Below are 71,928 nucleotides of genomic sequence, written 5' to 3' on the forward strand. Positions count from 1 at the left end.
CCCAAGTCAAAGGCTGGAAACCTGTGACCTAAAATATACAGAAAGGCAACACAAAAGGCACATGTTGACTGTTTTTCATAAGAGCATATTCAGTGCTTGGGTGACCATCTCAGTAAGTTTCTGCAGCTCATTTCAGATTCCTGCAGTTCACCCAGATTCTATGGTCTGTGCATCAGGAGGGAGGTGGAGTAATCCCTGAATAAGTGGCTGCTTTTGGGAGTTCTTTGGTACAGTATAATGTTCACCCTTGATCCTTCAAGGTTATCTGGGGCTTTGTGAACACAAAATTGCTAAACTGATATAGAACATCGTGTTAGACTTCCCAGATGTTTGTGATGAAGTCAGAAAGGTATAGAGATGTTCTGTTTCTTTTCAGTTTCATGCAAGCGTTTCACCTCTTTTACACATCGGTAGCCATCTCTACAGTGTTATAATGCTCACATCCACTTAGACCCTTGGCTAATGGGAACATTGTTCTTCCAGAGCAGAAAGGGAACTGAATATGCGACTGTATCTCAGTCACTTCACTGCAAATTCTGCTAGTTTGGTTCCAGGTGCTGAAAAGCTGATCAAAACTTCTTGACTCTCCAGTGAAGCAGATGAAAGAGTTTCCCACTCAGTGCTTAGCTAAAGGGATTGCAACGAACAGTGAAGCAGCAGAATGAACTTTTGGACTGAACTCACTGGCATGCTACTTGGGTTTCCAGGTACAAACATCCACAGGAAAAGGATTTTTTAAAATACCTTTTTTCAACACAAAAAGTATCCCAAGGTCCCTTCGTAGCATTACCTCAAGTAGAAAAATCCATCAAACAAAATATTCAATCAATCCCTTTTAATCATATGATCAAAGTATTTTACCATGGAAAATTGAACAAGCATCTAAAATGAGAGATGAAAAGCAATCAGCACAGAAAAGAAATTACTTTAATCTGGGAGGAAGTAGGAAAGTAAAGGGAAGTTTGGGTGAGAAAGCTGTGATGGAGAAGTTTTCTTCACTGAGGGGTTGTGTTAAGGTAAGAGGAAGAGCAGATGCTGGGAGCCCCAGAGAGAGAGGTGCAGAGGATAATTTGGCCTGTGTGATGTGGTGGGTTCTGAAGGCCAGGAGAAGGTATTTGATGTTGTGACACAAACTTCTGCACTGGGGGATGAGCAGCAGTTAGACCATGAAATGGCTGAGATTTCTTTCAGGAGAGGTAGACAAGGAAAAAAGAAGTATTTTTCTTCATCAGATTTGGCTTAGAAAGGAATGGGAATGACAGGAATGAGAGCTGCTGCCAGAGTCTCTGTAAAATTAATTAGTAAATTTCACCTTATTTTCTACATTCATCAACAAGCGAGAGAGGAAATGAGTGAAATTATTTTAAAGTAATTTTCATTCCAACATATGTACTTTCTAGAAGGATAGTAAAGCAAATATATCACGCCAGACTTGATGGGATCGTTTGTTCTATACAGTATGGCAATTTACTTTCACAATGGACTTCATATTTCCCCAGTAGGTGCAGCGAACTACTTAAACTGTGGAAGGATATTTACTATTTAGAGAAGTCCTTGGACGGCTCTGCAAACTTTGCCTTGTTTCTCTGTCCAAGAGCTATATATAGTCTTTGCTTAATCAAGGTCTCAGATGTTGTGTGACCAGAGCTAAATATTTTCAAGAGTATAAAAAAGATAACTCCAGCCATTTTGCTTTGCTAGAGCCAGTGTTTGTCTAACTGTGTAGTAACCGAGGACACCATAAAGGGACATTGATATGTGCAATTTCTTACTCTGAAATTAACAGAGACAAACAGATGTAAGCAATGCATCCTAAAAACTTTTACTCATAACACCTCTGTAAAGCTGCTTAGTTACCTTTCGGGCTACCTTGTTCTTTACCTCAAGATGCAAAAAACCAATGCCTATAGTTATATTGCATCTGACTATATTGGGCTTGACCTAACAATGATCTATAAATGCTACGACAATAGCAATATTCTATAATCATGGCAGGAAAATAGAAAATTCATCTGACTGAAAAAACTCATCCGACGGTGAAATCTGACAGTCAATGCTGACAAGTACCCTGAGTCAAGTGCCTTTTTCTCAGCTGAAATTTGACCAGGAACCTCAGGGACAGGAAGCCCTCTCCTGAAGAACTGACTGAAAGATGTTTAATGATTCAGAGTAACTAAGGATCTGTTTCAATTTCTGCTGGTGGATAGACAGTGTGAAAGGACTAAACAGGGAGTCCCTCTACCCTTTTGTTCCCCCCCTCCAAACTATCAGACCAGAGAATGACTGGTGGGACATGAAAGAGCCCTGAGAGCACAGAGTTAGGAAAATGACAGCTATGGGCAGCTTTGTGGGCGAGGATCAGGATCTGCAATTTGAAATGGAAAAGAAATAGATTTCTCCGTATGTGTTGGGGAGTTGAGATAGAAAGGACAGGAGGGTTTCAAATGGGTGGGGGGTGAGTTTAGTTTCTGACACTGTTCTCCTCTTCATCTACCTTTCTCTGGAAAACTTTGCCTCTTGCTCTCTCAGTTGGAGAATACCCCCTGACACAAAGGGCGTTGACATGAGGCACAGGGGAGAGTAAGTGACAGCACGGAGCCATCAGCTGTGGCTCATTTAAGGAAAACAGGGACCGCCGAGGAACCTGAGCAGGACTTCCACACTGGTGTAGGATGGAGCGGCTCGGTTTCACCCACAGCTCAGCGGCCCGGCGGCAGCTCCAGCACAGCCGGGGATGGCCCGGGGTGCCGTGCCCGGCCCCTCGGGCCCCTCACGGCCCCTCGGGCCCCCCCGGCCCCTCACCGCGCCCGGCGCGGGGGCCGGCGCTCCGCCCCGGGGCCGCGGCCCGTGCCCCCCGGGCCGGGGCTGGCGCGGGGCGGGCCGGGGGAGGGCTCGCCCGGCTGCGGCGCCCGGCCCGGCCAACCCGCGCCCGCCGGGGCTGAGCCATAAAAGCGCCGGGAGCCGGCGGGGCCGCGGCTCCAGCTGGCGGCAGCCGTGCCGGGCACCCGTGGGGCGGGCAGCGCGGCCGCCGCTCCGCAGCGCAGGGACCGCCGCCGGCCGCCCCCAAGATGCTGTTTTGGCACACGCAGCCGGAGCATTACAACCAGCACTCGACCGGCAGCTACCTGCGGTGAGTCCGGGCGGCAGCCCTGGCACGGGGATGTTCGCTCGGGTGCCCCGTCCCGCGGCCGCCTGCCCGCGCTTCCCTCCCGGTGCCCAGCGCCGCCGCTCCCTCTGTCTGAGACACCGTTTTCCTTTTTTGCTGTCTCTTTTTCCTTCTTTATTTGTTTTAGCGCCTGGTTAGGCAGCTCCCCGCAGCGTTGCTTTATCGCTTGTGCCGGGTTCCGTCCTCTCCGGGCTGGGGTAGCGCAGCTCCGGGCGAGGAGGTGCGGCAGCGGCGGAGCGCTGTCGGAGGTCTAGGACAGCGCCTGTTGGCAAACTGAGAAGGCACCCAGTTTTCTGGGGATGGGGTTTCTTTCTCTGCGTTTTAGGACGATGTGTGAAAAGCCCAGAATTTCACTTTCTGAACTTGCCTAAACCAGCTTTTTCCTGCCTCCGCACAGTTGCGTTCAATTAAATGTGCCTAATTTAAGTACAAGGGCTGCTGAACAATAGTCTGTGACATGTGTAGCGCAAGCCCGTGTTTCCTCCCTCCAAACGATGTCAAAGCAGGCAACTTTGGGAGTTCCCGTTTTGCTGGGTGTTTGTGAATTATTTCCTTTCTGAAGATATAAAGCTCAGCCGTCTGCTGGTGACTATTGCTGGAGTGGGATTTTGCTGAATTGTGGCAGTGGAGAACGTGGCTGTGGCCCAAGAACTCTGACTTTCAAATGTACCCCCAAATAACCACTCTTGAGAGAACATTGAGTTTGTCTGGGGAAGCACTTCGAATACAGATAATGCTTCTTTTTCAAGGAGACACGCTATCTTGACTATTCCTGCTACATATCAGTGTACTTGCAAAGGAATTTTATTTTGGACTAAATAATAATCTCCCATTATCAAATGATATAATATTGGGAGATCCTTGCCTTCTGGCAGCTTTTTCGTTTCTTCGTACAAGATTCTTCATCTCCTCCCTCTATGTCAATAACTCAGTTTCACAACATGTATGTGGCAAAAGTCCTGTTCTCTCTTGCTTTGCACTTGTAAATCTGATTAGTTTAGGACAGTAAAAATGGTACTAGCAGAGGAGCATCAGCATATTCTCCATTAGAGGGTGTTTACGGTGGTCAGGCTGCTGCATTAACTCCATGGATTTGTAGCAAGAGTGCTACAAGATCATCAGGTCTAGGTCAGGCTTTACTCCACAATTTAAATTCTGTTTAATGGGCCAGAAAACATATTAGCTTATTTTTGCTGGCTTGTTGCTGGTTTGGAGATAAAGGGTATCTGTTCTGTCAGGAAGGCTGCTGATATGGAGGTGACCTGTTAGTGTTTTAGGAGCAAGCTTCAGCTTTAGTGAGTATCTACTGCTGTTAACATGTTGGGTTTTATCTGGGATTAAAATCCCTATAACCACTTCTAGGGCAACAATGCCCTCAGGTATTTCAGGAGAGGTTGGTTGAACAAAACCCTTGTTTCTTTATGTAGAGATGGCTAATTCTGGCCAATTCACTTTCCATGAGAATGTGTCAAGACATTCATTTCTAACAGGGGCATTTTCCTGCTGAGCATTGCCTTTCTGAAGGCTTTCCATAGCCTTTTGTAGTAACAGTACAAGAAGCTGAAATAGTACAATATTTGAAGTTGCTGTAAGAAAAGTTTGTGTAAGTTATATTTTGCAGAGATAGAGAGCTTTCTGTCTATTTGAGACATCCGTGTAAGTTCTGCTGTACCTCAGTGGTATTTGTAGCTGGAACAACATGATGCTACAGAAAAATTCTTGCAAATTTTCATTAATTTCTTATGAAAATGCAGTACGTGTTTTACTCTCTGTTCTGTCAGCAGAATGAACTCTCAATTAACTTGCTCTCCTTCCAGGTATGCAAATGAATTGTTATTTAAGTCCAGAACTGTAAAATCTTTAGCATAACGGTGAAAATTGGGAGAGTTTTAAGGAGTTAAATGTTTTCTTTTTTTTTAAGGATAGGAACTGTTGTAAAAGCTGTTTTTTCCCTAAACTTGATTTGCAACTCTTGAGTGAAGAGTTGAGTAAGTGTTGTGATGGCTTTATATACTTATAACTTAAAAATTCTTTTGATCTCATTCTAAGGTCCAAACACTTATAGTAGGGTTGAATGCTTAAAAAGGTCTTGACCCAAAGCAGTTATACCACAGGCCGTTACTTTAAATGCTGTAGGAAGAAAAATGTGATTAACTTGTGTGGCTTTGTTAGAGCTTTAATATGGTGAAGCTTTCCAGAAACCAAGTCATGGATTCCTCCATGCTTGCAGAATTCAGTGGTCAGACAGCTGTGCTGGCAGGTGTAGGGGTGCAAAGAACCTGATGTGAAATATGGTATTTAAATTTTGACTTCCCCTTGCCTAAATATCTCAGCTGTTTCAGGTGAGTATATGTACAAATTCCTCACCCCTAACTGTTAAAGCCAGGCCAGATTTTGTGCACTGCTTCTGCTGAACTGCAGAAGTTCCCAGGCGATGGAGCTTTTGACCTGCTCTCATCTGTAAAGCCACAGGCATTCAGAGAGCATTGTGCAGAGCGGGTTAGGAGCAAATGTTGGCATCCTTAGGAGCAAATGTTGGCATCCAGGCTGAGTGAGATGACTCCGGGCTGAGTGAAATGACTCCAGAGCAGTATCAGATCCTGCATGTGTGTGGAGCAATGCTATCTATTTCAGAAATCTACTGCAGGCATTTCTGTCACTTCATTGCTGTAGTAAATCATCGCTAAGGAAAAAAAATCCCTCTCCGTGGCAGCAGTTAGGCAAGAGCTGTGATTATGTCAGTAATGCCAGGAAGCAAATGGGGCTGGATGCCTTCGAGTGGCTGATAATACTGGGGGTGTGGGGTTGGAAGAGAGAATGGAAACAGAGGTGGGTGTTTCTTTTCTTCTATCTGCGTCTGAAATGGCACAATTTGCTCTCTGGCACTATTTTCCATTAAACAGGAGTACCTGTGTTTGAACCAGGCACTTAAGCAGTTTATTCTAAACTGCTGCACTGTTTCACTGATGACCTGGGTAGCCTTCAAGGTTGTGAGTCCTGTGAGTGGATCATTAACTGAACAGGCAAGGAAAAAATTATTAATGCCCTTTTAGGGTTGCATGCCTGTACTTGCTGGATAGTTTTCTTAGAGCATTTTGTGTATGGGGTTGTCAAAAAGAGCAGAACTTCAGCCTGTGTAAAGAGAATCTCAAGTCTTCATGCATGTGGAAGAAATAGAGGAGAAAAAGAATCGCTCATTCTGAATTGTCACCCTGTTCAGTATAATCCTCCTAATTTGGAAGGGTATTAATGTTTTAAGTAGGTGGACACAATGATCAGCAGCGTCAGTGGCATAGGAAGACTAATGTGGTTCTTCAGTACCAGACAGGCTGAGATAAGAATGCTTATTCCTGGCATCTCATTTTGTACTAATCAACTCATCATTTGTTGAGCACTCAGCCTTGCTAATACCAGTTCTGCTTGGGGATTAGTGTGGGTTGGCATCAGCTTGGGACCAAGTCAGCAGGCAGGTCACTATCAGCATTTTGTAAAGAAGTGGGAGCTGAGGCTGTGTGCAGGTCCTAGTGAAGCTGCTCCCTCACACCTGTGTGTGCATTTACAAAGGTAGCCCAGTGCTGACTTAAGAGCTGTGTGATTCCTTGGGACCAGGTTTACTAGAATGCAGGGAGATATTAAGAATAAATTAATCCATCTGTTGATCTATCATTTACCTGAATACCACCTTTGTACACCAGGGCTGTGTCTACTTCTCACCCGTGGCTGCGACTTGAAGACATTCTACTGATCTGACATTGGGCTGTCAAAGTGCCTTTTCTTGTCTTTTTTTTTTTTTTTAAAGGCTTTTATCTGAGAACCTGAGAACTCTTTATCAAATATGTCCATAAGGATGAAGGATCTATTTTGATATTTTTTCCTCATCAAGAAGACTGCTTAACCTAAAAGTAAATCTCATTTATTTATTAAAAATTTGGCTTAATTCTCAGAGATGCTGTTTTGACAGGGCTATGTTCTTTTGTGTACAGTGTTGATATCCTAGATGCAGAAGTTGCCTGGTTACATTAAACAGGCCAAATTCTCCCTCTTTTAGCCATTTTAACCAGGTGTTTTTCAGAGACCAACCCTGCTACCTCAGATCATGAGAACCAGATGCAGATTGAGGCTAGAATAGTCCATAAACTCTTTTTGACTGTGTATAACTTGTACGTTGCAGAGATGTCCTTGCGCTGCCGATCTTCAAGCAGGAAGAGCCGCAGCTGTCTCCTGAGAACGATGCCAAACTGCCACCCTTCCAGTATGTCCTCTGCACAGCCACCTCCCCCGCCGTGAAACTGCACGAAGAAACTCTGACCTACCTCAACCAAGGTAGGGCCTGCAGTACACTGAAGGAGAGGATATTTCCTGGGAACAGTTCATGAGATTTGATCCTATACTTTGCCTTACTGGGAGGGCAGTGGGATGGGAAAAGAGGGATAGAAGTGGGAGGAGGGTGGAGGAAAGGAGGAATATTTAATTTTCTGCATTTAGATACCAGATTATCAACTATTTTAAAATAACTGATGTAACTGTTGACTTAAGGTGGTGTTATAAGGCAGTTCCCTGTGGCAAAGTACTGGTTTGATCTCAGACAACTTAAGCTGCATCCTCCTGCCTTCATCTCGCAAGGCCAGACTGATGAAGCAGATTGGACTGGGTAGGGCTCTTACCACTGCAAGTCCCCCAGCACTGCTGGAGGGCATAGCCAGGGAATGATTTAGCAGGTATCCAAGGGCTGCTCTGAGGTCTGGGCAGAATGACATCTTTCCAACAGGCTGGCTGGTGGCTCTGCTCAGTGCCTACCTTGACAAGTTGCAAGGGTTCAGTGCCGCAAGGTCTTCTATAGCTGACCTCACAGAATAGTTCATATTCCTGGATAAACTTTGTTTCTCTGTGTTCTCTTCTTTTCCCCCCTTTGGCAGCATTTGTGCAGACACATCTGTGGTTGGTGTTTGGCTGCCACTTTATAGGACCTCCTGTGCATGGGTCTTGAGGGGATCAGACCTCTCAATGCACAGATTATGCTAAAACATATTTTCACTCCGTTTCTGCCAGGCTGTGAAAAAAGGGCCTAACAACAAGCTGAAGGCTGTCTGCCCTCTCACTAAGATCCTTTCCTGCCTCAGGATACTGCCCTATCTCTTTAAGCTTCATGCACTGAGTAGGATGCTGACTTGGGTGCCTCCTTGGATAGGTTTCTCTTAACGCTGGTAGAAATCAGGGTCCTGACCTCCCTTGGACTCTGACCTCAGGTGGAGTTGGCTGCTGGATCTGTGTTGACAGGTGGTAGACCCATAGAACCCCCACAGAAAGATCAGTGAAGTACTGCAGGCTCTGCCCAAGGAACCAGGTATTTCTGCCACATAAGCTGTCACTGTTCTGTCTCTCAGGATTAAAAGATGCTTGTGATATGTGACTGTGTCATCTCAGTTTATTCATCTAAACAGAATGAATAAACATCTAAACAGATCCCAGGAGGTTATAATGGGGCATATCAGTTGTGAGATTGAGATGAGTCTTCCTATGAAACACAATTCTTTCCTGTATTGGAATAAAAGATTTTTTTTTTAAATGAAAATCTGTTGACAGCCAAGTATTTTAGCATACTTGAAGCAGTGCCTACTTTTTTTACCTTGGCAGGGAAAACGTTAGACAGCTCTTAATGCAATACCATGAGCAGTCCATGTTTCCCTTTGCAAAGTAAGACTGTTACTGCCTTTTAGATAGACCGTGTAGTAATAGTAAGCAGGCTTTGTCCTGCTTACTATTGCAAGGAGTTGTCTACTGCTACATCTTGGCACTGTTTCCTGTTTCATTGTCATTTCTTGGATATCATCTATCTTTCCTCCCTCAAGGTGGGATGTGTCTTTGCAGAATACAGAGAGCATGAAGCTGGGCAGGCCTGGAGGGGCAAAGCAGGGATGAGGCTGGCAGGAGCTGTGCAGAGGGGCTATGTTGGGAAGCTGGAGTATCTAGTTTCTGTTAGTGGGCTATTGGTGAGAACATTGCCATGGGTCAAAAAGGGATGAGGATTTAAAGGCTCTGCCAGAAAATGAATCCCCTTAGTAGAGTTATGTTCTATGAGCTTGAGGAGGTGCATGAAGGGGACCTTGAGGCAGCTGAGGTTTCTGGAACCAGTGCTTGTGGCTTCGGGAAGAACTGGCTGATTCCAGAGCACTGTGACCTAGCTACAAAGCTACATCTTGTGAAGAAATTTAAGACCATTCCTTATACCTTATCAGCTTGTGCTGGCTCGAAGTAAAGGGACACCTCTTGCACCTTAACCTCCCTCTGTGTTTATCATGGATTGGCCAAGCACTGTTACATAAAACTTCCCTTCTTGAGTGTTGTGATGGATTACTCTAGCAAATGGGTAACTTAATTAATGAATGTCCCTCTGCCCTGCCTGTGTGTCAGTCATGGCTGGCTTGTAGGAAGTTAGATACAAAGACAGTGGCTGTCCCAGCAGCACCAGCAAAGCAATTCACATCCAGTGTGGTTACTTTCTCAAATTGTGAGTAAGGGCTTTGGGGTTTTCTCCTTGCTGGGTGATCCTTGCTGCTTGCTATTCAAATCTTCCTTCTCAGCTTTAGCTCTTCACCACTCAGTTATGAATTTTTGTCACTGTGAAGCAGCTCTGCTTGCTGTCCCGAAACACATTTTCCACACGTGACTGGTTCTGTGGTGATGAGTGGACCAGCTTAGGAATGACCTGACCTATGGGCTGTGGAAAGCTGGAAGTACTGAGTAGCAAATTGAAGGCCAAGTTGCATAGCAGAGATAGAAGAGGAATCAGTGGAGAGTTTCACGTGAGATCTGAAAAGACTTCATATGGGCTAGGAAGGAGGATTGTCCAAGTGGCTGTGTTTGTGTACAAGTGGAAGAGGGCTCCAGGCTTGTGAGGCATAGCGGCCTCTCTTGGGCCTTGCTTCTTGCAGGATAGACCCAGAGGTCTGTCAGTGGTGTTGAGGAGGAAGAGATCTTTGGCCTGGACTCTCCCCAAGGATGGTGTCGGAGGACTCTGGAGCTGGAAACCAGAGACCAGTGTTTGCCCAAAAGGGCAGGGGAAGGATTTGCGAGGGAGCATAATGGAGTGATCTTAGCTGTTGACTTGGGGACATTCAATAGTGGCAGAGTTCCAAGTTTGTCTGTTCCAGTTTGAAACCATGAGTGCTCTCTGGCCACAACTCTAGAACCAACCTCTAAATGAGGTAACCAGAGTCAACTCTGTAACTTGGTTTCCAAAGACTGACTCATTACACTTGTCAGTCCCAATCTCTTTCCTCTCCCGCCTTCCCACATTCCTTGAGAAACTGGAGCCAAATTGAACACAGTATTAGTTTGTTGATCCTTAGGGCAGTTCCTTCATTAAGAGGTCTTTACTGGATCTCAGGAGGATTACTCATCTGATGGGACAAAGTACAGGCTTATTAGTGTGGTGTCTCAATACCACTCCACCTTCAGTCCATGAGACTGGTAAAGGTGCTGTCCTTGCAAGCTGCTGCTGGCATTTCTCCTTTGGTTGGGGATCACATCTGTCAACAGAACTACACTGTCCAGAAGTCTGCAGCACAAACATCCTAACGTTTCTGGAGCTAGCCTGCCTTTTAGCACTATTTCAGTGTCTCTTGTGGATAGGAATTTTCAAACAATCAACCAGAAACCATATTACAAACCACTGCTTCAGCAAGATGGCTTGATGCAGTGCATATTCCATGGTCTGCTGTCGTATAGGGTGTGGTTTGACCATGGCTGGTTGAAACCAGTATAAAACATGGACAGAAATGGACGCAAGGAAAGGTGGTTCCAGAAATTGCAGCAAGAGCAATGTGGAGGAAACAAGTACTGTGTACAGTGGATCTGAGTGCTAATAAATGTGAGGAATAAAGTCATTATTTTAAAAAACAAAATGTCAAAATCACAAAAACCTGAAAGTCATTGCCCAAGGGATTCGGCTTGTAGTGCCAGAACCACATGTGGACTACAAGCTGTTCAAGTCATGATTTTGTTTCATGACCAGTGTTGGGCTGGCTCAGAACTTCAATTGTTAATTGCTTCAAGTAGAGGGAGGCCAAATTTGGTGGCAGAGGGTCACTGAGAGCTGTGTGAGAGATCCAGCCCAGTGTCCCAGTGGTACTTCAGAGTAACTTGCTGTCATCTGCCTGTAAAGTGTTCTTGGGCTCTGTTCAGCTCTCCCAATCTGCAGCGTGTGACTTGTGGTTCTTGGCTGTGCAAAGATTTTAGTGTACAGCTAGCTAGAGTTTGGAAGGCTGGACACCTCTGCTTTATGGTGTCTTCCAGGAGTCAGCCTTAGTGCCACTCCTAGATGGTTCAGAAGACAAGCCAAAAACCCAGGCCATGAGGGAAAACCACTAATACCTGAGAACTTGTGATTTTGGGAGTGTTGCTGTAGAGGTGCCTTAGCAAACAATGCCTCATAAACCTAATGATGGACTTGAGTCTGAGTGATACCTAAACAAAAGCCCAAATTTCAACCCCAGGGTGCCAAGGCATATATCCAGGTTCAAGATATGTGTGCATAAACTGGTACATTTTAAATGGTGCTGCATTTAAAATCTGTTGGGTGTTGTCCTGCCTCAGCTCAACTGGAGATGTGCTCTGGTTGCTTCCCCAAAGAAAGGTGCAGGAAGCACTGGGCAAGAGGCTTCTTTGGAGTAGATGCCTAATTGATTGGGTAGGAGATGAAATTCCTTACAGAAGGAGGCAGAAGAAAACCTTTGCCTCCCTTAAAAGCTCTAAAGCTCAAATTTGGTTGCCTAATCTACAGCAAGAGAACGCAGTTTTAAACACTCAGATTTACAGTAAATGTAAAAAGCTGTTTTATATTGACGTTAACTCCTACGTAATTGAGTTTTTATGGGGTCACAACTGGATGTTTATACTTTTCCTGGAATGGTTCTTTATTTGCCAAAATGAAGTGTAGAGAAGGCTGAGTGACAAGCTCTGGGTGTGCTTCTGGCTTAATTATAGCTCTGTTTATGGGGATATTTTTGCTTTGTCCTGTGCTAGGAACTACCTCTTTTCCTAACAGTGACTGCCATCACTGACCAGACCCTGGGCATGTGTAGGAGCTCTGCTGCTGGTGGCTTCTCCCATGTGGACAAACATTCCACCCTTGCCTGGGATCACAGGCACAACAGTGGCTTTGTGCCATTGAGACTGTGAGTACCAGGTGCTCCCTGGTTCCTGCCCACCCACCCATGCATCCTTTTTCCCAAATCATTATGGTATGCCATACTGCTCCTTGAGCGCTTTCCACTCTGTCCTTGGGTTTAGATGGCTTAAAAATGAAATGGCTAACAATTCTAATTTGTCTTTCCCATTTCTGAAAGTAGCTTTTGGTGTTTTTGGTTTTTGTGGTGCACTTCATCTTTGGAGAAGGAATTTGTCTCCTGCCTGACTTTGAAGACAGCTCTGAGTAGGTTCTGTTGTCTCAGCTGAAGCCATTAATTGTGCTAGAAGCAATTTCCCCATATGTTTGGCAACTCTGTCCTCACTTGGCAGCCCAGGATAAACAACCCTGTCTCCAAACCACACCATCCCAAAGCTCACTATGAATCTTGCTTCAGATGACAGGGCACCTCTGTGTAAGTAGAGCATCTGACTTCTGTTGTCCCGAGGAAGCTAGAATCTCAGTTGTCTTTTAACCAAGAGGCTGTTTTCTATTCTTCTTGTGTTCCTTTCTTCTGTTGCTAACATCTGGATGAAATTCAAACAGAATTGTAAGCTTGCTGGACTGTAGCCTGTGCACAAATCCTACTGGAAGCCCCTAGACTGCATTTTGTTCCCCCATAAATCTTCAATATCTGTGAAAAAAGGGCGTACTCAGAAGTTCCTCAGAGCGTAGTAAGAAGTATGAAAATATTGGGAAGATTTTTTTCCTGATTATTCCACATAATTTTTTTGTACCTTACCTCATTATCCATATCTGAGATTCCTTTATTTATGATAGAGAAATTTTTGCCTGTGACTTTGCAGGATTTGATGTTTGTGTGAATGTTACTGTCAGTGTGAGGTGATGTAGAAAATTTTCAATTAGCCTCCTTTAATTTGTACCCTAAAAGATCACATTTTAGGTAGCAGTAAGAAGCATGAGAAATACTGTAGGTTTGACCTGATTAGCTGTTTTTGTAGGAATAACATACATTTTTATAAGAGAATATACTTTTTTCCTAAAGAGGTAGGGGGAAAAGCACCTTTTTGTTTCTCCTATTTGCTTCCCATGAAGCATTTATTCTGTGTCCCTGAAACTAGACAGCAAGCAGTGACATTCCTCCAAGCTGGGACAAAATGTCCCATCTTGGTGCCACGTTTGTGACTGGTGTGGAAGGTACAGTCAGCTTTGATCCCATCTCCTTCCCTGCCCTGTGGCAGCAGCCTGAATGAGCAGCCACAGGTGGGAGTTGGACTTGCTTCTCCCAGTTTCCTATTGCAGAAATGTGGTGAAGGAAGGGGCTTAACCTGGGGGCATCTAAGGGAGCTGCTAGGTGGGGTCGAGTCATACTCAGCTCTTCTGCATCCCTCGTCAGCACACTCACCCAGGACCATTCCTTTTAGTTATCTGAAACTCAAGTAAATATTACACACAAAGCTACTCCTTCAGAGCTATAAAACCTGTTGTCCAAATTGACTTAAAACAGGTTGAAACCAGAAAAAGCCTGTATTTTTTATTTACATAGAGAGGGTTGAAGTTTTCTGAGCTGGACAGATGTGACTAAGATAATCCTGAGTGTTTCAAGTACATGCTAAAGAAATAGAAATACAGGAAGAAATTATTTTCACAGGGTATTTTTCCAGCTTTCCATTGGAGGTCCATAATTTTTTTTGCTGATTAATTTGTATTAAAAATCAATGTTTATAACATAGGTTAGCTTAGGTGAGATCAAGTGGAAGTCTGTGCAAAAGACACCCAAGTGCACCCAGTGAAGTTAGCAACTAGAAGTGTTTTTGTGTCTGCTGGCTTGTTTTGTGTCCTTGATTCAAAGTGAAGACTGTATTCTTTGGGGATTTAAATGCATTTCCCTCTCTTGAGTGGAAACCATTGTAAATGAGGAGGATTTCTGTTAGTGCCTGTTAGCTATGAAGTGTCACCACTGTAGAATAGGCCATCTTCAAAAGTCTGTGAAGAGTAGGACTCAGAAATATGCTCATATAGTAAATGAGCAAAGAAATTTTCCTGCAGCAAACTTGGCTCCGAGGCAGCTCTTTGGCTTTCCCACAAGAAGGAGGCAGGGAAGTAGAAAAAGGAGGCAAGAAAAGCCCCCTTGAATTGGGGGCACATTGTAAGGAGGAAAAACATAAAAGTGACATGATGACAGTGAAGCTCTGTGGTGTGGTGGTAGAATTAAGACTTGAATTGCTGTGCTGTGTTCCTGTAGTGTTGTTGCCCTGTTGGTAGGGGCAAGCAGAGCAGGAATCCTCAATGTTGAACTCCTGGGTACCAAAACATGGTGGAGCTAAGGGGGCTTTGTGCAAGGGGTGAGGCAGGGAGCAGATGAAGGCCTTGACTGCCAATGTTAAAGCAAGGCATGTGTAAATTGTGGTTGTGATTGCCATAGTAGAAGCAAATTCAGAAGGAGACCACCCAAAGGAGTTAATGAACGTTGGTCATGATTGGGCAGCTCAATGTAGATGCAATCTGGACACTGAATACCAGAAACTGAGAAGATATGGCAAGGAAGAAAAGGCTGGCTTTATTGACCCTGCTCCATCTCTGGCTGCTGTGTTGAAGATGGGATATGGGACAAGATGAGCCTGCAGTTTTAGAATGAGTCTAGTGATCCTTTTGCATTTCTTGGCCTACAGCTTGTCCTCCTTTGCAGGATTTCCATGTTCCTAGCATAGTGGGAGCTTTCAGGGTGGCCTATTGTGTAGCTGGTGAATTCATAATATCCACTGGATAAACATCTACAGCATCTTGTCAAATGAGGCTACAGTAAGCAACTGCAGAATATCTCACTGTCATTTGTGGTTCAGGGATTGAGGGTTCTGCTTTTGCTTCTTGTCCTGCAGAGCGTCCACACATGGGACACTTGAGCAAGTCTTATGCTAATTTTTATTTTTGCTTGTGACAGGCTAAAAAGGTGTGTGTTATCAAGCATGCAAGTTCACATGCCAGCTCTGCCACTCTTGTCTGTTTACCCCGAGGGTTCATTAATCTTTTGTGTCAAAAAACTCTTTGTGTGTGCCTGATGCCCTGAATAATTGTGTTTGATTATTTCAAAGGTGATCCTCCTGCCTGCTGGATGTGCTTTGGTTTGGTTTAATAAATGCTTGCTTTTTTTTTCCACTCCCCCTCCTTCTGTATGGTGCATTTGACTGTCAGCATTCCTTTGCCTTTATCTGTGCGCTCTTTAGGATGTCCATATAAAGTTGCTAAATGGAATTTTTATTGGCTTGGCTTAATAATCAAACAGTTTCCAGGCTGGTTCTGTCTAGTGCTGTGTGGATCCATTCTGAGAAAGAGGACACTGATGGTTTTTGTTTTTTTTTCCCCTTTTCCACAGACTTTTGTTGGGGATATTGCTTATTCAAAGGTTAGGGTTCAATAAATTTCTGGAAAGGCTACTTTGTTAGTTTAAGTAAGGCCTGAGTCATATCAGCCTGGAACATCAACATCAAAATTGGAAATTAGTGTATTGTATTGGTGTATTGTGCAGAAAACCACAAAATGCATAGTGCAAGTGGCCCTTGAAATGTAACACCATAACAAAGAAAAGCAAACAGGATATTGTGGTTGTGTAGTTAAAATGACCCTTGAACAAAATGTAAATTTGAGCGTGAAATAGTGATAATATTTTGATTCAGAAATTACCTAAAACTTCTATGGCTGTCTAAATTCCATGGAAATCAGTAAGCTGTTAAACTTGTACTTTTTGAGCAGGTGAAATCATTCCTGTGTTGAACTAAATTATTTTTCAACTGTAGTAAATGCTTGACTTTAAATTCTACTCACCTCACATTAAGTGACCATGCCCACATTTAATGTGTGTAATTATCAAAGACAATGCAAGTTTAAAAAAGTAGGCAGTCTATAAATCCTCCTTCAGATAGGTGGAATTGCTTCATGAATTACGAACCAGGAACTCCTTGGACCTGGATGGTTACTATTTTACTGGGTACTACTTTGTAAAGTGAGTTGCTCAAACTGTAGCCTAGGAGGAGATTATATGAATTTCCTTTTGCCCAGAGAATGCCTGTTCAAAATATAAATTACAGTATATCGTCACCTGCCCGGGTTTTTATTGGTGCCCCTGAAGCTTTCAATGAAGTTGGGAGACAAACTGCATCTCAGTAATGTGCTGTGGTTTTTTGAATATTTATTACTGTCCTGTTCTCTGCCTGAGGTGGGAAGAAGGATTGTGGTGAGTGAGGGGAGCACTGGATCACACAGTTGTGCTGGAGGCTGCTGCAGCATCAGCTGTGCTGGGGATTGCTTGCAAAGTGTCCCCTTCTTTTCAGGTGGCGACAGAAGTGCTTTAGGTGCCCCTGGGCATGTGCCCAGTGTTACATCTGATCTGGGGTATTTAATCAAATCACTGTAGTCTAAGCACTGGTATCCTCTGCTCCTGTCTCCAGCTTTACCACCATGTATTGACTTGGAAAGTTGTAGTCTGACCTGTATTAATCTGTGTTTCCATCTGAGACGCATGGAAAAACTCGGTATGGGGAGAACTCTGTATTCCAGCTTTGTTGTGGGCTTAGCTAGTTGTAGTCTAACTTGGGAACTGGAAATGCAGATTGTTACAGACTTGTTTCTTTACAGATTTGGACACCTGACTAGGAATGCTCTGTTAGTGATTTAGTTTTAACAGAAAACTGTCAGTGTGTGCCTGCTTGTGCTGGTGAGTCCGCAGTGCAGGAGATTCATAAATGATCTGTGTATCAGAGCCTTGTGTGATTTCTTTGCCCTCTTTGACGCCAGGGGGAGTTCAGCTTCCTTCAGGTTAGATTGCTATTATTCACTTTATTTTGCAGAGAGATTTTGTTTTCCAACATCCAAGTGGTCATTCTTTAGAGCCTTTTTTGTCTACAGTAATAATTGCAGGGCTGCGATCATAATCCTGTATTTCACTAGTTTTGCTGGTAGCAAAACTATATAAAATATAGAGTGGAAAATAGAGTGATATAGAGTGAAAATAGAGAATATAAAGTGACCAAGGTTTGGAAGGTATTTTCCAAGGAAAAAGTATAATCCAAGCAGTTTGGTGTTATAAAAGTACAAGTATCTGAATACTGTCCATGCTAATAAATTCTGGGTACTATAAACCACAAAGCAATGAATTTGCTAGAAAGCTTTAAGGAGAATAAATTAAAAACCACTACCAGAAGATAGATATATAAGATAACTTTGAGGAATTGGGACCAAATTCTCACTGACAGAGTTTCACAGAGAAGGGAAAATACCCTCATGTTTTCTGAAGCTCGGCTGGGAGCAGTCTTGTTTGATAATCATGTAGCAACTCAAGTTAAACATTCAGAGTTCAAGGGGAAAGCAGTTAGCATAAAATACCATTTTGATTGAGGTTTTTCATGGCATAAAATGCATTCCAGGGCTTCCATCAGATGACCCATATATCTTTCATCAAAACATGTTATTTCCTCTTTGGCTTTCTGTTTAATATTAACTCTGTCTACACTGCAGATTCTTTTTCACTGGTCTGCAGGATCTGTTCTGATTCCTTCCGAGGTGAATCACTCCTGTCAGGTGGAGATGTGTGGTGCCTACTGCCTGCCAGGCTGTAATTCTGCCCCTATCCCTGCAAAGGGGTCAGAAATGGCATGCTGCAGAGTTTTTGAGTGCTTGATGCTAGTTTGAAAGGAACATGGATGATGGGTTAGTGCCTGTTATTTCTTTTGTTTCATTGTAAGTGAAGATAAGCAGATCAGGCTGACCAGAGTGAGAGTCTATCAGTGCACAAGGGTGTCCCAAAAACCTGCTCATTCCTGAGATACTTGCTGAATGGCTGACAGTGCTTCTGGTTTGACCATTGCCTTCCTCCATAGCACAGCTCATACCACTACATTTTGCTGTCCTTGTTACCCCTGAGTACAGTCACAGATGTATTTTACTGTCTCTTGCTTTCAAAACCTAAATTAATCTTCTGTTATGATTAATTAGCCTCATATTTGCATGGGAATGAACTGGAAGTAGAAGAGCTGCTTGGGTTCAAGATGATGAACTGTATCACTCTATAGCTGAAGTGTATCTCCAGGCTGAACCACTAAGCAGTCAGTTTGTACATTGATAAACATGTACAGCAGATGTGGCACTTGGGGGCATGTTTTAGTGGTGGACTTGGCATTCCTAGGTTAATGGTTGGACTTTATAGTCTAAAGGGTCTTTTAAATGACTCTGACAGAAAACCAATTTTTTTAACTTGACCTTGATCTTTTTTATGCTAACATAACAGTACTGATGATGTGCATATCTTTAAAATTTGCCAAGTGAACAATAGTAATATGTATCAATGAGAACATTAGAAAGTCTTGTGAGTTTAAGTGTGGAAGATCTCAATTTCAGGACTGTGGTTTACAACATCCACTTTTTTCTAGCAGTCTTCAAAGGCAGGTCCCCTGTTGCAATTTTGTTTTACTTATGTGCCAAGAGATGGGTAAAGATTGGTGCATGTTGCCATGGTTATTTTGGTACGTCATATGGTTTATTCTCTGCTCTCCCCATGCCCTAAGTCACTTGCTGGATTCAAGGGTCATTTCCTGTTTGCAGAACACCTACTAACTTCAGTAGGGCTGTTGTGCAAACATTTGGGGCTTCAGTATGGCCTCTCTTGTCCTTCCTTTTTTTTCCTTTTCCTATCTGCCAGCCAGCTGAATAAGCACAATTATCTCTGTGCTCTGTGGATATAGTCTGTACTCACATGGGTGGGATTCTCATAAGGTGCTCTTCTCTGACACATCAGCTGTCATAAGTCATCCATTTCTAAATCCAGATCCAAAAATGTAGCATTTTTGTCTCTGCTGGTAGAAGCTGCTTAGAGGGAGATAGATCTACTTTGCAGTTAAGTGCAGGGCCAGTTTTGCAGAGATAGTGGTTGAGCCAGAAAAACCAAACCATTCTCCTTCTTGGTGCCTGCCTTGTCATACCCTGTGCATTTTTCAGGGAAAGGAAAGATAGCAAGATGAACAAGAAAAGCTAGCTATAAGGTACACATATATTCCATTAATCCTAATGATCCTATCCTGCCTTGGTACTGGTTACAGGTTTCTTTTAAAGACTTCGTGTAATACACTGAGCTTTTGTACTGTCTTAGTAATTTCTGTGTGTAAGGTATTGAAACATCAGTCTCCTTTGTCTGCTGTCAGCCTTGAAGATATGTTATTTCATAAACCAGTTAGCTGAATTCTGTTGAAATGACTAAATTCCTCATGTCAGGATGGTGGTGGGGTGGTAGAGTGTGTAATCCCTTCCCGGAACTGGTCCTTGCACATGCTGTAATGCCCCATTGCTGCCTCCACACACATCTGAAGGAATATTTGTGCCTTTGGCAGCAACTTTCCAGGCCGTATGAAGCAAATTTTGTTTTTGTAGTTCACCAAAACACCTTACAGGCCTGAATGCTTGCTGAAAATGGCAAGATTTTCCCCAGTTGTCATTCTCTGCAGAATTGTTCCTGGACCTGTTATGCCAGCACGTCTTCACACAACCATTGCTTTGGCAGAATTGCTTTAGCAGAAGGGACAGACAAAGGCAGCGCTGTTACAGCCATGTGGCATGGGGGGACAACTGCCTCAAGCACCCTGGTGACTTTCTGGAGGGTGACCAGAAAACCATAGCAGCCCTGGGAGACAGCTATAATCGATGCCATAATGGAGAGGTTTTAGCTGCCAAAAGTCAAACCTTCCCCTGAAATTTCTGCTGTGCTTTAGTGCCTATCAATTACTGGGGCAAATGCGTTATGTTAGCAAAAATAAGCTTTCCCTGATCAAACGTATGCCTTATCAGCCACATAAATGCCAGCATGACTCTCTCGTTGCTACAACGTATTAAACACCTTGGAAATGTTTCCTTAAACTCTAGGTCAGTCTTATGAAATCCGTCTACTTGAGAATAGGAAATTGGGAGAGTTTCAAGATATAAACACAAAATATGTAAAGGTAAGGAGAAATATAGATTTCTTTTCTTCCTGCTACTACATACAGCCTTTGAAGGGCCTGACCTTGCTCCCACTGAGACAATGGAAAACACTTTGCCATTGTTTTTAATGGAAGCAGGGGCGATGGAGTTGAGTGCTAGTTTTGTGGGACTATGCAGCTTGGCTTTGCAGGGCTTCAGGGGAACCTTTATTCTGTTTGTGATTGTGATCCCAGAGTTTCACTATGAATATTGGGTTCAGGGGAATCCCAAAGTTCAGTGGTGAACATGGTCAAAGCAGTGGAGAGGCTGACTTGTCTCCCTACTGAATTGCAGCAACATGCCTGGGTTGTTATGTGACAAATGGAGGTCCCAGGTGTTTACATAGTTCTGCCAGGCAGATTCTGTATAGCTCCAGTTTACTTTGGTAATGGGCGTAATGATGAACATATAGAACTTGATCATTTGGTTTGGGGGACTTTTTCCTGTTGTTTCCTCCACTGCCAAAACAGTTAAAATTCAAAAACATTGGTCTGGACCTTGATTCTGGATCCAGCCTTCAATTCTTGGCTTTCTGCCTCAGGATTTACTTTGAGAAGTAGGAACTAGTTGCAAAATTAGTATTCCAATTTAGATTTCAAATGTTGTCCAAGTTTAGGTGATTCCCTATTTGTCTTTTGGCCCATTCCAGGTAGTATGTGGGTTGGGATTCTAATTTTGCAGATGTTCCCACTGTGGCTTGTTTGCATCTTGAAGCTAGGGTTTGATTTGGGAATTTCTCAGGTTCACTGGTAAAATTTGCTCACTCACTTGATACAGAAGTCCCCAGCAAGAGTGTGGGCTTGAGAAACTGGAATGTTAGAGGTCATTAACTCATCTAAGTGTAGCACTGTGAATATACAAAAGAACATACTAGTTAGGAGCACTTAGGACTTGTCTGCCCTGGGGATTGCCCTTATTCCAGCCTTTTTTCTCCAGTTATTGGCATGGCTGCAACATTGCAGACCAGCCTGCTGTTACAAACGCTTTCCTGCTCTACCTACTCTTGTTTAACTACTCTGGGGAAAATCCAATGACTGGCTCTTAATGGCTGGAATAAAGCTTAATTCCCACTGGCAAAGTGTCTTGACTTGTCAGCTCCACCAGGGCAGGGACAGGTGAGCTGGCTTCCACATTTGCAAATCAGAATGGGATATACTGGGGTTGGGACGTGGTACAGACACATTAAATATTACCCCCATATGAGCCTTTTTGTGGAGGGGGAAGTGTTTCTCTGAGGGTCCCTTAGGAATTTGATACATATGGTGATGGGTCTCTTAGGTGGACCCTTCTGTTCTCCCCATCAGTGGGGGTGAGAAGCATAACAGATCAGTTTTTGCTTCTACTCTGGAAAACCAAAGTCATCTTGAGACATCCAGTTGTCTGGATCCCATTGTTCATACTGCTATCTTTTTTTAACAGAGTATAATTCGTGTTGTTTTCCACGACCGCCGCCTGCAGTACACAGAGCATCAGCAGCTCGAGGGCTGGAGGTGGAGTCGGCCTGGGGACCGCATCCTTGATATAGGTGAGACTATTTCATCGTGGCACCTCTGCAGTGCTGGGGAGATCAGTGGTGCATGGTGTATTTGCATGTGTGTTTAGGTCTTTTAGGAATCCTATATATCTTTGGGAGGGAAGGAGATCTAGCGCTATAGGTCCTAAGTAGAGATGTCTTTGGTGGCTTCGCTTTCACATGCATGTTCTGATTGTATGGAAATGCTTTCTCTTCTTCAATTTAATATTTTTAAAATTTTAGGGGTTTTCTTCTACAGATATCCCGCTGTCAGTTGGTATCTTGGATCCCAGGGCTAGCCCAACCCAGTTGAACACTGTTGAATTTCTCTGGGATCCATCAAAGAGGGCTTCAGCATTCATTCAGGTAAGAGATAAGTCATATTTCTGTGGTAAATACAGTGGTTAGATATTAAAGACCTGGGGAGACAAAATAGCCAGCACATGAACAAGAGAGAAGGATGGTAATGATAATTACTAACTAGTGATAATGATGTGTAATTAATTTGTAATATACTCACTAAATCAATTTGCTGGCTATTTGTTAATGTTGGAGTACTACCTGCTATTGCCAGGATTTTCTTTAAAAAAGTACTCAGACACAGGTGTTGCTTTCTAAGCATAGGTCTTGTTTTGGGGAAAATTGTTCATTACTTGTTAATTTTCCTTGCTTTCCTCTTTCATGACTATTTCTCATTCTGAGCATCAATGATCTGTTTTTAATCTGATTGAGGGATTTACTTAAATAAAAGGATGCTTTTCCTGATGCCCTGTTTCTTTCTGAACTGCTTGTTCTCCTGATTATTTTGGTGAAAGGAACAGAAATTACGTACATATGAACTCTTCTGCCTCTTTTAGTTTTTTGTGAGGAGCCAAAACCTCTTGTTTAGGCAGTATCTGAAAGTTAGATGAGCACAGACTCCAACTGTCTCCAGAGACGAGCACAGTTTCTGTTTTGCCAGGTACATTGCATCAGCACAGAATTTACCCCACGGAAACATGGAGGGGAGAAAGGTGTGCCCTTCCGGGTGCAAATCGACACCTTTAAGCAGAGTGAAAATGGTGAATACACAGAACACTTGCATTCTGCAAGCTGCCAGATCAAAGTGTTCAAGGTATGAGGTGGTTTTGGCTTTGTCATCAACTAGATTAAGGCACAGGAACATGCAAAGATTGCAGATGGTATAGGAGTGATGCAAACATTGGAGTAAAATAATAGACTTTTAACTGGGAATGCTTAAGATTTCAAACAGACTCCTGTGCACATGATGGTATAAACACTGACCTACACAGCAGTTCCAGTTGAAGTGTTGCACTAAGACTTGTGCCAGTCCATTGTACCTCAAACACTGCAAAAATACTGAGATATTTAGGGTATTCAGTGTGTTTTGATGCTCCTTGGCAATCAAGACATCAGGGCATCTTCAATTTCTTTGATTGAACCCTCCATGAGCAGTAAAATTTCATTATGGAGATCTTAAATACTTTTTTATTGTTGTTGTTGGAGCAGAGTTTGTCTCCGTGATACCTGGAGGAGAAAAAGATTGGAAGAAAGAACAGCTGTGAAGCTCCTAATCGGGGCATGACACCCCTATAGCTGCTTAAAAACAAACTCTCCATAGACCTGTTTTCTCAAGGGATCTGCTGCTCCAGTTTTGTTCCATCAGCAATATCTTTCTGCTTTCTGGAAAGATATTACAAATGCCAGTTGAGGTGCATAACTTTTGAACTGAAATAGCTGGAATCACATCTCAGGACTGTGGTCAGCCTGTTTCACAATTGCAGTAGGCATTAGTGGTGGATGTACAGAAACAGTAGGGATGCTTGATTAACTCTTTTGTCTAGAAAGTGCAGATCTGATCTTGTTGCATATGTAGAATTCCCATAAATCTTAAGGAGGCTTTTGTGAACAGATTAGATAAATCTGTTGGCCTCTGTTTTTAAACTTGTAATGCTTGGCATAAGGGAGAGCCTGTGCTTGTACTTATAGCCGAAAGGAGCAGACAGAAAACAGAAGACTGACAGGGAAAAAATGGAAAAGAAGACCACCCAAGAGAAGGAGAAGTATCAGCCTTCCTATGAGACAACTATTCTCACAGAGGTAAAGTGTTTTAGACTCATCATGCTACATCATGTTGGGAGATAAATTTAAAAGAAAACAGCATCTGAGCCCTGGAGATTGCCTTGTGGAGACATGTGTGCTCAGATCTGAGTGAAACTGAGAGTGGAAATTATAAAATGACTCACTGTTGAAATTTATGAAAGATGCCAAAGTTTGTCTTGGGGTATAAACTAACCCTTAGCAACCTGGATTTTAAAAACCCCAAAAAACAACAACTTTCTCAGTTTTCACCACTGTGCTCCTGGGCACTTTTCATGGCCCTCAGGTGCCAGTTGTATGAAAATACAGTTGTCTGTATTTTTTTTCAGAACTGCTTGAGAAAAGCTCATGTTGGAGATGGGACACTTGAGCAGATGAATAGGCTGTCTGATTAAATTATTAATCTGTTTTCTGTGAATGTGCCTATGAAGCTGTTGTTACATGCAAGATTCTCTGTTGTACTCTAGCAATATCTTGTGTCTTATATTCTGATGTATCTGGTGTGGAGTTGTATGTGTTTCTTCCCTTCCCTGTCATTACTAAGATGTTATAAACTTACCATAGGCTATAGAATTAGTCAGCAACAGGACTTGAGAAAGGGATTTAAAAGTGTTGTTCAGTCTTCCTATGGGAATGACTTGTTATTTGATTTAGTTTTTTTTTTTTTTTTTGGAGCAGCTTGCTGAACATCCAAAAATTATGTTAATTATTCTTAATTTAAATCAACTTCCTATTTGTGAGATCCAATCTCTCCCACTCCATTTTCCTCATGTTGCCAGGAGCAACCAGCATGTTTTGTGATTGACAGACCTAATTCTACTGAGTTGGCAGATCCCAGACTCTTCCTGTGAGCTCTGATGCACTTTGACATATTGCGTGGGGAAATGTGGGTTGCCAAAGAGTTAAATATTTGCCAGTGCTTGTGGAGATTATAAAATATTTGCTCGTGTTTGTGGAGATGATAAAGCTCCAAAGCTACACTTGCTGTCTTTTTATCATTGCAAACAAGGCCACTACAGAGTATTTTCTTGAGCTCTTGGTGGTGGGGGGTTCAACAGGGCTAGATTTCTCCTGCTGATTACTGTGGCTTAAATTCAGAACAGAGTCACCAATTCTATCTGGGTTACTCTGGTTTTACACTACTGTCATGGAATGTGGGGTCTGACCTATATTTGTGAAGGCATTTAGTAGCTTTGTGTCTGTCTGTCTATCTTAAATTTTCTCCATTTAGTACCCATTTATGACTGGAGCTGTTTGACTAATAGCCAGAGGTTTCAGCAGGCTTGTTCACATTCTGCTCTTTTGCTGGTATAAACCTGAAGCAATGCCACAGGAGCCTTTTTGTCACTCTTGCCTGGATTTAATTAGAGATTTATAATTGAGTCCAGGGGTATTTCTGTATCATTGCTGCCTTCAGTCTGAGTTGACTTACTGGCGTTGCTCTGACTTACAGCTGTGCACACTTTGGCCCAGTGTTATTTGGGGACAGGCTTTGTGAAATGGGAGAAAGAAATGTGGAATGCACAACTGGAATCAATCTTGGCCCCCTGACAGCCCACTTGGAGAGCAGTGTAGAAAATCCATGGCCCGTCTCCTCCTCCCAGCAGGAGTGATGAGCTGAAGTTAGTGGCATGGCAACAGCATGAATGTGGTATTAGAGGAGAATCAAATCCTTTATTTCCATCCTTATGAAAGTTTCCCTACTGCCTTTCTTCCAACAGTGCTCTCCCTGGCCAGATGTGCCTTATCAAATGAACAATGCTCCATCTCCAAGTTACAACAGTTCTCCCAACAGCTTCAACCTCGGAGATGGGTATGTAACAAATACATGCTTTATCTTTCTTGTTGATATTGTAGCCTTTGTGTGTCCATGCATTTCATACCCTGCAAGATGATGTTAAGGAGCTCCCCCGATTCTAGCAAGGAGAAACTATTTTCCAAAAGCCTTTAAGACCTTCCATCCAGGAATTCCCCCTGTAGTGCAGAGTACTATTTGTATGTGCCCTGTTTATGTGGTGGCTGGAAGGGGAGTGTCAGAGGGCCTCCAGGGCAACTCCTGGTGAGAACACACCATGCCCTATACCACCAATCCCCAGGACCTTCTCACAGGTGTTAGAGGCTTTCAGCACCTCTTCAGAGTTGGTGTTTCTTCCTTACTTTCTGTCTTGAGGTAGCTTGGGCTGCTGAATTCCTAGGTGAATGACATGTAAAGAAATCCTGTTTGGGGCAAAATAGCCTGGGTTTTGAAATGCTATTTCAGAACAAAGGATTAATGAAGACATGTTTAATTCATTAAATAGCCATCATAATGAGACAGCTCTAGTGATTCTGAAATGCTGAAGATGGTAACTAGTGTCAGAAAGGTACAGCAGTGTCCCTCATACTTGTCAGTCCTCTCTTCTGCATATTTCCCCATAGGAATTTGGTATAGGTCTTTTTCTTTTGGTAGGACTCTGCCATCTTATTCCCTTCCCACACAACTTAATTACCAGGCTGTATCACTAATTTTCAGTGAATCCCCTCAAACTATGAAAAAGAACAAACACTGAAATTACAAAATTTTGTGTTAGTAGAGAGATTTGCTGAGTATTTTTTTCCTTTGGTAAAATCCCTGATATGTTGAGGAATCCTGTATGTGTTTAGGAGAATTTAGTAGAAATGTGGTTTTGCATGATTTATGGCACTTGACTATGTTTTAGATAACACCAGAGTTGAATTATAAGGTCCTTTATTCAAATTTTGTAAAGAATTATTATTATGCAGTGGATTAAGTTAGGATATTTCTGGTTCATGGAAATTTCAAGTTCAGTCACCCTGTAGGTTACAATCTTCTTGCTTAAATCATGTAACATTAGTGAGTCAACCATATGGAAAAGCTTGATTGAGGTCAGTAAACCTGAATTTGTCCTCTCAGTTTTGAGGAGGACCTCAACTGACCAACAAAAGACTCGAGTAGAGAGGGCTGTTTTTTTTTTTATTCTTCCAAATTTTGAACACCTTTTTAAAGATCGGATAGACAAGTTGGATGTAACTTGTGAAAATTGAGTCAAATAGAGGAGGGGGAAGAGGATGGACACTGCAATGTAAAATTTAAAATAATGTGTTTTTTTTCTCTTCCAACTTTATATAATTTCTTTTAGCAACAGTTCTCCAACCCACCAAATGGAGCTCCTGCCTCCCAGCAATGATGTAAGTACTTGAGATCATGTTAATGTGGTGCTTTTCTCTTTTAGGACACTGGTGAACAGTTCATTTCAAGACCTTCTTATTCTTTTTGCAATGTAGCATCTCCTTCCTTCTGCTTCTATTCAAGATGCCCAGCAGTGGCTTCATCGTAATAGGTTCTCTCCATTCTGTAGACTCTTCTCAAGTTTTTCGGGTGAGTTTAAACAGTCCAAATACTCTGGTTTTTTTCTCTTCTGCAAGTGCAGCTCGGGTAGCATCTGCTGCTGACCACTTTTGATGAGATCATTGGTTTGATCCACTGTGGTTGTTCTTTGGTTGTTGGATTAGTTACCATTTGTTGAAACAGTTTGTAGACCTACAGAGTAAGTAAAACTGGAAGGAAATAAGTTAAGATGGAAGGGACTTCCTAAGTTTGTGAAGTGCAACTTTGAAGCAAGCCCAGGGCTTTGTGCAGTTGCCTTTGAAATCTCCAAGGCTGAAAATTCCACAATCTCTCTAAACAACCTCTTTGAATACTTAACTATTTTGACAGTGAAAATATATATTTTTTTTAATATCTAATCAGCATTTCATGTTCTATCTGCTGCCTCTCATCCTGTCCCTGTGCATGTTTAAGAAGCATCTGGCACCTTCACTGTACCTCCAATTTAAGTAGTTGTACACACCAGTAAGATGATGGAAGGGGCAGTTGTTAGCGGTGTTGAAACCATGAGGAGACTCTCTCTGACTTGCAACATGATGAAATAACTCAGTGAATGTGACAGTTACAGAAGACCAGGTCATTTAATGGCCAGTGTGAAATATCTAGCTTGTCTATGAGCTGGCTGGAGTATTTTCCAGTGCAGCACAGTTCTTTTGGCAGTTTACAGCTTTCTGTTTCACAGTGGTTGATTTAAAGTGCACACCTCTCTGAATTTGCAACTTCTCTGTATAAATGTGTGGTTTAGCTTTGTGGATTCTCTACGCCCTCTACCCCTGCCCTGTTCTGCTGCCCATACATACTGTTTGGAAGCTAAGATTTGCTTAACTTCTGAAGGAAAATCAATTTGAAATATGTAGGTGCCGACTTACTGAAGATGTCCAAAGAAGATTTTGTTCAAATCTGTGGGCCTGCTGATGGAATTCGGCTCTTTAATGCAATTAAAGGAAGGTTTGTACTATTTCCTTCCTATTTTTTATGATTGCTTGATAATTTCAGTGTTAACTAGAAGTTAATCCTTGAACTGTAGCATTTAGACTTCCTTTTAATACTTCAGAGAGGTTTTCTTAGGGGCTGGAGATCACAATGATATTCAAATCCAGGCACAGCTCAGAAAAATTGCCAAAACAAAGCAGCACAATGTGAATCTCTAGTGGTTGATTTGCTGCCAGCTGATAGCTTGCATCCATTTCACAAGATACACAGCCTACAAAACCCTATGCTGTTCATAAATTCTACAGCTGAGCAGGATTTAAATCAGTAGAGGCCAGTGTGATGAACTGCTTAGCAAGTGCTATAAGCTTTTTACTCTTACCTGATCTTGAAATGATTAATGTTCTCTGCACCACCTCCCAGGGGTCTTTTGCTGGACATCCTAAGCTGTCTAGTCAACAACATCAAGGCTATCCTCTGTAGTTTGTTACTTATGCATGGCCTGGATGATTCCATCTTTTACTATTTGGTAGCTGACTTGGAACTATTTCACATCTACTAAATAACTTACTACTGTATCTGATTAATCCATAGAAATGTGAGGCCCAAGATGACAATTTATGTCTGTCAAGAACCAGAGCAAAACAGGTCCCATCTCCACCAAAAACGAGAAAATGGAGATGGAAGTCTTTGTGGTAAGTTCTTATTTATGGATTTTGTTAAACATTTACCTGGTGAGAATGGTGCTTTCTGCCTGAGCTCCTGAGTGAGACAGCTTGGTGTCCTTAGTGTTTGAAGGGATTCTGTTTATTCCAGTTTTGCCACTTTGGTTATGGTTTCACAGCTACAGATTCCAAATGGCACTGTCTGCCTGGGGGACAGACCCAGCTTACAAATTATCTGCAGAATGCCACAGCAAAATCTCTTATTTGGTTCTTAGTAGGGACAATAGCATTAAAAGCCACCCTTCCACAATTTTGTATAGATACACAATTTTCTATAGATTGTCTTGTTTGAAAAAAATCAGGAAAATGGAAGATAGGTAGGTCTCAAAGTAAGGTTATGATTCTTGAAAGTTCAAAGCTTTTGGAAATTTGTCATCCCTCATTTCACAATGTACAATCAAATGAGAGCAAAGATTGTCCTTAAATCTTGCATTTAGTAATAAACAGGCTCAGCTTTCCTACCTGGTATCTATAATTTGGATTAGATTTCTAAAACAATACTGTTATCCATGGTATTACCTTATACATTGTATGTTTTAGTTTGTGCCTATGGGCTCAGTGAACAGTATCTAATAAAATACTGCTTTTGTGTGACATAGCATGTGTCACACATGCTATTTGATTGAATTCTTTTTTTAAACTTCAAAAACCAGTAAAAGAAGATTATGTGAAATATAAGCAGCTTTATGAGAGGGCTGTTTTAGTGCCTCATGATGCAAGTTGTAATTAGTCCTCATATTTTCCTCTGGGTAAAAGTTGTGTGTGTTTTAATTGCCTGCTGCACACAAATAATGAGTATTTTTCTGCAAATCATCAAGCCAGATATTTGGGGGATGCTTTAAAATACTAAGCTTGTTTATTCCATTTGAACCTTCATCTTAACCCATTTGGTTGTTGATGCTGAGTGTCTTGGTGCCATTTGTATTTGCTGTTCTGTAGCTGCTTTCCACTTGTTGCAGTGTATCATGCAATCTTCTTAGAAGAGCTGACCACGCTGGAATTGCTGGAGAAGATTGCAAACTTGTACAGCATTTCTCCACAGCAGATCAATCGGATCTACCGGCAAGGACCCACAGGGATCCACGTGTTAGTGAGCAATGAGGTAGGGGGTATAAAGGGGCTGCATCTTTGTCAGAGATGGAACAGTTGTCTGGCTTCTTGAAGTTAGAATGAACTTTCAAATTATGGAATGCATCGAAAAAGTTAGAGATTCAGCTTACCCAGCACTGATTTTGGTGTAGTTTCAAGACCTTTGCTTTGTAAAAGATGTTGGAGTTCTTGTTTGCTTTTTTAAAGCAAAACAAAACCAAAATGGTCATTTATTGTGCTTTGCCTGAAAAGAGGTTGTGGCAATTTGGGACTCTGTCTTTTCTCCCAAGTAACAAGTGTCAGGATGAGAGGAAATAGCCTCAACTTGTACCAGGGAAAGTTTAGAATAGGTACTAGGAAAAAAATGTTTATTGAATGGGTTGCCAAGCATTGGAACAGGCTGCTCAGGGAAATGGTTGAGTTACCATCCATGGGGGTATTTAAAAGTCTTGTAGCTGTGGCACCTGGGGATGTGGTTTAGTGCTGGGCTTGCTGGTGCCAGGTCAATAATGATCTTAGAGGTTTTTTCCAACCTAAATGATTCTATGAGTGCCTTTTCATTTTGGCTACTTACACACATTTTGAAGTGAGGATCTAAAGTAAAAACCTTTAAAATTAAATAAGTAAGTTGCCCAAGGAAGGTAAGTTTTAAAATCTGTAGGGCAATTAGTTTTACATCTTGGCCCATATTTCCAGGCACTGGGTCTGTCACTATATACACTATAAGCACACTATAATTTATGGACCTTTGCTACTGTTTGTGTCCCATTATATGATGCCTTAATTTAGTCCATTTCATTAACTTACAGGTTAATAGTGAGTTGCCCTTCTTCCTTTTTCCTCTGCTAAATTACTTACTCATTCATGCACCAGAATCACTTAAGGAGCTTCATTTATAAGAAGCATTGTTAAAACAAATGAAGCAGAGCATAGGTCTCAACTGGAGCCTAAATTGAGGGCTGTAATGCTTATTCCTGAAGTCTCCTTGCTATTCCAGCCTGATTAAATCTGAAACTTTGATGCTTTATGGAAGCAAAGTGCTTGGAGGCAGCTCTTGGCAGGGGAATTGCATGAACCAGCCTGGGTATAAGGCTTTAAGTATTTGTTGATGTCAATTATTAACAAGTTCTATTGCTTTTCTAATATTTTTTTCTTGTTCTAGTACTATAGTGGCAAGAGTGTGGTATTTTGTGAATGTACTTCATGCATCATTAGGCAAAGACACACAAACGGGCCAGAGAAGTTTGATTTGAAGGAGTAGAGGCTGGATGTTAAATCCAAAAGAGTATAGGGAGATCAGTCCAAGTTGAGAAGGGTATTTTGATGTGAGAACTTACAGCTGATAAATACATTACTTGAATGATACTCAGTAGCTAGGAGAAGGCTTTTTCACAAAGCTAGATTTCATTAACTGGTCAGAGAGGTTCTTGTCACACCTCGCTTCTCTGATGTTGTGTCCAGCATTTGCTTCAACTGTAGGAGACACCTCCTGAAGGTAATTCATGTCCTCTGTCCCACATAGCTACTCTAAGATGGGAGGAAGCATTGGCGAAGGATGAATCTTAAATGGGCTTTTCATATTGGAACTGAAATATTCTTTATCTCTTTATTTAAAGGTGTCACCAAAATCTGCACCTCTTCTGAAAATCTAGTTGCCTCTCATGAATAGCTCAAACAGCTTTAGGTTCTAGTCTTCCTTTCCATGATTTCCTTTGCTTCTCACAGCAGTTTCACTACAATTGTTTCTTGACAAAATGCACACAGGTAAATGAATCCTGCAAGCACAGTATCTGTACTAAGGTCTGATCCAAATAGCCAGATGGATGCTGCTGAGGTGGCTTGTCAGTAGCAATTCCTTTATTCAGCAAGGAGTCCATTTCTTGGGGTTTACAAATTTCAGGTATTCTTTAAATGCTAATGTAAGTTCAGCTGAGCTCCATTGTTTAGCTGAATATTGTAATTACCACTGTTGGATTTTTAGGAAAGGGACTACCTTAATCCTGCCTAAACTAGTATAGTGTCACTGAATGCAACAAAGACATGATCTTTAATATAATAATTGGAGTGCTATAGGAACCTTCAGGATCGAGAGCTGCAAAGAGGATGGCAAAATGCTGAATAAGCTAGATCAGTTTCAGGCAAGCACATTTAGTGTGAGCTTCCCTTAAACACACTAGCAACTGCAAGGACCTTAATTGATCAGTCATGTACATTAATAAGTTCATGGGCAGGGTTACTCAGGACTGTGCAGGACTAGACAACAAATGCAGTTTAATACCTCTCCTCTAAGTCTATACTGGCCCTGAAAGAAATGTGAATTTAATTGCTAAAAATGTGTTGGTTATTTTTCTTCTGTCCTTCAGATGGTGCAAAACTTCCAAGACGAATCCTGTTTTGTTATCAGTACATTGAAAGGTGTGTATTGCTGCTCCTGTTACCTGTTACGCTAAAGATAATTCCTCCTTTCAATTTCACCAAACGTTATCACAAACTCAATGCTGTTATCCTGAAAAGATAAGTAATCTAATCTATTATAAATCAAGCGGTTGACTACACAGTGCTTTACTCCCAGTTACACTGCTACAAAAATTCCATAAATCCATTGACACCACTGACATAAATGAGCAGGAAGCCTTTGAGTAAAATTATAAAATACGATAGTATGTAGGTTTTTTATGTAAATTATTTGATTTAGATATACAACATTGGTTTTCACAATTGGGTTGTGAAACAAGTGTATGAACTATTGCAAACTACCTAGAAAGAAAATTTGAAGTTCTGTATCTGTGCTGTTTCTTAAAGCAATGAAAATATGCTTTGCATTTCTTTTTTACAGCTGAAAGCAATGATGGCTACCACATCATTTTAAAATGACCGTGCTGCACAGAGACTTTAACGGCCTAAAACTTAGTGCCTCACTGAGATTGCTACAACCTAGACTGGAAACACGAAGAACCTTCTGGATAAATGCTCCTGTGAACTAAGAATTACCAAACAGCTTAAGAAAAACTTGCTTTTACAGATAGAAATTTTTGGTGGTGTGTGATTTTGGTGGGTTTGGTTTTTTGTTTGTTTGGTTTGACTTTCGTTTTGGTTCTTTTGGTTTTTTTAAGCTGGAGCTGAGAACATCCTCAATGCTTGTACATGTTTTTTCCTCCCTCCCCTTCCTCTTCAGTCATAAAAATTGTAGAGGTTTCTGCTTATTACTTAAAAACATCTGCCTTGTACTAAAGGGAAATGAAAGATAAACAAATCCCAATTCTCTTCATCCCTCATGTTCAGATGAATTGATTTACTTACAGTTCTGAGTGCGCTCTTGCTTTCAGCATACACCCTGATGCTGATGGGCATGGGCTCCCCAGGGCTGCTCTTGTACTCTTTGAGGTGGAGGGCTTGGGGCTACCTCCCAAAACAGAGTGGGCAATGCAGGGGATGGGTTTGGTGCCCACCCTTCACCCAAAGTATCAGCTCTGGAAGCCCACACTTAGCTGTTCTCCACCTGCAGATGTGCTCAAAGTCCAGAGACCCTAGTCCCTCCTGACAGACCTTCTTAGTACCAATCCAGCAGAACAGTTCTGGGGGGGTTCAAGAGAGGACACACAACTTGAGGCTAGTGGTTCAGTACCATATTGTTATCTTTAGCTTCAGAGTAGTCTCCTTGAATGGAGCATATGAAGGTTTTCTGAGGAACTGTTTTGAGCACTGGAAGCTATAGTGCTCATGACAAATTCATCCTATGGATTTTTTCTACTCTACAAATTAGTGATTAACTGCTATCTTTACTGTAACTGGGAATTAGAAGTTATAATCATAATGGATTTTCATCCTGTTACTGAAGTAAAACTGTTTTGATCAAGACCAGGTAACAGATCATCTTAGTTGCGGCTTCTTACATTCTTGCTCTTTCACTTTTGACTCCTGTTTCCCATATCTATAACTATGAACAGCTCCACCCTCCCTTGGTCTTTTGGGACTCCATCTAGGCTCCATTAAGCTAAAAAGGTGGCTTCCACTGAAGTCAGAGGCAAACTGGATCACACCTTTCTTCCATGGATGAAACCCTTTCACTTTTGACAGCTAACTATAATATGACTGTTTCCCCAAACTGAGTGTCCATATACCATCAAAATCTGATTCTTGAACATTTCATTTCATCCTGAACTGACATGGAGAGCTGAAATACCGAACATTTTCCTGGAATGGAAATTTTTCAAAAAATTAGAAATTGTCAGCTGAAAAACACTGAATAAAATGTTCCAGCCTTTTGAAATGGAAACATTTAATTAAATCCATTTGGCCCTTAAAGCAGCATCAGTTTGAGCTACTGTTGCAGCCCTCAAAAACTGTCATTCAAGTGCCTTGCGCGCTGTGCCTCCCTTGGGGCTGAGCTCTTTGGCTGAATTACAGATCCCATGATGCTCCTACCCTGGGTTAGTCAAACGGGGAATGCGTCATGAGGGCTGGAGAGGTGCCCAGGGAAAGAGGGGGCCATGGAGCCCTTGAATTACAGCTCCCAGCTGACACTGCAGGAATTCGGACAGACACGGACTGATATTTCTCTGACAAAAGTTATGTGTTTCAAGTTTTCCCAACAGAAATAAACAGCAAAATATTGGGAAAAGCAACCTTTTTTTCATTAAGGCATCAAGTTTTGCGCAAAAAACCCCACCCATCCCCACTGATTTTTTTTTTTTTTTTACACCGAAAATAATACTAGAATAGAAAACTTGTGTTACAATGGGAAAACCCTCAGCCAACTCAGCTAATTGAGCAGCAATGCCTACTTAGGCACGATCTTGCTCAAATGACTGTCCTAGATGCTCCCATGAATTGTAGGCATACAAAAAGGATATCTAGGCTTTGGGACGTGGGGGTTCCCCCTTCTGAAATAAAGGACTTGAAGCTTCTTGGTTGAGAACCAAGCTGTGTGGGTGAGGAGAGGAGCTCCTGGCCACGGAATCCAGGTTCTGGCCACACACAGCTGCCTTCCAAAACAGTGAATGAATTCCAGATGCTTTTGTGAGCAGGTGCGACCAGTGTGCCCCTGGGTACCAGGAGATGCTTGATTTATTTTCTAGAAGGTGCTTTGGAAGATGGATGTTGGCTGTGGTTTTTCATCCTGCTCTGTAATACTGGCCCAGTGCATGGTATGGCTGTCATTGGCACGTAGCTCGGGTGACTCTGACCTCGTGGGAAGGGTTCTAAATAGACCTTGAAGTTACCAGGAGTGTAGCCTGTCCATATCATATATCCACTTGGATGTGATAACCCTGTAACTGAGGGGACACAGCAATACTGATACACAGTAGAGTGAAGAAAGGATAGAGGTGGCTTTGCTGTCAGAGTTAGGGACTGAGAATTGTTTGCTTGTTATAAAATGTCTAACTTCTTGATTTTTCTAAAAAACAACTCTTGCCTGTAAGGAATTATATGCCAAAGTCCTCATAGTGTTTCAGTAGCACTCACTTGATGAATTTTGAGCAAAAGTCTCTTAGGGCCTTGCTGTATTTACATTTTTTAAAATAAAATAAATCATTTGAGGATGAATTTGACAATATATCTTGTTCTCATGCTCTAAAAAGATATACCAGAGTAAACAATCCCATAGACTATATATGTTTTCCTATGGGTTGGCTCTGTGTGAGCCTGTTGTAAAGCTGTATGATTTAGGGGTGTATGTAATGCCTACCCTTATTTTACAGAGTAGTTCTAGTCCTTGTTTAACCTCTGTGACCCCAACAGGAATTTGGAGGTTTGTGGTTAAGTAATATACACATCCATGAAGACACAGCATGGCTGGTTTGGTGTCCAGGAAATTGTTGAGTTACTTCAGCTTAGAATCATAGACTGTCTTGAGTTAAAAGGAGCCCTGCAGGGTCAGAGAGTCCAATGCCCTGGTCCTTACAGGAGTGCCTAACACTGATCCCTGTGAGCGAGTGTTACCCAGAGCAGCCCAGGTGCTCCTTCAACTCTGGCCAGCTTGGTGCCATGACCAGGGGCAAGGGAGGTCCCTGGGCAGCCAGTCCCAGTGACTAATCACCCTCCCAAGTGAAGAACCTTTCTCCAATGTCCAGTCTGAATTTGCCCTGATTCCGCTTCACTCCATTCCCTTGTTTCTGCTGCTGGTCACCAGAGAGGGGAGATCAGCACCTCCCCTCCACTGCTGCCCTTGAGGAAGGTGCAGAGAGGTAAAGAAAGACTTGTGTCACCTGTGTGTCAGGTAATCCTTGACTGTCCTTGGATCTGCCATCTCTGGAGGGACTTGTTTGACCCATTTGTGGAAGTGACAGCCTCCAGAAGGAAGCTTTTGTTTCCTCAGGAGTGGAGGAAGCACAAATGTTTAGTCGGGGATAAATAATCTAAATTCTAGATAGACTAAAGGCAAGGGAGGTGAGTAGCTCCCACTCATCTAAATAGCATTTACTTTTTTATTAAGTGCCCATTACACTTATTTTTACTCTTTAATTGTTGCTTCTATTTCTTTCTTAAAAAGTAAGAAAACCTACTCCAAGTGATTTAACTGGAACTTTTTTCAGCTATATGTGAATCTTGTGCAGCAGAATTTTATAAGGACCAGGGCTTAGGATAAGAGTGAGTAACACAGTTTTCCAAGCTGTCCAGCTCTTCAGTTGTACGTATGTATGATGACAGCCACTATGAGTAAAAGTAGGCTTGCTGGGGATGAAAAGACAGAATCATTATTTGATTAATACCAATATGATTAGCTAGTACTCTAAAGTATAAACTTGAATTCTTGTCAGATCTGTACTGTCTGTTTGAAATTTCATAAATTGTGGCATTTTCTCTATCAACTAAGTAAAATGGTAGAGATCAATTAATTTGACTGATGATGTCTGGAAAACTCACAGTAATGCCCATGGTACACAACTGCAGGGCAGGGAGAGGGCAAATGATCTGGTGATAAATTCTTGGCCATTTGATTGAGGTAGTAGGACGGGTGCTATTAAAATTAAATAATTGTTCTTTCTGCTGGCCCTGCATGGTTAATTGGCTAAAGTAGAAATAATCCTTTAATATGGAAAATACTGGAGTTTTCATTGTCTTAGTGTGAAATTTAATGGGCTGAAGTTTGAAGACTCGGAGGTGGTAAAAGGATTCTTGCATTTGAGAAGCGCTGAATGGCACTCTCCTTACAATGTAACATATACATATATATGCATATATATACACATATATATCCACATACATACTGTACTGTATCAACGCATATTTGTGCCGAGTACATGTGTTATTTGGCTTTAACTGGTATTCTGCTTTGTTTAGTTGCAGTTCAATGTAAGACTCTGGTTGATCAAGCTTCAAAACCCAGCCATTCCTTGGGTAGAAATGTAAAAGTTCCACAGTAGCAACTAGGTGATTTGGACATGGTACACTTGGAGTGATGTAAGTTTGATGAATTTCTGATACAAATCCCAGGCCTTGGTGAAGATGAGCATATTCTTTCACTAACACTGCAGTTCTACATTGCAGCTTCTGAAAACTAGTTAGAGTAACAGAGAAATAGGTTGCCCAGTGCTTAGTGAACTAGTAAGGCTACTCCATAAGCAGAACAACCATACGATGACTTTTCCTAGCTCAATGTTGTATTGCTTAAGCATTGGCTGTAATGCTAACAATCATCTGATGGATGACTGAAACAGGTTTTTTTTGTCTCTTATCTGTTGGGATTTTTTTTACTTCTCAAAGAAATGCTTATATTCAGACTGTAGCTTCTCTTTCTCCTCCAGTTATGAAATGGTTTAACTTTATGCTAGTAATAGAAATATTTTCATTAGATTATAATCTGTTTGACAGCACAGGGTACTCAGAGTGGGGAGTGTTTGGCTTTGATCATCACTACTGTGGGTGAATATGAGAAGGCAGACTGGAGGTGTATCTAACATCCTTGGCTCTCTCTAACAAGTGGGTTAAGCTAGTGCCTAATTTTTTGTGCATTTTTGATTTGTATATTTTTTTTCCCCATTCCCTCAAAATTCTGCTCCCTGGTGGGGGATGCATTGGTGACCAGATGATGTGCCCAACTTTTTAAAGTAGCCTGCTTTCCCGGTTTGCTTGGGGTGAGTGTTTATCTTTCAAAGGGGAGTTACCTCTCTCCACTGACAGTGCCGCTGTTAGAGGCAGGCAGTGCTGGCCACAAAGTTGGCATGATGGGCAAGGGCCAGTGGAGGTGGGCTGATGGGAGGCTGAGACGTACCAGTTGTGAGTAAATACTGCCACACTCTTCGTCTTTTTGTTTGTTGGTTTTTGGGGTTTTTTTGTACATGAATAAATAAAAAAAAAAGCATATTTTGCACTGGCTCTTGTACTGTTGTGCAGAAGAAATCTGTATCTAGGAATCTGTGCTCCAGTCAAAATGCAAATAAATCTGTTTGTAAGAAGCACGGGTTTGGTCTCTGGTTTATTTGGTGTGGTTGGGCACAGGAGAGCCTCGGCATCGGCTGCTGCTCAGCGTGCAGCTGCGAGGGGCTGGGCACCACCTCGGGGTGAGGGGGAGCAGAGTTTGCAAAGTGCTGGGCAGAGAACATCGGTGCAGCCAAATGTCCTGCAGCGTTTTCTTTGAGTTGGGACTGACTCCATTTCCCCAGAGCACAACGCAGTGACTGGCTCGTGTTTAATCCAGGTCAAGGGACGAGGAGAAGCGCCTCGTTCCCACAGAGGCTGTGACAGTGGGCATGTGCTTTACTGAAGGCACCAGCTGTGCCAGATGGCAGCTGGCTTTGGTCTTGCAGTGCTCAAGAGGCATTTCAGAGCCTGGTCCTTGCTGACATCAGAGATGAGCAGAGTCCCCTCCTCACAGCAATGCTCTGTCCCATTGAGCAGCTGTGAGACACATGCTGGCAGTGAGGTTTGGATTGTGGAGCATTCACAGTGGTTTGGCTGGAAGAACTCCAGTATCCTCTAAGGTTTAAACCATAGATCTAGTAACTTACATAGTCAGGAAATCAGCAGATGTTCAGAGTAGTTTTCTAGTCTGAGAAGATGGAGCCCAATTTGGAGATACTATACTCTTCCAACAGCCAAACTTCATGTCAAGGCTAAATAGTGAGAATGGATGTAAACCCAATGTAAGGGTGCTCCTTAATCTGAATTGACCTCAACCAATTTCAGCTCCTTCCCTTTGCTGAAGAAGTACTTGAATCTCAAAATTACAAAACACATCTTGGGCCTTGGGTGTGAATAGCAGTTTATATGCGAAGTATAAGGGCACAGACTGTTCCTAGGTAGAGGTTTAAAACAGTTTAATAGATTTTTCCTACCAGTGACTTGGGCATCCCTGAGAAGAGGAAAGGGACTGTCTACCCCAATTTCTATTAGCTCTGGAGGCAGCAGTCCAGCCATCTGAGGCCTGATACTGTATTGAACTGCTCCATGCATGGTGAGGCAGCATTGTGTGCCACAGGGCTGCTGGGTTCAACTCAGCTTCAGTGTGGCTTCAAATCCACATCCAGGCAGCAACTGGGAGTTTGGGTGGGTTCTTCCCCGAGGGCAGGATGCTGGTAGACACTTCAGGGTCCAAGGCTGGCATATGGGCTCTTCAGGGCTAGCTGGAGGGTGCTAAGTGTGGGGGGGTCACTGGTAGCAAATGCTTGGTGACTTGGTGGCTGTATGAGCTCTGCCAGCTGCAGGAGCCATCCCTGGGGCTCTTGGGAGCTCAGGGAGGTGAATCCCTGAGTCCTGCAAGCTGGAGTTGCCAAAGGTGTGTCATATGCATTGATAGTTCCTACCAAACTCCATGCAAAACTATCCCTTCTTTTGTAAGCTTGATCCATGTGCTGGCAGGGATTAGTCAATGCAGAAAGGAACACTAGGAAGGTTTTTACCTTATAAAGATCATTCAAGGAGTGGGAAAGTGGTAATTCTGCATGATTTAATTTCTATGGGAAACACATATAAACAACCTCAGAATAAATCCAGAAGTTAGCAGCAGATATAGCACTGGACAGGACCTGTTAAGAGCTTTTAATAAGTGAGGAGAAACAAGACTTAGAACTGGAGCTGCTTAGTCAAGGCACTGCCATAGTCTCATCTAAATCCTCAACAGGAAGTAAACATTTTAAAATTAATTTTCTAATTCCCAGAACAATGCAGTCTTTCAGCTAGATTAGTCACAACTGTGGAGCAGGCAGAGAAATGCCACCTGTCATAGCCCTGTAAAGAAGCTAAATGCTTCCAGGCTTACCTGAGTAGGAAAGATTTGACCCTGCAATAAATTAAATTGTTGAGGGTTTTTAGTATATTACAGCAGAGGCTGGTTGTCCTGATCAAACTGGAGTTTCAGGCAAGTGTTGACTCCCCTGCTCCCCAGAGATGTGTGGCCCAGGGAGGCAGGACTGTCTCATCCTATCCCATCCTAAATCTTCTATTTTTGGCTGTTGCAAACAGTGCCACTATCCATTCTGCTGTCTAGAAAAGCCTCAGTTCTGATTTATCTGATATTAAGTAATGAGTAAGTATGATGCAGCTGGAAAAAAAGTTTGATTAGCAAGAATCCAAAATTAGCTGAGCACATTAGTGCACTGAGAAATAGTTTTTCCAATGGTGAAAATTTAAATGCTGAAGACTACGATGTAGAGAGAAGACATGCTAGAAATATTATGTTGGATAGACTTTAAAAAAAAGAGGCAATGCTGAGAGGAATTCCTCCTTGAAAATATTTTCAAAGCCTACTATCTCCCAGAAGATAGTTCCTGGATAGGTTGGCACCACTTTGGGAATTAAGATGTCCATGACATCACCTGATGGTTTAACTTGTGGGAGTAAAATAAGGGAAAAGTGAAGTAAAAAGATGAACAGATGACTCAGTGCAGGTAGGAAATCCTGGCTGAGGGTGCATGGCCAGAGCCCCCTGGAAAGCAAACCCAGCACAAAGGCTTGGAGGCCACATACATTGAGCCAAGTGCGTGCTGCTGCACAGCTGTCCCGAGGACAAAAACATTGTCCCAGACAAAATTATTCCAGAGCCACCCACGTTCCCCTTTTCCATCAGATTCACCTCATTTCATGGCAGTGCCTATGAGGCCACAGCTCTTGTTCCTCCTGCAGCCATAGTTATTTACTGTCACATGCATGGCTTGAAAGAAATTAAGAAAGAAATGTATCCCCAAATAAAAACCTGGAGATAATTTTGGTGATTGTTGAAGTAAATACTGGGGGGAAAAAGGGGAGGCATTCTTTTTTTCTAAAGCTTTGGCTCCCTTTTGATTCCTCCAGCCCCTGCCAATGGCTCTGCACTTTTCAATTCTCAAACACTTGAATTTTTGATTATATTTCAATAATTCTGAAATTATGGTAATGGTTGTGGTCACTGCTAGCCAGCTACACAAGCAAAGTAATTAAGAAAATAAACCTTTGGATTATTGGAGACTCCCACTTTAAAACAATGAAACAGTTTATTCTCTCCCATGAACTTGGTGATACCAAGTGGTGTTAATTCGTCACCCTTCAGGCTCCCATGCCCACAGGTGATGATCCTCTGTCTCCCTTTGTGAAAATATACTTAAAATTGTATTTTAGTGCAAAGCACCTGAGCCCCAGTGGTGCAAAGAGCATGACCAAGAGCCTGAACTCAGGACCCTGGGCCAAAGAGATGGATGTATTTGTCAGGGCTTGGGACTGTGAAGAAAAACTAGTCTGGCACTTGCTTATAAAATTAAATTATTAGGACATTACAGCACTGTGAAATTCAGAAACCCCCAAACCACTGGACTGTTGGTACATTCCTGACTGTTGGCCACCACTCTTGGTTGAAGGAATATGGGAATAAGTGGGGAGGTGTTTTCAGGTTTGAGAAGGGAATAAATATAAGACATATACATTTTTACAAAGAAATTACATTCTATACACCCACTAAGCACAGGAAGAATGGTAAGAATTTAAATACCATGGCAGCACTCTGCCACATGTGTGTTGTCTGCAGTGTCTGATTTTTAACTTAATTCTCCCTGTGGAGATTTATAGCATGGATCAGACATTAAGTTAAATATTAACAGGCCATTTTGGTAGTCAGGAGTACAAGACAGCCCCATCCCAACAGAGTGTCAAAGCTACACCAACAGGGTCCTTTTTCAGGAGTTTTCTTGTCACCTTAAGCAGAGTGCCAGGTGGGTGGAAGGCAAGGAAGCTGACTAGGAAGTGTTGGGGAAGAAATTGATGGCCCTTTATTAAGAGTGACACTTTTTCACTTACACATTTGACTTTTTAGGAAGTCTTACAAGGAAGCCAGGGTTGAAAATACCCTTTTTGCCACAGCTGGGAGGATATCCTGGGAGGTGCAGGTGTTCCTTGGAACTTGGACAAAGGGAACCCTCCTTGCACCTGCTCAGGGGACCTGGCTTTATAAACCACAGGCTTCCCTCCCTTAGTGCTGGAGCTGAGGGCAGGGCAGGGGTGTCATCTCAGGTGAGTGGTTGTGGTTAAAATATAAATTGATCTGCTTTAGTTTAAATCCATTATCTCTTGTCCCAGTGTGATGAGCCTTGCTAAAATGTTTGCCCTTTAAATATGGAAAGCTACAATAAAGCTCCATAAGGGTCTGTACCAGGTCTCACAGCATGAAAATCCCTAATGCTTTCCCCACCCTTACTGTATTTTCCTCGTTTCTCTGTTTGTCTCCTTAATTTCATCAGGGGCTGGCAGTACATGGTTCATGCCAGCTGTGGTACAAGTTTTTGCTGTTAAGGTGCTGGGAATGAGGATATGGTATGGTTTGGAGAAGTTTTGTGATGGGAACATCTAGTGAGGTTTTTTTTAATGAGTGGTGCTCTGTGTGCTCTTTCTGCTGTGTTCCTTAAGGGTCTGTGTGGCTTGAGGTTTTGCCTGTTTGAGTGTGTAAATGAGACAAGTCCTGAGCAATTCAGAGCAAAAGTCTTCTCATCTGAGCTGTCTAGGGGATAAACATGGTCACACAGACAAGTAATTATCTGTCCCCAACTCAAAGGGACAGTCTTGGTATAGCCAGCAGTGTCCCCTGCAGCTGTAGCCTGTGCTGATCCCTCTGGTGGGGCTCACCTGTGGCTGCTCAAGGAATTGCCAGCCCAGGGCTGGCTGAGCAGTGCTTGGCACTGGTGGGAGCTGTAGAAGGATGCAATTAAATCAATTACAGGCTAGTGATTTTGCATTCAATGGAATAATTACTCTTGAAAGCTGGCAGTATGGGTGAAACTTGCTCCCAGCCTTAATATCAGGTTTCACTATCTTGCCAGAAAGTGTGATTGACGTCAATCTGAATTCTGATAAAGGCTGTAAACTCACAGGCTCATAAAGTAATTTAGTGTGCAAGGAGTCTTCAAAAGTCATCTGGGCTAGACCTTGTGGAGTGTGGAGCTAGGCCAAAGGCTGCTTGGTGTTGTGGAGGGTCAGCAAGGGGAAGCCCTTGGCCAGTGCTAGCCAGGAAATCCAACCAGAGATTATAATACCCCGTTCTTGCCTCAAATAACTTAAGAATCACTAAGAAAATATTTTTGTCTTTCCAGTGTTGGGTGGGAGAAAAGTAAAACAACATAGCTGTGTTAAGCCATAATTATCTTTCAGTTCATCCATTAAGAGTGTCTATTTAAAAATTATATTTAACTTTAATTGGGATGTGTTTATTTACTTATAAATTTTCCCCAGTGAATATAAAAAAATATAACTTAGCAACCACTTTCTACCAAGTTGGGCAGTTCTTGTGATGGTGTGTTTGCCATCTAAAGATGGAGCTGTACACTAAAGGCTCAATGTTTTACTTGCTAACAGTACTGCTTCACAATGATGGGTGAGATTGGCACTGGGAGGGGTCTGGGGGGCTTTAAATTGGGGTGAAACTTTAGTGGATGAGCTTTTCCATACAGTGCAGATGCCATCATGCTCCACATGTGCCTGTAGAGTGCAGAGCAGTCTACATTTTGGGGAGCCTGGGGAACCTGTGCTGTGAATGTATTAAATCTCCACTCTGGGTTCTTGTGCAATTGGGTATGTGTGCTGCAGGTTCTCAGCCCTGTTTGCTTGTTCCGATGGCTCTGGATGGGAGAGGTTGCATTAACTTAGCGCTTTTTTTTTTTTTTTTTTTTTTTTTCATGATGAAAGAACAGGAGGAGAATCAGGAGGAGAAATGGTTCTGGAGTTTGTGGATAAGAGATGCTTATTGCTTATCCTTAAGTTACAGTCTTGAAGTAAATAAAGATGTAAGCTGTTTTCAATGCTTTTTAATTTGGATGGAGAGGCTGCAACTGGCAGGGCTTTCTACCCCAAAACTAAGGTAAGGCTTACAAGCTGAGCCTGGATCATGGGTTATAAGCAGAGAAGCATTACATGGGTGCCTTCATGTGTCTTTGAAGAAACTCATCATTATGTTCCTTCAAAGAGGGGCAAATTCTAGAGGAAACTTGATGGGAAAACTCCTAAATGACCCAGGCTGTGACCATGGGCTTCACACTGAGGAGTCCTGTTCTAAGTGCAACTCTCTCAGAAGAATGTGTGACACATGCTAGAAAGGGTTTTAACTTGGAAAGATATTAAGTGTGGGAAATGGCATAATCTGATTATGATAATAAACCCAGTTATATATTTCAGGTTTTCTCCATTTAAAATCTTACTTGACACATTTTCTGTTCAGATTAGTCCCTACCAACAATACTGAGAACCTGTAGATACAATGGTCTTTTCAGTAGTAAATGCATAATGGAATTTCATTTCAAACTTCCTTCAATCTGTGTTGACTGATAAAGTTTCTGAGAAAGAGAAGACTTATTCTGTTTCATAGCAATTTTTTTTTTGAGTAATTGATATTTAGGGTGAAGATACTACTTCAAAACTGCAATTCAACAAATGATAAATTTAGGTTTTGCCATTCAAAATTACTCCTGCCTCATTTTCAAAATGGGATATTTTGACACTGACTTTTTTCCCCCTGGCAGAGTATTATTTAATTCATTGTTCACCTCAGTAAATTAAAGGCAGCAGAGCAGGGTAGAACACCAATTGCTTAAGGTACATTTTTATTAAGTTATTTAGCCTGTACACTTTGTTCTCACTGCTTTGAGAACACAAACTGTTTTCTGAACAGGTACTTGACATGATGGCTTGACCACAAGATCCATGGAATTATGTTTGATAGGTCTGGATGCCTTCTGAGCATTGTTGCAGCATCCCTGGGACCAGCTCGGCTGAGATCTATAGAGTTAATAAGAACTCTCTTAAAATTGGGTTTAAGGCCAGCCTTTGCTAACTAAACTGTAGCATTTTATTTTTCTACATATTTTGAGTGAAGTGCCTTTGGAAGACCTTAAAAAGACATGGTGTTTGTCTGGGGGAATTTAACGTTGTTGAGTTTTCTCAGCATATAAGAGGCAGCCATGCTTGGTATGTCCTAGTTCTTGCAAAAGTTGCTTAAAAAAGGGCAGGATTTTTTTTTACACTTTTGTTATGTCCAGATGGACTTCTGGGGGGTTGATGATTCCCCCCTTCCCCCCCCCCCCCCCCATGCCCCACACACACATAATCTCTATGAAGAGGGAAATTCTGTAGTGCAAAAATAGTTTTGTTCTGTCAGAAACCTGTGGCTGTCACTGAAGTAGAGAAGCATGGCTAAACCACAGGGAGAAGATGGGGTGGGTGTGACTGCTCTGAGTTTGAGGTTTGCACACACTGCAGCCAGAAGCATCACTCCAGTGGTGGTCAGTGAAGTAGCAGTGTGTTACAGAGCTGGCCAGGCAGTGTATCCTGCCACACTGACCAACATCTGCCCTGTAAGTTCTTGAGTATTAATTTTTCTGCAGCACTTGATACCCAGCTATATTTCTCTTTGAAGGGCTTGCCTGAGTATTTAGATATTCACAAGTAGATCCAAATAATTAATGGGTTGATAAAATATTTTCCATAACAAACTATGACTGAGCTGTAGGGTTAGTTTTACTGGACAGCTGCAAAAATGGATGAGGCATATGTTGTACTGCAGCTGAAACTCTTGGATGTTTGCATCAGCCTTCTTGAGGGTCACAGGAACAAGACTTAAGAGATGCTGCTGAGGAGAAAGTCCTGCTCTAGCAAATAGTGGGTGAAGTAATTCAGGAGTACTTATGCTTATAGCAGTTGTGGCTTTAGATCTATTGATCTTTCTTTGTGTATGCCCCTTTTCCACCTAATTTGACACAGATCTGTTGCCAGTTGGTTGCTGATATTATGATGTAGGGGTTGATAAGCACTTGCCAGCATTCAGAAACTTTCCATTCCCACACTTTGCAAGCCCTGGCCACTTTTCAAGCCTGTCATTTGAAGCCATTTGAATCATGGAAGAACAATGACAAGTGAGGGAGAATCTGTTACTACTGATATTTATCTGGGAGCCTCCTTTGGTGCAATTACCAGCTGGGGAGATAAAAAGTGTGGTGCAAAGAGTGTGTTTGGATGATGGTCAAAAAATAGAGGTTAGTGCACTCTACAGGAAGCTGGGGAGTGCTGGATCAGCACCAAGCAGTCACAGAATATCACACTGTACAGGCTGGGTCCTCCACATGGGAAAATGAAGCCAGGGACACTCCTGGGATGAGGAGCAGAGAGCCCTGGCTTCTCCTGTTCCCACTGTCACTGGAAATTTAGAGCTCAGAGGTAGAACTCCCTGCCCTGTGCAGGCAAGAACAATATTTGATCTTTCTGCACAGGTAAGGTAGGAGACATGGGCAGTCACCAGCAAATGCTCTGACATTTCCTGTCTGTGCCCCACGTGTCTTCAGAGACTTTGTGATCCTGTGATCCAGCAAGGGGTAAAATCCTCATGTAGACATAGTGAGCCCATTATTCACTGCTTTGCTGATCAAAGCAAACCTTTCCTCCTCCCCGGCCTTGTACATATTCTGTGTTCAGGTGTTGTGTCTCCAGTCAGTCCCAGGAACTGTGTGTGTGTGTTAATGACCACTCCCTATACACTTGTAGGCAAGATCAAAAAACATTTGCCATGCCCTTCCTCTTCCACAGTATTTTGTTTCCATGCCCCTTCCCCCTTTATTTTCTTTCAGGTTTTCTGCATGTAATTTCCCTACTCTTGCTGTTGATCCTGCACTGCTTGTCTTTGGATGAGCTGGCTGTGCTTGGGGTGGGCTCTCTTGCCAGGACGGGTCTGGCTGCTGCTCTGACCCACAGAGATTCCTGCCCTGCACTCCATTTCTGCCTGGGCTGTGCTGTGATCCCTGTGCCAGTGTCTATGCAGAGACTACTCAGGTTAGAAATAAATGACTGGTTGTGACTTGGAAGAATTTCTTGATCTGATTCATCTCATAGCTACAACAATGGGTATATTGGTCCAAGACAGTGTGTTTGAGGTGGCTGGGGCAAGAAAATGCACGTTCAATTATGACAGTAGTAGCCTCAAATGAAGAGTGTGTATCTTGTTCTCTTTCAGACAATACCAGAGAGGTCAGCAATAAAGTTGTGCTACACCCTGCGGGGCTGGTTTTAGTTTTCAGTGGAGTGTGAATGAGGGGCCACATCTCCAGCCTCTGTGAGTAACCCCTGTGATGGTTTAACTTCACCATCTTCCTACCCCATTGCAACCCCAAAGCTGTGGTTGCCCTCTCAGTCTCTTCATCTCATCTCCCAAGATGTCTCTGGCACAGGCAGTGACAAACCTGGATTGTGAGAGGGGTGAACACTTGAAGAAAAATGTTTTCAGCAGGGTCAGTTGCCTGATCTGATCCTTATCAGCTCCATCCCAGGGTGCTGGAGCCCATCAGCAGGAAGAGCTGGGGTGCATGGCTTGGCTGTGCCCTGTGGAGGCCAAGGCTCACCCCAACTCTTTGCTGCTCCACAGGGAAGCTGAGCATGAGCTCATCCAGAGCTTTGTGTGTCTGACTGAGACCCTCAGCCAGGGATTAGACAATTACCTGTGAAAACTCACAGGCCCATAGAGAGACAGAGCCACAGTCTATGGAGGGAGCAGGCAGCACTGTGGATCCAGAGTTGAAGTAGCTTCCTGCAGCAAGTATGGTACAGTCCATCTCCTTACACTTGAACTTCCTTTAAAAAACAATGTCAATACCATTATTACTTGATATGGGCTACTATTTAATCACCCACTGCAGCCCTCACTATTTTCATGTTTCTACTGAGTACAGCTCCTTAAAAGACAAACAAATTCATGGTCTCTTTTTATTTTCCCTTGAGACAAAGCTGTAAAACAGCCAAAGCCCTCAGTGTCTCTCAGTGAATTTGTTAGTGCTCTCAGAACCTCACACTAGGAAAGTATTAGGATTGCTCAAACCAAGAAACCTGACATAGGGCTCTCTTTTTTTATCTGCAAAAAAAGACATTGTGTCATGGATTTTTAGGAATAAAGCTACAATACAGCTTGACATGGGCTTTTCTTTCAACCAAACAATGTGTTGAAGCATTCCAGATGTGTCAGTTTAGTAAAGTTCATGGAGTGTGTAGAAGTCTTAAGATCTTCTACCTGCCATGACACATAAATGCCAGCACCACTAATTTGGCTTAAATGCTTATGTGCAACTTTTTCCATAAGGTTTGACCCAGAACTGCTCTTTTGAGATGAGTTATGGGTGCATCAGTTCCTAGCAAGACAGCATGACCACAGTGGAGACTTAGTGCATGTGCTGGTTGATCATCACAGGTAGCCCTGCTGTGGCAAAACTATTTTCACATGGGATTTAGCACTGCACAAAACAAATGTGAGATGTGGTGGCTTGGCTAAAGTGAGGTAGTTAATGCACAGACCGAATCCTTAGTATTTTTTTTCAGGTATTAACTGGGAAAAACCCCAAATGCAGAGTGCTTGTCATTCTGCAGGGCAGCATGGAATAAATGAAACAGTTTGCTTGAGGCTGCTCACAGACCTTTTCAAACTCAAATTCCAATTGCAGAGGCAGAAATTCCTCCTTGTAAATTCTGAATATGGGCAGTGTTAGAGAAATTGTAGATTTTCAGATGTGAAGAAGAAAGCTGTTAGTAACACCGGATTTCGAAAATTGTCTTTCAGAACAGAAATTTTTTTTTTTTCTTTTTTAGTATGAATATTGCTTGCTGAATGCAATTAGTGTTTTTCTGTAGAATTAATAAATGAGAATTGATTAGTGACCATTTTCTTTCTAGAAGAATGTACTGTATCATCAAAATTTCTGATAAAGGAGAGTGGTTTGAGTTATCCTGTGATGACAAACTCAAAGTTGAGAATATGACAAATTAATTCTATGAATCTTGCTATGGAAGAGATGCAGGCATATGCTATGATTTGTGATGTTCTTTACGTCACAAGCTAAAGGTGTTTCTAAATGCTGTGGCCAGTGTTATTGTTATGACCCACTGTGAATCAAGATGCATCACTTGATTTTTTGCTCATATCCACTTGATCCAAAGCAATTGGATTCCCTGAGGAGATGAAAGGGTTTGTAGGTGAAGGGTAGGGTACAGGTGATCAGGGCAAAATCTGTGGTAAAGCATCATCTTTTGGTATTATATTTGGAAAAAGTTGGCAGGTTTTGAGGCATGAAAGAACATTTTCAGCAGTACTGCCTTCTCCTGACAGACAGTGCCTTGCCTCTGCCTTTACACATCACAACCACTTCTGTTTTCTCAGTCGCTTTCTTGGTTGTCTTCAAGCATCACCCAAAACGCTTCTTGCTTTTCCTGCTACTCAAAATACAAACAGTATCAACTTTGGTTTGTGTTCATCAATAATCCTGATAAGATGTCTCAGGAACCTCAACAGAACCAGTTAAAAGTAATTTCACTGATGCAGTTCTGTGGCGTACTGAAATACATAAACTTGTTATTTATGGCATACTTGTTTTCTTTCTTTGTCTCAATCCAAAGACATAAATAATTGCAATGGATTATTTGTGATGTTTGAAGAAAAAAATGTTCTAATCATATGTTTTAGGTCTCTTTTACTTTTGGCTGCAAGGTCTGTAAATAATTAAACCTACTAGACTCAGAAATAAATGCATATGGAAAGAAAAATCTAGATGTAGAACTTTAAATCTATTAAAGGGAGTGAGGAGTGAGTAAATAATATTTCAAGATGAACTAGCCAGGAGATCACTGGCTTTAGGCCCTGGTTTATAGGTCATGTTTATAGGAAGAGATAGACCTATGTAGACCTAAAGGTCTACATAATGAATGACCCCAAAATCAAAAATCCAATTTGAAACCATCTCTAATGAAGATACAGATCAACTGAAGAGATGGTTTTAAAATATCATAGGGTTAGTAACAAAGAGAATAAGTGTGACATTAGTGTCTTTGAAATGCCATGAATTAGGAATGTGCATAATGATGGTTGGAAATGTAATTGCATATAAATTATTCTACTGATGTGGGGGAACAGAGCGATGGTTACACACTGTAACCAGCTCCTGAATGGCTTCCAGATAATATTGGAAGATAATTGTTTGTACAGCTGGATTTTCTCTATCTGCTTTCAAACCACTCTGCAACCATGTGGAGAAGATTTTATTATATTTTAAATCTGGATATCTTCAGAATATTCCAATACCTCCTGAGCGTGGAGAAAAAAATCTAATTATTGCATAGCTCCAAAAACTATGGACTGGAAACATTTGTACATGTCCATGGAAGGAATATAATTCCAAAAATGAACCAAGTCCTTAAGAAATGAGAGTGTTTACACTCTTAAGGACCTCTAAGAAAGCTCAAGACAAGGTGTTCTTCATTCTTTATTTCTTTTTTTAATTGCTGGGTGCACACAAAATGATCTGGCTGTATAATTGCAGAGCTATTGAAATGAATCTTAGAATCAAGATGTTATTTTGGTGGTGGATGAAACAATAGTAAAACTGTCATAAGAATGCTAGGGGTTTTTGGATAAATTATAGCATAAACAAGGTAGTGGCTTACATGCTTTGAACAGTGACTGTTTTGGTGGTTTTTTTAGCAACAGTAGTTTTTAATATATTTTACCATACACAGACTCCTTCCATTAAAAGCCTTGGCCTTATAAAAATATGGCCTTAATATAAATTGATTGTTTTATTTCACGTCAAGCTCTTAAGAAGAGGAGAACACAGTGGTGACATGCAGAATGCAGAATTTTTTTCTTGGCAGTGGTGGACATCAAATCAAGATTTATAGCAAAACAAACATATTTTACTGAAATGAATTGGAGGCAGGAGCTGGTCAGGATTAGTAACATACTTTTGAAAAGTCTCAAACTTCTCTGTCTGACTGGACCCACCCAGAGAAAGTTCCTTCAACTCCATCAACACCCACAAGAACGTCTTAACTGTAGAAATACCACTCATGCCAACCATAAGAAAGGCAAAAGAATGGGAATGGAAGTGGCTGTTGGTGAAAATAAGGATATCTAGAATTTTGTCTAGTATTGGAGAAGCTGCCTTTATGTTTTTTTGATGGGAAAGAAGGATATGCAGAAGATGCTGTGCTAAAATATTATTTGTAGTTGCTCTGATGGGGAGCCCTGCAGAAGCCCCCTTTTTCTCTGGATCCAAATCTCCTCTAGCAGAACTGGCCCCTTTCCTTTGTGCTACTGCAGAGAGAGCAGTGACAGCAAGGCTGAGCAGGAGGAAGGATGGAGTAAGAGCTGGAGGCTGATAGATGCTTTGGGACCATCTTGCAGACTTTCGTTATGGCATTTCTTCTTTCTTATTAATAGTTTTCTTTCTGGCTTTTTTGTTGTTGTTTTTTTTTTCTTTTTTTTTTTTTCATCTTCCCCCTAATTTATGACAAACTGTCTCAGATTACAAACACCAAGAGCTAGTTTGAGTTACACTCCTGTTACATTTTCAACTCCTGAGCATGCTGCCCAGCAGCAATCCACGCCAGGACAAGTCTGAGACTCAGCCTTGATATAGTTTGGCCCCTTACGGAAATGGGTTTTTATGACTGCACTGCTAGGGACAAAGGCAGCTGCATGCAGGGAACCAGGGCTGTGGGATGTGAGTGGGACAGGTGGATGATGGAAGATGTGGAGGTGCTAGCTGCATGCAAGCAGCATGGGAGAGAGCTTCCAGGGAGGAAGCTGTCTGGGATGGGCTGAGCACAGGGGACTGTGTGAGGGGACAATACAGGATATCCTCTAAGCCAAATCTAAAAAATACTTCTTTTATCTCACCCTGCAAACCTCAGGGAACTGCTTGGTGCAACTTGCTGCTTGGATGCAGCACTGAGCCCTGCTTTGTTCCCAGTTGCACTGGGCTGTAGCTTGTGCTCCTGTACTTTTGATGACTGACTGATGTCTGTCAGTCACGGTGTGTGAGTGTGCCTGTGCTTTCACTTCTCACCTGGCTCTACCCTTGGTCTCCCCTCTTTTGAGGGAAGTGCCTGCTGTTCAGTTTCCACCAGCAAGTTCTTGCAGGACAGACCCTTTGCATCTGACAGTGGTCTGATATCCTTGATGCTCATGCAGTTGGCTGGTGGGATGCTTGGGGAGCAGTGTCTTCCTCCTTGCTTCTGCAGAAATGTTGTATTTCTGAAATGAAGTATGTTGTTTGCATGTCAAATGGCATGGGGCATTTTCACGGCTCTCCTGGCAGCCATAGGCTTGGCATATTGCAGGCTGAAGAGCTGCCAAGGGCAAGCATTCAGAAAAATAAAAATAAAAAAGTCCCTTGCAGGCAACTGCCAGAGTTTGGTGCCAGGTTAATCAGAACTCCCCATTGTCTCTCTGAGACAAATGTTCTGATTAAATCTATTGTTGTTGGGCTTGATGGGACAAAGTGTTACTGAGTTACATCACAGCTATAATGTGGAAACTGGAACACAGCACAATTTATGGTGGAATGTTCCCTGGTATTGTTCAGAAATATCACCAGAGAAGAAGTTTGTGGGAATGATTATTTGAAAGCTGCTGGTCTAACAGTGGCTTGAGCCCAGCTCCAGGGTGTCTAACTAGGCTCTGCTCCATAGCTTAAGTAAACTACTTAACCTCCCTGCTTCTGCTTTGCCCTTTATGAGCAGTGGTGTTAAAGTGTTTGTCTGCCTTCCTGCAAGGATCTGCTCATGTTTCCAGCTGGCTCTGGTTTATGCACCCGTGCTGGTGTTGCAGCCTCCTGCCGTTTCTGTTGGACTGGGGCTTTTCTCTTCTTTCTGTCCAGCCTGGTCATTGTGTTCTCATCGCTGCAGCATCTCAGAGATGACTTGGAGTGACTCTGAGTCCTGCCTGCTGGGGCTGACATGGCAGAGAGAGCCTGGCAACCACAGCTTCCACAGTTTGCTCCTGCAGGCCCACAGTCCAGCGCCACGGGAAGAGCACTGGCATTCCCTGGTCTTTAAACAGTGCTGACTTAAGGACTGTTTTAAGCACAGTGCAGGTTTAAGGTTCTTAAACATGGAAAAGAAGCAAGTGTTGATTGTGCAAGAGGCAACGCTGATGAGGCCTCCAAAAACTATTGCAGGACATGAAAGAGGTGGGAATCAGACTGTCTTGTCTAGCCACCTTATGTCACTTAATAGAAGACATATATCCATGAGACACGGAGTGCATGAGATTGCATCCAGATTTTGTGGCTCCTGTCCATCCTCACACAGACTGAGAGCTGCCTGGTTCCTGGTTGTCCTTAGCTAATGGGGCTCTCCAAGGTGTCATAGCACACTAGATAACTTGAGCAGCCTTAGGGTCATCAGTATTAATCTGAACACTGAAATTTGGAGAGAAGGTCATATGTCTCTCTCACTGACTCTTTTCTGTAGCAAACAACAAGGTTTGCATGAGCACATTCTGACATTTGGTAATGTCATTTCTGCAAAGTGTCATTGTGTTGGAGATCAGGAGACAGACTGGACTAAAGGCACAGGAGACTTAGGAAAGCAAGTGACAGAGCATACAGGTGTCTTCAGTGAAGTCTGGGGGGATCTAGTTGGTTAGGTTTACCATGATAATGGATCACAGTGTCTCATGTCTGTAGTTTTTTGAAGACACTCTAGGCTCCCAAACTCTGAGGAAAGTAATTTAATGATGCCAAACATTCTCAGCCTTTGATGGGTCTCCCTGACCTGGCTGAGTCACCTGTTCAGATGCCTTTCTCTCTCTTGTGCAGTTTGGGATGGAGGAGAAACAACACTTCCCTTTCCCTCATCTTCTCTTTGCCTTTATCTTTTTCTGTTTTTTTGTTTTGTTTTGCCTGGGTTTGGGGAGATGGGTGAGTTACAAGCTAAAAAATGCAGCCTATGGCATCAGCAGGGAGCTTTCATATTGTAATCACCTGGGTTGTGTTGTCATAGCTTTGCTGATATTTTGGCCACAAACACACCACTCTCACTTAAGACACAAAGACCATGCTGTAAGTTAATTTTGCTATGCAGTATGTGCTTAAAAAAAAGAAAAGGTTTCTTTTTGTCACATGTGTTTAACATACAAGCTAATTAGAAAGGAATGTTAACATATGGCATTAACCACCAGCTGCAACATAACAGCAAAGCTAAATTTGGTAATAGTGAAGGGGCATAACCCAAGTACCCAGACCAGCAGACAATAGTTAGTGTTACCAAAAAGGGTTTGTGATATCACAACAAGTGGGAACAGTTCAGCTGGCAGCTTGTAGATTGACATTAGGATCAGAGGTGTAGACAGAAATGAGAAAATAAAGTGATGGAACAGTTTTGAAAAGAGATGACTGCATGGATTAGTTGCCTCATCAATTGCTGAAATTAGCTTGAGTACCAGCTGGTGTACCAATGATTTTCATGAGCCATGACAACTTATGGCTTATGGACTACAATGGAGGAAAGTGCTGAAAATGTGTTCAGTGCTGTGAGGAATGGATTCAAGATGATGTGAGCTAGGAGTATGTGGTGTGTTCTCATCTCTGGAGGGGAAGAATAAAACAGTCTAAAACTGTTATAGGAATAGCCTCTCAACATAGTTGCAAGGACACCACAAGAAACAAAATATTAATTGGAGAGCTTCCAAAGATGGGAAATTATTGACCCAGAAACCCTGGTTCTTTCAAAGAGCAATGAAATTAAAGAAGTTCATAAAGACAGGAGGAATAGTAAAAGGAAATTCTACCAGCAGTGAAACTGATTGTGGGTCCTAAGCACTGAATATTATAGCAATGTATAATGAGGCAAAACAATGATCTGGGTTGTTCACATAAGAGTATCTGGTGATTAAATTTTTACATCAATGAATGTCAAAGAGAGAAAGTAGCTCAACATACAGAAGGAGTGAAGCCTTCCTGACGAGAAAATAAGGGGGGCAAGTTTAATGTTGTGCAAAGGAAATAGGATGCCTCCTAACATTAAGGAAGAAATTAGTGGTTGATGAGAGGAATGAAGCACTAGACTCAAGCCTTCAGAGAAAAAAAGATGCCAGTTTTTTACTTGGGAATGCAGACATTGCATGTGGTAGATGACAGTATCTGCTGGGATGTGACAGTGTAATGCTGTTACCAAATGTGCTGAATTAACTGGGGATTTTTCTCAAGATCCAGATTTGTTAAATGTCTGTAACTCCTATATTTTTATGAGATGTACTATATTCTGCCTTTTCTAGAAGACATTTATTAGACAGAGACTGTCAGTGGTCAGAACAAATGTTTCCTTGAAGATGAATTTATGATATTTTGGATGTAGTCAGATGATAACTTTAGCTAAGCTGAACAGGACTCAGGAGTCACTCCAGGCAGATGTCACTGAAAGAAACCCTCAGTATTCAGTGATGCAGCTCCACACAGATCTGCCTTCCAGAAAAATGCCATCTCCCTTGCCTGAGAAGCTGAAATACTTAAAATAGATGGTGACTTAGGAACTGCATGGGACAAAAAGTAGTTTTACTGTGACTGCCAGACCCAGTGCCTGATCCTGCTGTGTCTCAAGGCCTGGCAGAGATAAGATCTTGACATACACAGTCTGGTTTTTCATGTCAAGAAAACTTGGATTCATTCGCCTGGAGGAAGCTACGGTATTACCCAATAAAGAAAAATGGAAGTGGTCTCAGTAGATTAGGAAGTTCTTGGTCCTGCACTGTCTGGTGCCAAAACCATTCCAGGTAAAATGGCAATCTGTGCTTAGGAGTCATCTTTAGCCCTCCAAAAATTAAGTTTCTTGTCTAAGCAATTATTTCATATCCCACTATGGTCAGCCTGCATGGAGTAACTAGTCCAGCCTACTTCAGGTCACCACACACATTTGGGATGAATCCTGTTTAAATGCAGAAGGAGCCCATGTGACCAGCATACACTGGTGAGGAGCTCATAGTGCTGAAGAGTGAATTAGTTGAGCCAAATCCCCCTTAAGTGTATCCCTCTCTTTTCTGGAAAGTGGGGAATTGTCCCCAGTCTTCTCTGAGTGTCTCCCTCTGCAAAGCTGCAGTTTTCTTGGGTGGGTCAGTGTGATGCTCTTGAAGTGGGAGATTCCTGCAGCCTCATTTCAGGCAGGCTTCTTGTTCAGTCTGATATTACCTGTTTCTTAATATGTTTACAAATCTTGACTTCCTTTTGTCCCAGATTCTGCTGTTCCAGGTATTTTTATTTTCAGTTTTATGTTTCACAAAATGTCTGTAGCTTTTAATGGAACTGAAATGTACCTTAGAAGGGCTAAACATTCATCATCAAAATCCTTCTAGGAGTTATTTCATTATTTTGAAAATGTTTTAAAGTGGATTGTTGGATTACTAGAACTAGGCCAAGCAGTTACTTGCCTAAACAACACCTTAAGGTGTTTAAAACCCAGAAGAGCTGTAACCTATGTGACTGCTGCCCCCATGTCAGGTGAACTTTGTCCAGTAAAAAAATACACCTGATACAAAATCATTGCTGTGTTATCTCCAGTTCAAGGAAATGAAAATAAAAATGCAGATTAATTTCTCACTCCAAGAACTGCACGTGCATTGATCTGGGAAGGACACCTTCTCTTATTCCATCAGCATGAGGTCTTTGCCTGTGCTGCCAACTTGACTGATGTCTGAATGGCCCAGTGGGTCCCTAACTATAGTTAATGATGTTCTTGTAAACATGCTCACAGATAAGATTCTCCCTTGGAAAAAGTCCTGGTATCAGGATTTCTGCCAGGCTTTTGACTACTCTGTGGAGATTCGAGCTTGCTGGAAATGTTTGGCATGACATTTCAGTTGAGTCACCACCCCTGGAGGTATTTAAAAGCCATGTAGATGTGGTGATTAGGGACATGGTTCAGTGGTGGACTTGGTAGTGCTGAGTTAATTGCTGGACTCGGTGATTGTAGAGGTCTCTTCCAACCTAAATGACAGATTGTGTGATTCAGCTTGTCACTGCAGCCTGCTGTACTCCCTGCCTGCTGCATGGTCCCTCCTGTGGCCACCTAAACCAGCATGGTGGCACTCCTTTGTCTTCCCCAGTGTGTGGAAATTTTCTAGAGTGACAAGTGACTGAGGATTTTGTGTGCCCAGCTAGAGACATGTCATCAGGCACCCTTATTTTTATCTTATGGGTATTTTAAAGTAACGACACATAAATTCGTGTGTCACCTGTTAGAAAGTCCCTGTGATTTAGCAGTAGGATAGACCACAGATATGTAAGTGCATCATGAGGGAAAGCTCAAGCATCCCCAGGATGCCTGAACCCCTTGACTGGCACCTCCCTCCACCTCCAGCTTTGTGGAGGTAGTAAATGCTGAGGTCAACTGAGGACACATTCACAACAACTCATACTTTTATATATGTGTTATCTGAGATGCAGTTTATATGTGTGAAAGTATAGTAACCCCAGACTGATGGCAATCAGTATTATTGGCAAATCATATCTACTTATTGTCACTGTTGGGAGTAGTGTACAATTAGATGGATTTCCATAGCTACCCAGAGCAGTGTGTCAAGGATCATTTCCCCTTGGCTTTCCTTGCAAGAGACTGATTGCTGATAGAAAGGACATAAATTTTGACCTGTTTGAGCTGGTTGCAGCCAGTTTTCCATAAACATATTACAGTTTAATGCCAAGGAATGCTCTGTAGAGCAGATGGTGAGAAGGAATGGCATCCATTCCAGCCAACATGGCTGAAGAAATTTTGGGTATGTTTTTGCATAATGAACATAATGTATGCATATGTGTGTGTTCTTACATATAGGTAGTACTTCAATTTACATAATTCTCAGTAAATAATCTTGGCTCATTTTTCAGCTGTCAAATGCCTATAGAAATATCAACCATATTTTACTGCTGTCTTGGTCATTTGCTCAGTATTATATAGACTTTTGTCCTTCTAATGACAAGATGGAAATTATTCACATAGATATGGTAACTGGAAGTTTATTATTGTAAATCTTCTGTTTTAATTTTTAGAGAGAGGACATACAGTGTGCTGATGCTGACACAGTCTGGAAAATGTTGTCTTCTTTCCTTTATCACAGTGCTTGTTTTACAATGGGCTGCCAACAAGTTTTAAAGATGTTCTGAAAATATTTGAAAATCAATATATTCAACAATATATAATCCCTATCAGAACATCAACTTTCTCTATGAAACACAGATTTCCTCTGTCCTAGTTTTAAGTCTTGAAACACCTGTGAATAGAATTTCATATGTGCCATGCTTGAAGAGACTCTAAGTTGTTCTGAGAAAATATAAATGAAAACTGACTATAGAGCTGTCCAGCTGTGTTTTCAGATGTGATTTGCACGCACATGCTCACACTCCTACAGGGCTCCTCCTTACATGGGCTGTATAAGACAACATCAATTTTCACAGCAAAGGTGGTCTGTGGTTTGAGTTCTCAAGTTTGCCCCACACGTGCTGACAGCAGTTTTCATGCTGAGGGGCAATTACAAACTTAGCTGAAGGTTGGTGTTTCTGCAGTGTCTGGAGTAGCAATGAACACCCTTGTTCTTGCAGGAGCTTCCAGAAAAATCTTCCGTGTAATAAGATCAGATCATCTTGTTTAGATTAGCAAGTTGTCAGTCTGGCTTTTGCTTCTGCTCGTCTTTAATTTCTAATCTAGTGACAAGCTGTGAGTTATTTGATTTGATTCTTATGGTGGATCCAGGGAAAAAACACAATGCCTTGAGGATCACTGTGTAGCTGAGAGTGAAAAAGTATGTCCAGTTTGGAAGTCTGCTTTTTATGAACTCCTCAGTGATGATATGAAGCACAAACTTGAAATCCCTGCCAGGGCAGTCTGAGAAATACAGATTTTATGAGATACTTAAGGAATTTGCAAACATTTTTGAGGGGAGAACCAACAGTTGTTTCAAATATATTTATCTGTGACCTAGAAAAATTGTTCTTGTGGTTTTGTGATCTAATGTGGCTTGTGCTATAGACATCCACAATGATTTTTAATAACTTATTCATTACCAGTAGTCCAAATCTATGGACCAAAGACATCTTTAACAGGCACAAGATCTCTGAGTGCACTTCAATTATATTAGACAAACAAGATACTACCGTGTATGAAAGAGCTGCTTCAGTTAAAATATAACCAAAACATAATCTTTTGTACATGGCCTTATGAAAGACTGAATCACGTGCAGCAGCACAGAATGGTGGCACTATCATAAAATTAAGTGGTTGTTAAAGGGTTTAAGACATGATCCTTAAGGTTTGTAAAAGGCACTTCTTCTAAATGGGGGGATATTAATCTCCACAGTTCTAGTAATTATATTTTATTATACTGTGCCATATTTTATTTTTGTGCTTTTTGTCATGGCCAAAGCAACTGGTGTTTGAGGTGTGGTTTTAAAGTACCAGTAGTACTTTTGGAAGCTGGCTGTGTTTCAGTGATGGGGAAGTGTCAAGTATGTGACTAAAATTTCAGTAGATTTGTAGCTTCTAATTCTATCATTCATTTGCCTGTTCAGCTGGGTTATGCTGCTTTTATCAGGTATAGGTGAGATTGATGCTAGCATAGAGCCTTCACCTCTAGAACTTTTAAAAATTAATGGGGAACAAAAAAATTCTCCAAAAAGGGATGTTGGGAGAAGCCTCTTATTTTACACTAAGAGAAGTAAGAAACTATCTTTAGCTTAGGTAGGGCAGGCTCACTGTGAGCAGCCTCAGCAGCAAGGGCAGCATGCCATTTCTCTGGAAAGAGCAGCAAGGTGAAGGGTTTGCAGCTGAAGAGGGATGCTGGTACTTAAAAATAAAGCATAACATTTAATGGGAGGGTGACTAGCCAAACTACAATGGGATGGCATTGATTATCTGCCTCTTGGTAACTACTGAATTAGGTCCTTGTTGAAAGGTATGTTTTAGTCATACCAAAGTACTGTTTTAAACAGAAGAAGCAGTTTCAGTAAATAGAAGGGGAACTTACAAGCACTGTGGTTCCTTCTGGCTTTAAATTATCTGAATTATCAAGCTACTTCTGGTTTTTGCAGCCATTTCATTTTTGAAGTTCAGTCTACCTTCTCCAGTGTGCAGTCCTCGGAAAAGACCCAGCAAGTCCAAATGCTTAAAGATTAACGTTTGATGTTTATTCCCTTCTGTTACATTCAGTGGGTTTTATGCTGTTATATACTTTGATCCTTTCTGGGAAGGTAGGTGCATATGTGTATTTTGTGGTGGTTTTTTTTCTTTTGGAGAGGGATGTGCCATGTGAGGATGGGGATACATGACAGAGGCCCATGCTGAGCTTTCTATGAGACATCAGCCCAATGTGCAAACATTGGGCTGGATATTTGTCAAAATCTGAGTCTTTGGATAATAGTGTTACAAATGTACAGTATTTGGTACTCCACCTCTTGGCACACACACTCATTAACTGTCCATTTGGTAAAAAATCCTCATATATGCTGGTAGGAAAAAATTAGATGGAAAAACCTTTTGCTCAATTCTCAGAACATGGGAAAGAAACAAAAACATGTGAAAAGTTTTTGGGAAACACTTGGATGAGTGGTGTATGAGTGTACATTAATTCATTATAGTGAAAATTGCATCAGATTTCTTTCTGGAAATTTGGGGTTTACATATGATGCCCCCATGGCTACAAGGACCATGTGTTCTCCTCAGCTGACCGTAGACAAGCTGGTGAGGAGCACTAATGTCAGCAGAATGGAGCAATGCTCCCCAGTGCTGGCTCCCTTTGCTCCGTGTCTGGCCTCCCATGCTGGTGCTCTGCTCTCTGTGCCTGTGTTCTCACGGCCGTCTCTGGTTCCTATCATGGGGCAGAAAACCTTCCCTTGGCAAAAAGGTCCTCCCTTGACCATCTTCCTTCATCTCAGTTGTTTGTTCCCAGATGAGTTATTGATCTGGTGCTGGTAGCCTTGAGCATTGTTTCCAAACAGCAGAGACAGAAGCTGCTTGGAAAAGCAGTGATGAAACCAGAATGATAATTGCTGTTAGTTCTGAAGCATTTCTGCAGTCTCAACCAGGCAGGGACCAGTGGGTGGCCAAGGCATGGCTGAGACAGAATTATCTCAAGACTGAGAAGTTGCTCATTTAAAGGTGAGTCAGGCATCTGATGGCAAACAGAGCAGATGGATTATTGGCAACAGATGTCCTTCCACAGACCTGTGTTTTCTTCAGCATGAGAGAAATGGGCTGGTTTCTGAGCTTGCAAGTTGGAGTCTGCCTGAAAATGGTCTTTCTTAACCATTGCCAGTGGGACTACCTCCCTCTCTTTGCCTTGGCTCTCTGTGAGCCTGCTTTTCAACAGCCTCTACAGCAATCCCCCTTCTGAAATTTATTAGAGGAAAAAATTGCTAATACTGGAAATGACCTGTTCACCTTCAGATGCCTTCGTGCAAGGCTGTGTCAGGGAATTTCATGTATTCATTTTCAGTAATGAAGTAAGTTGGCAATGGAGAGTTTTCTTTGCAGGACATCATTAAATAGGCATCGTGCTGTGCTGGCCATTACACGTGTGCCCTTTTGCTCTCCACTGGAACCAGCAAAAGGTGTGTTGTAAGGACATTATTCTTATAGATTAATCAATCCACTAACCCATTTTCTAGCAGCAACATTAGGTTCCTCTGTTCCTTGTCACCCTGAAGCGCTGGGTGGATGCTGTCTGTGGCTAGATGATGTCTCTGAAGCTGAAATGACCCAATGACCAGCCAAACAGACTTTTGTCTCCAGCAAATGTGTGCAAGAAACTGCTTTGCCAGCATGCACATGGACTGCTTGGAAGGTGTTGCATTAGAGCCTCTTCCTAATGAGCTGTGGGGTCTGGGAGTTGTGCATTAGGCTAATCTTTCCAGGAACTTGACTTGAAAGCTTCCACATTTCCAAGTACAGGACATGGCCGTGCAAATGAAGAGTAGGGTGTCTGAACTGCTATTTGACTGTATTTATTCTAGATATTTATTGGCCCTTGTTCTTGCAGGACTTTAAAAAGTCCACTATAGTGTCAGACATGCTGAATGCTGTAAAAAAAATCCCAACTCATCAGTCTTGATGGATTTTTGTTTGGCACTTATAGGTTAGGCCTGGAGACATGGCCCTTTTATAAGTGTGCTGTGAGCTTTTAAACTCATACGTAAGGACATTGAGGCATGAGGTTTGCATTTGCTTTGCACTGACCCACGCCTGCAAATGAACCAGCTGTATAAAACACACAGCAATGCTGTATTTTCCTGCTCTCTGTGATGGTAGGACTCCCACAACCTGCTGAGGCTGGTCACCACCAGCCCTGTGTCCCAAATCCCTGGAGTTTGGGGCTGACATGCTAACAGGGGAGCAGCCTCCTGTTGCAGAAGGACAGCCCATCTCCTGCCGAGTCTTGCTGTGGCAGCTGCATCACCTGGACCCCATCCTGTCCTCACTGTCAGACTGTTTTTGCCATTCCAGCCTGTCAGTGTACCGCAGCCATCCACATAGACATTCCAGGGGAAGTTGTGCAACTGTCCCTGCTTAATCATTAACTGGGACGTTCTAGCTGTTAAATTTTTTTTTATTTATGTCTAGATTTTTGCAAGGGGAGACACTTGTTGGCCAGGGCAGGCTGAAACGCACACGGAGCTCAGATGTGCTCTGCCCTGTGCACATGAAGCTGAGCAGTGCAAGTCTGGCCAGAATTGAAAGCAGGGCTTCCAGTCCTAAGGAGCACTGGCTTTGCTGAAGGTCCTGGCTGGGAGCTGCTCCGTGCTGGGTGTTTCAAGTGTCAGCATGAGGAGCCTGCCCTAAAGGGGCAAAGCCAAGGCCCAGGGGTGACCCAGGACTTGGGCACCTGTGTGTGGAGAGTGGGGTTGTCATAGCAAGAACCAAACCCCATCACAGTGGGAGACTCACCAGGCTGGGGTGTGTAGGGAGGGCTGAGGTTTTCTTTCCCCAAAATGTGGCATTTGTGGCTCTTGCACTGGGGTTCAGAGCTCTCTTTTAGGCAATGCTGAGCCAGTTCCAGCTCAATCCTGGCTAGAGCTGCTTGGTGGGGAGATTATCCCTTCTTCTGCCTTCATCCCCCACCTGATGCTGCATTTTACTGTTCAGCTGGGGCATATCTTGGTTTGAGTCAGTGTTTTGGCCACACTGCTTGATTTCAGAAATTTGTGTATTTGGAGCACTGAAACAGCGTGACTTGATCAGCAGAGAAGCAGGCTGAATCCCTGCTCATTTTTCATGGGATCTACTATGCACCCCTCTCTGATTCACTATCACAGTGGATATTTTGGAGGGTGTGACTGATAGCAGCTACAGCAGACAGCTCTTCAGACCCTTCTTTCATCTGTAGCTTGCAAGGTCCTGCCAAAGCCACAAGAACAGAGCAGCAGAGGTGAGAGCTGTCGCTGGGGCAGAGCCAGGGAGAGGGAATCTGTGTTCCCATCTCGTCTTCCCTGCGCCATTACCCCTGGGATCAGGAGCAGTGCAGCAAGGTTAAGGCAACATACTTTGCACCCAAAATATACTGAGCAAGGAATCAATCTAGCAACCAATCTCATGCTCCACAGAGAAATACTTTAGCTGTGTTTGCTGTTGTTTGCAGCCATGCTGCACCGTGGCTTCCCAGTGAAGTCACTGAGCCCAGCTGGGTGTAACTGAGGGTGGTGCTCACATTGTCTGGGCTAAATGTCAGCAAGGAGCAGCAGCAGTTGAACAAAATGGATTTCCAAGCATTTCCCTTCTTCTGGTTGCACAGAGCTCTCATTCTTGGATGGCTGAGGCACAAAGTCAAGATCAAAGTTATTTTAGATGGAAAAGTAGCTAAATGTTTTGTTTTTTGTGCATAGAAATAAACAGAAATGAGCTCTCGGTCATGTAAACAACAGCACCCAGTTTTGTGTATATCACCCAGCTGCTACGAAAGTGTGATGTGTTCTAACTCCACTTTGAGTTTAAGGAATAAACAGGATTCATTGCTCAGCCCATAGGGTTCCTGACTATCATTCTGAGGATGTCCAGTCAAGACTTGAGTGTTACCTGTACTGATGGGATTCTGCCTTCCTTCACTGGGCACAATCAGCTGGACTAGCTCAGAGCTGCCCCTGAAAGGGAAAGGTCAGAGTGCTCTCTGGCAGATGGACCACAACGTGCTCCTGGATGCTTGTGATGGGTGTCCAGGGTTTCTCAGTGACTACATCCACTAGTGTGACTAACACAGATGATAGGAGAAGGTAGAGAAAAGCCCATGGTTTTAAACCTTCCCAAAGAATGTGATCCTGAATTTGGACCAGGTGTGAAATACAAAACCTTCCTTTACCCTGATACAAGTATGAAAATGTCCTGGGTAAGGCACTGACTCTTCAGTGATGGTGTGGAGGCACCTGGGCCATGCTCTAAGAGGAGCTGCTGTCAGATGAAAGTCTGCTCTAAGGTCTCTAAGCAGTTAAAGACTGGTATATTTACATTGAATGTTTTGCTAATGTTGGTCTTCCAAGAAACCAGGTGTAAAATTTGCTGCAGGACTGCTTCTGGAATTGTGTGCCAGACAGCAACTGGAGCCTCGTGTCCAGGACAGGGCCTTGTGGAACTGCTGTCTAGGAAACGCTTCTGGACAAGGCAAAACCTTGGTTTTCTGTGTTTACTGTACTGCCTTATTGTGAAACCTGTTCTCAAATATTGTTCCCAAATAGAAAATATTTGAAACAGATTCCTTCTTGCCATCCTTTTCATGGTGCTCAGTTAAGACTTGATTTTTCAATTATTGACTGAAATTTTATTACAGGAACGGAGATATCCATGTCAGCAGGGAAGGGGGGATTTGGTCTTAACCTGAGCTTCCAATAAGCACAGATACAGTTCCACTTTGCTAAAATTATGTGGAACTGGATTTGGTGTGTGTTCTTTTTATATAGGTTTGAACTCTTCTGGTGTACATGTATTTATAAACTGAAAGTATATCAGCAGTGGGAAAGGAAATGGACAACTTTTAGTGTCTTCATGGACTTGTGTGACTATAGGCATACAACTTGCACATGTAGAGAACTGCAAAGTTGCAATTTCCTAGGCTGTGAGGTGATGTTCATGAGTTTGCTTAATCTTGCAGCTGTTGAATCTGTTGGGAGTCTGGCTGCCCCAGGCTGACAGCAGAGCCAGGCTCTGTGCAGGACAGCACTGTGCCCAGTGCGTGCATTCTGCAGGACTCTTCTGCTCCCTTCTGGCCAAGTCTTGAAATCCAAACCAGGGAAGATTTTCTCCACATCTTGGCTGGATATCAGGGTTAATCTTAGAAGTTCTGTGGTCAACACAATCCTTGATGCTGGTGGTACAGGAAATGAAGGGTGGGGATGAGTGTACCCCATCATCAAATAAGTGCAACCATTTATGGGTTCCATTGCTCTTTCCTTTTCACCCACAAACTTCATGGTAACCAGTTTCTTCTAGAAACTTTTGAGGTCCTCAGAGGGTATGTGCTCAAGAGTCATAGTTACTCCAGTGTTGTAGCAAATTAGTTTTGTTTTGGTGTTTTTTTTTTTTTTTCCCCTGCTCTGGGCTTGCTTTTCATGTTGGTTTCTTTTCCTGGTTGCTGTATTCCTAATGCTTAAACTACAGCCCAGACCCTGCAGTAATGGCACAGAACTGTCATGTTTTTCTTCAGGGTAGCTGATGTGGAGACAACCTGTCTCACAAGGGTTGAGAACCTTGGAAGTGGCAAAGTACTGCCCATCACACCTCAGTGCCTCAGTGCTTGTCTGCAAGTCAATGTTCTCATTCTGGACCAAAATTAAGTATATTGTTGAATTAAATGAAAGAGAATTTATAACCATGACTGAATTGTGTTTGCACAGAAGCTCTTGCCTCTTTTTGCACACTATTCAGCTGCTCTGAATAGCTGAGACAAGTGGGGCTCCTTTGAGGGACAGGAAACCTGGACACAAAGATGCATGACTAAGTTCATATAGGGTCCTATAAGGAGCCAAGGCCACATAAGGAGCTCAGTGTCCTCACTAGTCATTGATCCAGGCACAGGAGTCCTCTAATTGAGTGGGAAAGAGAGCTGTGCCACATTCAGACTCAGGGTCACTACCTTGTGTGGCCTGTGCCACTGTCCCCACCAGTGGTGGGATGTGGAGGGGTGGCTTGTCGAGCAGACTGTGGGTGTTGCCATGAGTTCACATGGTAATCCTGCTCTGCTCTGGGGATACAACAAACTAATCCTACACACCTGGCTCTGGCTGCAGTTCCCAGGATGAAAAAAAATCACCTTTATCTGTAATCAAAGTCTTAACCTGCACAACTGACAACCCTAAACAAAAGGCAGTTAAAAAAGAAGCCAAATGTTTATTACCTAACATGTTTTCAAAACCCCATCATGTTTAACCTAAACATACTGCTCTTAGGGGGTGTGAGTCATGTCTTTAATTACTAAGATTTGACAATAGTAGGTAAATTAGTAGGTTGCAATACAGGAAACCTTTCTTAGAATGTCACATTGCCAATCCTGTTGCAGGGTTGAGACCTCAGATGTGTTTTCCAAGAACCTACCTAGGCTGTGGATCAGTATAAGTTAAATCTGTTCAAATCCAGTGCAGCTGTGCTGGCAAAAGTTCCTGTGTAAAAATCAAGATGGTAAAAAAGCTTTTTGTTTGGATGGTTGTGTCACTCAGGCTAACCTGCCCCAGCATGAGGGCTTTTGTAAGCTCTGCATGTGTGTCTTCATGCTAGTGGAGTTACAATGGAGAAATTCTTTGAATAGACTTGTGTTATCTTCCTACAAACACTCATGTCTCAGGTGTCCATGGCATGGAATATAAATGGGTTATTCATCATCATGGACCAGCTACTGTTAAACTTTGCTGGGATTTAAAATACCATCTCATTGTTTTCCTACCATCTTTCTGGCTATTAAATGACTACTGTTTTGTTTATATGCCTCTTTTCTACTACATACATATAACCTATGCCAATATTTTTGTTATTTTAATTATTTTGAAAGTGTTCTCCCATCTTTTTCTCATTTTTCTCTTCCTTCTCAGCGTCCTGCAAGCTTTCATTTTTTTCATCTAACCTCCTACAGACTACTGCTACTAAAGGTATGGACACTGGATCACCACTAAGGAAAATCTGCTGATTGATGATATAGTTGTAGATATTTGCATTTATTTTTCATTATTACTTCTATCTGTACCAAGTGGAAGAATCTTGCCTTTCAGACCTTGTTTTCTCTTTTACCACTTCATCACCTGCCTCGTGCCCCCCACTCACCTGTGCCCTATCAAATGCTTATGAGCATCCTCCATGGCCTTATAGGAAGCCTGTCCAGCAGAGCTCAATGGCAGGCCTTCAAAGGAGACTGTAAGAAACAGAGAAAAAAAACAGGGTTGTTTTTTCTCTGAGGTCTATGTCTGTAATAAATACTAATATTAGAACCAGTAGACTAGCAAGAGCTAAGAGGGCAGCAGAGATGGAGTTAATGCACAGGTACTAGTGAGCATACCTATAGATTTGCACATTGCAAACTCATGTTAAATTATATATTATTTCTGTTTATATCCTCACCTAGTTCCTCCTATATTTGCTGTTCATCTTTATAAATTAAAAACTCTTTAAGGCAGAGATTTTTGCGTAACACCTGTCAATCTTGGTGAAGTACTGAGGACACAGCTGCTTAATAAAGATGTTATTACTAAATAAAAATGAGCGTGCTGGTCATGACTTCAGGTTCTCATTTATCCACAGCTTCATGAAGATTTCTTGATGAGAATCTCCTTGGAAGCTGAGGAAACTGGAACGTCTTGGACTTGGCATATGACACCAAGAATCTGCGAACTTTAGAGGCTCTGTTGAGAGTAAGTTAAGAGACAAAACATGTTTTTTAATTTCTAGGCTTCATGCTGAGCAGCTGGGCTCTTTTGAGAACCTGGCACTCTTATGAACAGGACATGCCTCAAGCCGTATGATGATTCTGCCTAAAGTAGCCCTACAGCATGGGTTGATTTCTGGTATAGATCCATGGGCTTCCATGGTCAGGAAAAGAAGTTGACCGTTCTAAGGTTTGTCTTTCCCTCATATTGGAACTGCTAAGTTTAGGGCAAATCTAATTTTGAGTTGTATTCACCACTGGCCTCCTTAATTTTCTTCCTGGGCTTCATATTGCCTCACTTTAGCCATGAAGCAACAGATGAGATATGGGAGGTTTGGACTGACCCAGAGAGGTTTAGCAGCTGATCTTCCAGGAGCACAGAGTCATTAATGAATCCTTGGGGTTCATGAGCCCAGATCCCTGGAGATCCTAATTCTTGTGGAAGGTCTGAGCAGGGATGTCTTACTGCACAGACTCATTATGTCTGGGCAAGGCTTGCAGCAGATTGTCTTCTCCATGCATTGGAATACACTGTCCTCTGGTCTTGAGAAATAACAGGGAGTTTCACATATGAGGGTTTTGCCATGTTGTTTAGATTCTGATGTGTCCTATCCAAGATTTTAATGGAAAGCTTTCTTCTCCATTCCTATGGGCCAGATACTCAGCTGGTGTAAACACAAGTGCCATCGCTGCTGTGTTCTTTGACGCAAGGTTAGGGCTGAGCTCATGGTGGTGTCGTGTCTGGGAATATTTTTATCCTTTAGAGATATTTGCCCCCTCTCCCCCTCTGTCTCCTCAAGGATTCTTTCTTCTCAGCAAATGTGCTCCTCTGTCTGGAACATATGGGAAAAGTATTTTCTTCCATTCCTTCACTACTCAAAAACAGTCAAATCAATTTGGCTAAAATTAAAACCTTTTGGGTTGAATCTTAGCCTAGAAAACCTCATCTCCCAACGGAATCCTTGAAGAAATTTGTGAGCAATTTCCAAAAAGGATTGAGCTGTTGATGCCTTAGGTTTTAGCTTTTATATTTTTCAGATTCTGTACTGCTTTAGTGTGTAGTTCTGAGCTTCACCTTAAGGGATGGTTAGGTCTCTTCACAGAGTAGGGTGACAAAACAATTCCTCTCTAGCTGGGGACTGAGGACAACTGATCCAAATTTCAGGCCCAAGAGCATAAGCAATGTGGACTGAGGAGAGTAAAACAAGAAGGATGGGACTTCACAACCTAAATCTATAACTAGACAATTAACTGCAATATGCAAATGGACCAGAACTTACAAAAGTGAGGGACCCCATGACTGGATGTCCATTTTGTGACCATTTTGGGTTTAGCCCTGGCTGGGCTCTTGTACTGCCCAAGGTGGATCCATTGAGGCCCTTTAATAAATCCCTACTCTATTCCTTAACTCTGTCTAGCCTCTGTTCTAGGTCAGCCTTGACAAGGCATCACTGTCTTATGAAAAAAGAGCTGGGGCAGAAACCAATTGGAAAAGCCCTTTGGTAGTAGTTGCACCCATGCCTTCAAGTGTGCAGCTTTGACTGTCACATGAGAAGGAACAGTGGCTGGTGACTTCTGCAGCTCTGTACAGTCAGCAGGGTAATCAATTCCAGTGACCAAGACATGCCCTTCCCCACCTTTGTTTTTCATCTGTGTGAGTCTTTACACTTCTACTTTTGGCTGGAAATGTAAATGACTAAGTATTTGGTACCAGACTTTGCAGACTTCAGAAGGTCAAATAGCTTGGAAAAGCTTTTTAAGTTTTGGATTGTTTAACCCAATCCTTTTGAGATTAATGGAAAATTATATAAAAAGCTGTCATCTTTGTGGATGAAATAGTGAAGGGTACACTGGTGAAGCAGCAAGAAGACTAATTTCTTACAGTAAAACTTAGTTAGTTTTGTTCTAATTAAGTTAATATTGTCCTGATTACTGTCCTTCCAACCTGGGATTTTCTTCTTTTATTTTCTTGGGTATTAAATTGAGTCAGAGCAAACTCTACCCTTGACTTGTACCACTTACAGTAGTGGGTGAATCACTAGCAGTTTAATGAATTCAGTGTGGGAAAGAGCTAGCATGTGGTTGTAGCCAGGTGAGGAATATCTGATTTGAGGTGGGTGATTAGAACTTCTTGTTCAGAGTGATTCATCCTAGGAGAGGACATATACAAGGAACAAAAGGTGTTCACACCAAATGAACTTTCAAGTCCTGTACCACATCTGACATTAATTATTGTAGACACATTTCTAGCACCTTATATCGAGGAAACAGGACCTAACTTACGTGAAATACCTGCTTTGCCATAGCATTAGTTTCTTAGTAGCACTGATGCCTTTTTCTGTGCACTAGCACAGGTGGGACTGAAGTCTGGCTACATCTGACTTTTTATATGCTTTCAAAGCCTGCACAGAAAATCCACAGTCATTATGATTAGAGCAATTCTTTGTAGCATATCCAGCAGACACTTATCTAAAGAACATGGCTTGAAGCTGGAACAAGTACTCTGACTGTCTCTGTCATGTTAGAATTCCTATCAGAACACCTAAGTGATAATTTCTGGTATTTAAACATCAGACTTTACCTTTTTCAGATGTCCTTGCCCTTTTTAAGCACTTGGAACATGTTATACTATGGCTCAGTTTCTTGCCATCACTTACTGTAGCACATGCAATATTGTTAGGCATGATATCTTTACAAAACAAGGAAAAGCAAAATCTCTTTTGGTAAATCCTAGTTGTTCTTCTAAATCCCATTGTTCCAGAGTACACATATCTTGAGGGTTGGATTTATAGAGAATTAGAGACCTTCTGCAAGTTATCCTTGTCCTCTTAGCACCCATTCCCTGCTTTGCACTCAGGGCATTCATAAAAATGTCACTATCACATGTGCTGGATACTCTAACCCACCTCTTTGCTGCTAAAGAACCATTATTCTCAGATTGGATATCAAGACCTTGAAAAGAAAATGTCTCTAAATTAGCTGGGAGATGTTTTAATGGAAAACTGAAGGATTTAGACAGAACCTGGAACCTGAAGTCTCTCTCGCAGCTCTGAGAAGCTCTGTGGCATGTCTGAGCTCTCTGCCTGGCAATGTGTGCCTCGAGGCCATTCTCCTTTGCTGAACAAGCAGCCAGTGACCTGTGCCTGAGGCATCATCCAGGTCAGGCATGATCTCACCCACCCAGGCACACACAGCAGCTTATCGTGCCCCCAGGCAAAGCCAGCTGGGTTTTCTAGGGCTAAGCACAGAAGAGCAGGTGGGAGCCTGCACTGCTTAAACTCCTCATTCAAACCAGGATAGGCATGACCTCTCCTTCTCAGCTTTCCTCTTCTGTCAACCAGGAACTGACTTCCTTTATTAGATACTTTGACATACACTGAAGAGTTTTTTCCTTCTGTCAGGATTCCTAACCATGCAGAAAGATCTGCTGGGCTGAGAGCAAAGAAAATACTGTGGCAGAACAAAAGGGTGATCTCTGTCTATCCAAAAGCTTGTAATCTTAGTAGAAAGTAGGTATTATGGATAGATAAATATTTTGGGGTGAACATGGGATAGGTGCTGACAGATTCCTCAGGAGTCTATGGCCATATTCTTCCTGCCCTAGTTTCACCCAAAGTGTTGCTGAGTGAAGTATATGATGACCTACTACTCATGCAAATTGAAATATTTACACTAAAATTGAAAGAGATTGTTCAGGCCATTGCTTCCTTATAGTAGCTTGTAGCTGTAGTGCTTCTTGGATAATTGTTTTTACTCACTCTTGTTTTCATAATGCCTGTGAATATTGAATTTCTGTTA

The 71,928-nt window shown here is 42.3% G+C and overlaps 1 protein-coding gene across 1 annotated transcript; it reads left to right on the forward strand.

Annotated features, from left to right (window-relative positions):
* The first annotated feature begins 2,987 nt into the window (after nucleotides 1-2,987).
* On the forward strand, nucleotides 2,988-33,089 carry TFCP2L1 (transcription factor CP2 like 1). The gene is made up of 15 exons (XM_021526311.2): nucleotides 2,988-3,130; nucleotides 7,338-7,489; nucleotides 20,220-20,296; nucleotides 21,735-21,840; nucleotides 22,088-22,194; nucleotides 22,790-22,942; nucleotides 23,818-23,928; nucleotides 25,650-25,741; nucleotides 27,069-27,117; nucleotides 27,214-27,307; nucleotides 28,174-28,264; nucleotides 28,841-28,941; nucleotides 29,931-30,073; nucleotides 32,424-32,475; nucleotides 32,897-33,089. The coding sequence occupies exons 1-15, from the start codon at nucleotides 3,069-3,071 to the stop codon at nucleotides 32,932-32,934; spliced, it is 1,428 nt and encodes a 475-aa protein (XP_021381986.1). The 5' UTR covers nucleotides 2,988-3,068; the 3' UTR covers nucleotides 32,935-33,089.
* The last annotated feature ends 38,839 nt before the right edge of the window (nucleotides 33,090-71,928 follow it).

Source organism: Lonchura striata, chromosome 8 (genome assembly GCF_046129695.1).
Source record: "Lonchura striata isolate bLonStr1 chromosome 8, bLonStr1.mat, whole genome shotgun sequence".
NCBI classification, from domain to species: domain Eukaryota; kingdom Metazoa; phylum Chordata; class Aves; order Passeriformes; family Estrildidae; genus Lonchura; species Lonchura striata.

Coding starts and splice junctions, on each gene's coding strand:
- TFCP2L1 (XM_021526311.2), top strand. CDS start 3,069: ATGCTGTTTTGGCACACGCAGCCGGAGCATTACAACCAGCACTCGACC. Junction 22,195..22,789: donor GGGCTTCAGCATTCATTCAG/GTAAGAGATAAG, acceptor CTGTTTTGCCAG/GTACATTGCATCAGCACAGA. Junction 27,118..27,213: donor TCCTGCCTCCCAGCAATGAT/GTAAGTACTTGA, acceptor TTTGCAATGTAG/CATCTCCTTCCTTCTGCTTC.